General features: G+C 43.4%; 2 protein-coding genes across 2 annotated transcripts; one reads left to right on the forward strand and one right to left on the reverse strand.

Annotated features, from left to right (window-relative positions):
• The first annotated feature begins 30174 nt into the window (after window positions 1–30174).
• On the forward strand, window positions 30175–35535 carry NEFM (neurofilament medium chain). Its single transcript, XM_081269862.1, has 3 exons — window positions 30175–31511; window positions 32125–32249; window positions 33518–35535. Exons 1-3 carry the CDS (start codon window positions 30438–30440, stop codon window positions 35076–35078), a joined length of 2760 nt encoding a protein of 919 aa, XP_081125988.1. The 5' UTR covers window positions 30175–30437; the 3' UTR covers window positions 35079–35535.
• A 17130-nt stretch (window positions 35536–52665) lies between these two features.
• On the reverse strand, window positions 52666–56242 carry NEFL (neurofilament light chain). Its single transcript, XM_081268949.1, has 4 exons — window positions 55170–56242; window positions 54095–54219; window positions 53339–53658; window positions 52666–52945 (listed from the first exon to the last, which is right to left on the reverse strand). The coding sequence occupies exons 1-4, from the start codon at window positions 56214–56216 to the stop codon at window positions 52800–52802; spliced, it is 1638 nt and encodes a 545-aa protein (XP_081125075.1). The 5' UTR covers window positions 56217–56242; the 3' UTR covers window positions 52666–52799.
• Window positions 56243–72089: the final 15847 nt, after the last annotated feature.

A 72089-nucleotide genomic window follows, 5' to 3' on the forward strand; every position in this document is an offset into this window, starting at 1 on the left:
CACAGAGCTCCCCCTCCACTTCTCCACCCACTGGGGAGATGGGCTTCCACACACATCTTCATGTGGACTCCCCCACAAACCTACAAGTTTCTCTGCAGTAAACACCCAGGAGTGGTTTTGGGATCTTAAAGTACATGGTACCCACTTTCCCTGGGTCTTGGACCCCAGCAACCTCTAAGGACTGCCTCAGATGGTTGCTCCTTCCCTGCGTCCCCGTCCACTCTTCATGCACAACTGACCATTTTTATCCAACTGATACACATTGAGTCCTATCTTGTCAATTCAGTCTGCGGTGAACCAACTATTGACAATGTAAGACATCTCCCCAGGCCTGTAGCCAGCTCATACTTGGTTTTCTATGAATTGTTTTGTTTTCTTTAAATCATCCATTTTTCTAGAGGTTCCTGTATGTTTCTTACTGATTTGTCTAGAGCTCTTTTATATTCTAGACATCAACGCCCTAGATATGCAAAGTTTTAAGCATCACAAACATCTTCCTCTCCCAGTCTGTCACATGCCCATTGCTTAACTTAATCTAGGGAGTCTCTGAAATCTTTCTAAGGTTTTGAATTTAAAAAAAAAACAAACTTTAATACCATCACACTTGAGAGCAAGTCGACTCCCTACAATGGCGGTCATGATTTGGTACTGCACTGGGCAGGCTGATGACTATTCCAGAGTGTGGTTCTAGCTAAACATCTTCCTGTGTGACTACCACACTTCAGAAACCTTCACTTCAGTTATTTTAGGGTTCATGGTTGCCTGCCTTCACTTCCCTGAGACAAACCATCTTGAAGCCACAGAAAAATTAAGCCCTTGGATTATCGGCCACCTCATCTAAACTGTGGAAGCAACCTAGATGCCCTTCAATAGATAAATGGATCAAGAAAATGTGGTATATATACACAATGGAATATTACTCAGCATTAAAAGAGAATAAAATTATGGCATTTGCAGGTAAATGGATGGAGTTGGAGAATATCATGCTAAGTGAAGTAAGCCAATCCCAAAAAACCAAAGGCCAAATGCTCTCTCTGATAAATAGATGTTGATTCATAACTGGGGGCGGGCATGGGAACTTTGATGGGGCAAAGAGGAGGTTGGGGGGGTACATGGGGGCAGGAAAGATGTTGAGATAAGATGGACATCATTACTTTAGGTACATGTATGACAGCACATATGGTGTGACACTACATTGTGTACAATCAGAGAAATGAAAAGTTGTGCTGCAATTGTGTAGAATGAATCAAAATGCAATCTGCTGTCATATGTACCTAATTAAATTAATGAATGAATGAATGAAAAGAAACTGAGAGCTGAGTTTCTCACCATCTCATCCTAACCCCCCTGCTGCAATGGGAAGCCCCCAGGTCAGGTGGCTCATGCTTATTCTGCAGGCTTTTTGTTTTTCTTGATGATGTCTTGATGTCTTTCTTGATGTGCACCCTCACCTGTCACCAGAATGTCTTTGCCAGAGTTCTCATCTTGTCACTCCCCACTTCATAAATGTTGTAGATGCTGGACACTCTAAAGCCAACTCCCTGCAGCTTCCCATTCACTTCCTTGATCCAGCAAAGGCCCCATCTGTTACAGGTGGACCTTGATACCACATCTGCATGGCTCAACATACATGTTTTTAACCATTGTGTTATTCTATCTTCTCTTAGACCGTTTTCTTCTGCTATAACAAAATACCCGAGACTTGGTAAGTTAAAAACAATAAAAGTTTATCTCACTGTTCTGGAGGCTGGGAAGTCCAGGAGCATGGTTCCGGCACCTGGCCAGAGCCTTTGTGCTGGGTGCAGAGCCCCGTGACCTGTCACCTCTCAAAGGTCCCACCTCTCAACCCTGTTATGATGGCCATTATGCTTCCACGTGCATTATGGAAGGGACATTCAAACCCAGGTCCTCCCCACGGAGGCCAACCTGAATCACTCAAAAGATGAAACAGCACTTACCCCAGGTCTGCCCTGGGGACTGGCGGTCATACTTGGAGAGGACACGTGTTGGCTGTGATGGACGACACGAGGCTGCAGGGGCCATCACTCACGGTCAGCTACGACGCGGTGTTCTGCCACTTTCTTTCATCACAAAATAGTTGCCCTTGGTTTTGAGCAACACGGCTTCACACGCTGGCCTGCACCTGGCGCTGTCCACAGCTTTTATTCTGAAGAAGAGAAAAGCTCTGGAGGTGGCCCACCACTCACAGCCGGCCCTTCACATTCTCCTGGGAAGCAGGAACAATCTCTCAGAACGCCAACGGTAGACAAGGCCACTCTGTGACCAGGAGGAGTGGCCTCACAAGGGCCCCTCGTCATCATGTCTGAACACAGATGGAGAACACTGCCCAAGTCACAAAACCCCAGGCGTCCCCTTTCCTGGCTAACAGGAGTGGCTGTTGTTGCTTTAGTCCGCCCGACTCTCCACAGGAATTAAACACCACTCTGCCTCCTAAGAGCATTCAATGCTTAGCAAAGCTCTGAGGCCTTCCCCCAAATCCTACAATAAAGTCTTCATGGTGTGTGTTGTCCCTCGCCACAAGGAGTAAGCAAACTTATTCAACCGCGGGTGTGCGCCCCGTGACCTTTAGCTGGGAGACATTGCAAATCCCGTTAAACCCATGAAGCAACCTAATGTGTGATGATAAAAACGTAGTCTCTAGAATTCTGACTTTACAACCCGTGAGTTAGCTTTTTTGATGTGAAAATGTTACTTAATTTCTTTAAATCTCATATTTTTAGCCACAGGTTAGGAAAAAACTAAGATGACTCAAAAAGTCCATGCAAGTATATCTCATGTTGTTTTCATAAGCAGGACTTCCATGAACAGTCAAGCAGGCTGTGCACTACACAATTCCAAATGACATTCACATGGACCTAGAATTGTTCCTACAGCAGCCCAGTTATGAAATATCTATGTCAAGTGCTTGGCATCATATCAGCCCTACTCTCACGATCCAACAAATAGTACCTGTAATTGCTAAATGTGCTTAAGTTTATAATAGAGTGAGCATTAACCTCAGGATCAATGTTGCCCTTCTCACTGACCAAGTAGCTGCCTGCCTGATGAGAGCAGATCAGGAAAGCCTATGTGAAAACTGCTCCAGAAACACCACCCACTCTGCATAACCCAGTGGGCTGTGAAATACCTGGGTGGCAGCATCTCAGACCCCATATGCTTTGTCCTTGGAGACGGCAGGCCTGGGAACAGCAGCAACCATACAGCCTCTCTGCCTTGCAGGGCTCTCTCCCTCCTCATTTCTCGTGGAATTCACAGAACCTTGTTGAGATGAGTACTTGGGGACTGCAATCAGGATGGATATTTTACAGACAATGAGTTTGTCCAGGAAGGCCCCCTGGTTCACCCAAACACACTCGTCAGTGGGTGGAGAGAGTGATACTAACCCAGACCCCCAGCCCCAACCCAGCATTCGGTCCAACACCACCCAGGCTCAGTACTGAGAAATCTGCTCGCAGGTGCCAAGCATGTGAGATGTTCTCCCCAAATTAGGAGAGGGCCCCTGGTAATGGCAGGGCCCCCAGTGCCACTCTGTGACACCCACACACCCCAGGAGGCATCTCATGTCCTGGTCTTCAGTCTGTAGGATGAGCTGGATAAGTCACCCCCCAGCTGTGACCCACAAAAGTTTGTCCACGCCACATGGAACAAAATCACCCAAATGGTCATTAGGGCCGTCACCTGCAGCGTCTTCTTTGCACAAGGTATTGGTTTTATCTTCCCTGACTAACCTATTAAGAGGAGATATTTTTTCGAATGCTTCTCTGATTTCCCAAATTTCTTCCAGACCACACAACCACGAGAGGTGGACGGGAAAGCTAATGTGTGGAGCCCCTGCCACAGAGAAGGTTGGGCAACAAAAGCGGTCAAGGACTGTCTCATTTAATTCCCTCCAGAACCCCAGGGGTGATGTTACTTCTCTCATGTGATGGGCAGGGAACAGAAGCTCAGAAATGGTAAGAAACCTGACCAATACCTCTCAATGTCCTCAGAGGAGTTGGGAATCTCGAGACAGGACTGCGTTTCTAGAACCTCCAGCTAATTTCCATTTACCATATTACCTCCCAATTACGTGAGGATCTAAATGGTGTCAAGTTCATCAGGAAGAGAGTACTGGCGGCTGAAAATGGGCTACCTCTTCCTCTTCCAGATACCTCTTCCTTCCAAAGGTGGCTCTCCTTTCCAGCAGACTTCAGGCCCTTTTTTGAAATGAATGAGGGATGAGATCACCAACCAGCCAGTTGGAAATTGCAGAGAGAGACCCCCAAGCCAGGGCCCCTGAGCTCACTGCTCCTGGGTTTTTGACCGTCAGAGCCTGTGTGGGATACTCAGCATCATTGTTCCAAGCTGCTCCACTTGGAGGTAGTTTGTCCCGGGCAGTAGGTACCTCCTACAGGGGCCGGGGGGAGAAGCAGGCTAATGAGCCGCAGCCTGACAAGGACTCTGCCACAGATCCAGGAGCCCCGGTGGGGGAGGACCTCCACAAAGGAGAGCATCCCCAGCTCACAGGCATCTTGGATCTGCATTCCTTGAAGCCCAGCCCGTTTCTCAGGAGAAAGAACAGATGGAGCGTCATTAGACTAATATATTCAAAGGCGGAGAAAAGAGGAGAGAAAGCTCATCTGGGAGTCAGGAACAATGGCTGGCCTCTAATGAATCTCATTACTCCAAAAAACTCCTGACGATGGGAGGGCAGCCTGCCTAGAACACTCGTGTTGTGGTTCCATCTCAATCTCCAGACCCCTTAGATATTTCTTATTTTTATTGCGGCTCTATTTAGTCAAGCCGCTATTGGACCTAAAGCCATCCACAATAGGTCCTGGTTTAATTTGTCAGGGTCTTAAAAAGAATAATTCTATTTGAGATTCCATTTGTGAGTCACATGATGGATTTTATTTGCCATCGCCAAAGGCAGCCAGACGCCACGGAGACCCCATAAAAAGCTCTTGCCACTTGTCCACGATCGTGAGTGTTTCTTTCTTCGTATCCATATCAAAGTGCGGGACCATATCTGACTTTACCAAAGGTAACATCACCACAGATCCATCTCTCAGAGGAGAGGGGTTAGCAACCTGGAGTATTTGAACAGTATAAATTTGCATCAGTAAAACGTCTGCCTACAAGTTATTGATTTTATCTTCCCTGAATAGCCTATTAAAAGGAAATGGTCTTTTTTCTAATGCTTTTCAGAGGAAGGACAGGAAATCATTACTGGTGGGGACTGTTGTTTTATGGGTCCATGGAATGGGAGCCTTAAGTACGTGAAATGCGGAAAAGAAGGATGTGCCCGTCTGCAGACCCCTGCGGGGAGGGGGCTCTCATTCATCATCCCTCCTCTGGTTTATCATCGTGCCAGGTGATGAGTCCTGGGTGTGCTGAGAACCATCCTTAAAGGCTCCTCCTCCTGCAGGTAGTTTTTACCGTGTGGTGCTGGGTTCCATTCCTCCTCCTCCTCACTGCATTCCTCCCCCACCCTACCCACAAGCCCACTTCCTCCCACCTGCCACGGGCTCTCCCGGGGTTCCTGCTCTCGGGGCACGCAAGATGGAACAGCTAGGACCAGCTGCTGCATGACAGTCACCAGGGTGAAGCCAGGCGCCCAGCAGGCATGATAGGGAAACCTGAGCTGCAAAGACCGCTGGGCTGGGCAAAGCACATTATCCAAAGGCTTGGCGCACTCCGAAGAGTCTGTGCCTGACCTGCTACAAAAAAAAAAAAATTGCCTCAGTTGCACAACCACTGTGGAAGGCGGTATGGAGATTGCTGAGAAAACTCGGAATGGAACCACCATTTGACCAGCTATCCTCAGTTTATACCCAAAGGACTTAAAATCAGCATAGAGTGACGCAGCCACATCAATGTTTCTAGCACTTAATTTACAACAGCCAAGCTATGGAACCAGCCTAGGTGCCCTTCAACAGAGGAATGGATAAAGAAAATGAATGAAATTATAGCATTTTCCAGTAAATGGATGGAACAGGAGAATATCATGCTAAGCAAAATAAACCAATCCCAAAAAAACAAAGGCCGAATGTTTTCTCTGATATTCGGATGCTAATTCACAGTAAGGGGGTGGCTAGGGAAGAATAGAGGTTCTTTAGGTAGAGGGGAGAGAGGGGAGGGGAGGGGTAAGGATACTCATTACCCTGTGTACATACATGACTGTGTGACCAATGTATTCTACATCATGTACAACCAGAAGCATGAGAAAGTGTACTCCATCTATGTATGATGACCAAAGTGCTTTCTATTGTCATGTATAACTAATTAGAACAAATAAGTAAATCAATAAGTTTAATAAATAATTGCCTCAGGACATGTTCGAAGCTTCGACTGTGAAAACCCAGTGTCCATGAGAACAAAAGCGCCTGGGCACTTCATCTCCCAGTCCCCACGACTCCAGGAGGTGAGTGACCACTCCCAATGTACCAATGATGGCTCTGACTTTCCCTTGGCCACACGCTCATGAGTCGCAGAGCTGGCCTTTGTCCAAGTGCAGCCAACTCCAAAGCCCTTGCTCCAGGCCGACGACCTCCTACGAAGTCACGCTTGACTTGTTCTGCTTGTTCACAGGAGCATCTGCCTCCTTCCGAGCCCTGAGACCTGCGGGCGAGTGTCAGCCAGGTCTGTCGCGTCCTCTCACACACTTGAAGCACAGCCAGAGGGAGAAGATGTGCTTCGGTACTTAATGCCAAAGAGTGTCAGGACTGTGCTAGTCCACGGAAATAGGGACCAAGCGGATGCAGGATGGACCATAAACCAGTCGTTACCCAAGTAAAGAACTAATACAAATTGGGGTAGGGCCACGGAGACAGGTATGGAAGGCCTGAGGGGCCACTTCAGGGTCTAATGGAGAAGAGCCGGGTGGATAACCAGGAAAGCTGGGAGGAGGGCAGCAGACTAAGGCACTGGACAGCTGGTGGAGGGTCCACATGGCCCATGTGTCAGGAGCAAGAATGGCAGGCTTCGAGGAGGAGGAGGATCACTGAGGTCAGGTGGCACACTTATTATATGGGCAGGTGAAATGGGAAGCCAGGGAGATGTCCTGGGCACTTACAGTGTACATTGTTAAAAGCTCACCAAGGATATTATAGTAGGACAAAAGCAGAGGTCATCAGGGAGACAACTGGTACGGAACAAGAGACCTACAAGATGGCATTCTGGGTGGAGGGTGATGTGGGAAAGGTCCCAGCAGGCAGTGGGTGTATCCTGGAGATAGCCCACTTTGTTTGGTGATGTGGAAGGAGGGCAAATGCATTCGTTTCCTAGGGTAGTCATGACAAATCCATCACAGTCTTGGTAGCTTTAAACAACAGAAAGTCATTTTCCCATGGATCTGGAGGCAGAAGTCCAAACTCCAGGTGCTGGGGTGGCCAGGCTCCATCTGAAGGGCAGAGGGGAGAGATCCTTCCCTCCTGTTCCAAGCTCTTGGGGATCCAGCAGTGCTAGGACCGCAGGTGCCTCACTCGGGTCATGCCGCCATCTTCCTCGGGCCCTCTTCCCTAGTGGCCCTTCTGTGTCTTCAAGTCCTCAGCTCCCTCTCTTTTCCCTTACAAAGATGCCCGTCAATGGATTTGAGGACACCTCCCATCCATTTTGACTTCGTCTTGACTGATTAATTTTTTAAAAACTAATGGGAATTTATTTGGCTGGGATGATTCCATTCCAGCACCTTGGAAACCAAAGCTCAACTCAATGTCAACAAGAAAAGGAGGGTTGTAAGCCTGACCAACCAGAAACTACGTAACTGACCTTCAACTGGGGACTTCTGTATTTTCTTTGTTTTGCTTCCAAGAGCACCTCATAGAGGTGTCCCCTCGTGTCCCCTCATGGAGCTGAGCCTCTTACTACCCAATTAATGAAGCTTTGAATACTCAAACTCATTAAAATCAGAATGTGCCTAAGTTTCCTTTTGAATCATTATCTCAGCAAAGATCCTGTTTCCAAACAAGGTCACGTTCCTAGGTTCCAAGGACTGTGACTTAGACAAGTCCCTTGGGGGAGGACCCACTATAGGAAGTAAAGATGTCAAATATGGCTTCCTCATTTCCATCAGAAGTAACTTGGTTGAGGGAGGACCTCACCTTATCAAGTTAGGAAGAGAAGAGGACAAACAGAGTCTGACTTAGGGATATTACATCTGGAATACCAATGAGCACAAATCAAATTTGCAGTTGCCATTAAGGTGCTAAGCAAAGACTCGTGCAGGCTAGCGATGTATATTTAAACTCAAGGAACCCATGAGCTTGCTTAAGGAGAGAGATTCTTATGCAATATTCTGCAGCAGTATATATTTTAATGACATCAGAAAACATTTCTTAATGCCATAAGGAAACATCTTTTGCTGTATGAAAGAAGAAATGTACAGTACTGTACATATTGTTTGTGGTCAATATATATTACAGATACAATACATGTGAATATAAATATGCAAACAAGTTAATGTGATATTTAAGAAGAAAGGAAATTGACAAATATGGTTAGAAGCTAACTCATGGCCACTTTTGTCTTCCTCACATTTTTTAGAATTTTCCAAATTTCCTGCTGATGAGGTTTTTTAAATAAAAATTGTTTTCAAGACAAGCAGAAATTAAATATGGCTGCAATGTAGGATGTGGAAAAAGAGAAGACTGAGAAAAAGGAAGCTAAGTGGTTATTATTGAGCCTGGTCTAAATTACCAAACAGGGCAATTTATCTTCTACCCTGTGTGCCAAAGAGAATGCTAAGGACCTTGGGGGGGAAATGTGGAAGTGAAATTATCCTACAAGGGAATTTAGTTAGAGCCATTTTTCTGACTGAAGAAGTAATACATCCTCATTATAGGGGGAAAAAAGGACTTACAGGAAATTACAGATTCACTGTTAACATATTTTAGTATTTCCTTTCAATACTCTATCTGTGCCTACTTTGCACAGATTATATTACATTTTAAACCGTTTCCTTTTCTAAATATACTATAATATAAAAAAAAAAAAAAATCTTTCACCATAAGTTTGAAAACTCCCCAAAGCATGATTTTATTGAATAAAAACTGACCATGTCATGGAGATTGCATTGTTTACTTACCTATGGGTGGATGTATTTTGGTATTTTTGTTTTTAAATCAATTACACAAACACCTCTGTCCACACATGTCTAGGAGAGCCTCCGTGAAGCACCAGGTTGGAGCAGACAGTGCACTAAATGCTAAGGACACAAAGATGAGCGTGCTAAGGTCCCTGCCCTCTAGTAAAAGAAGAAGGACTAAAACGCAAGTCTCCATCTCTGCGTGTCCCTTTGAATCACCTCCTGGTCTTGGTGAGGTGACGGCTTAACAGGGTGAGGGACAAGGAGCAGTCACCTTGGGGTGGGGATCCAGCCGCCAAGGGAGGGGTGTGCACGCGACCTGGGGGCTGCTGCAAGCGAGGGACAGGGACGTGAGGAGAAGGGACGCAGCCAGACCAGCGGCTGGGAGGAGGGGCCGGAGCCGGGAGCCGGTAGGGGCTTCTGCCTTTGTCTAGGCTGAAGGGCGCGAGGTCGGAGCCGGAGAGGAAGTGGGAGGGGAAAGCAGCTTTTCAAAGGGAGAAGTGAAGGAGCGAGAGCCCAGTGGTTTCTGTGCACGTGTCTGGGCTCCCCAACTGGACACGGCACCTGCCAGAAGGGACTCGGTGCTTGTGATCCCGGGGCGTGCACCGCCTGCGCTCAGCTCTAGCAGAGATGGACTGAAAGGGCAGGTGCGGGGGCTGCATCAAGTAAAAAGAGCAATGTTTTTTGTTTGCTTTTTGTTTGTTTGGTTGGTTGGTTGGTTGGTTGGTTTTTTTACAGGAGGAATGGATAGAGTGAGAACGAGAGAGAGCGAGCGCGCGCTCTCTTACCACTGAGGTGCGGGTCAGAGAAGGGGAAATCACTGCCGTCTCCCCCTTTCTCCGCCTGGCTGGCCATATGCAGTAATCACATCTGCGCAGTAGAGGGCACTCTTTGCATATTTAAATCTTCACCTCCCTGATGCTGAGCTAAACTGGCGAACTGGCCAAGCGAACTGTAGAAATATTTTCAGAGCCTGGCATTGCAGTTAAGTCCCATTATCTCACATTCCGGGCTGCTGGATCCCCTGGGGCTGGCATGGTCCAGCAAACTCTATCGCTAGCTCCTCTGACTGTAGCCAGCCATCCCCAACCTTGGGCCTGCCTCTGCAGATGCTGAAGCCCTGTGCCAGCCAGCTGCCAGCCCTCAACTGCTGTCGGGAGCATTCTCTCTAAAAGATAAACTGAGCTTTCTAGATCACAGGTTAAAACTCGTTGTCTAGGCCTAGGCAAGTGCCTGGCCCATGTTGGACATGAACCAATAATGTTGTGTGAATGACTGAGCCAGACAAGTCTTTTGAAAGGCTTTGGTGTCCAGAGGCCTTGATATCCTCTCATTACTTTTGGAGGTTTTTCCCTGAAGCTGGGTCTTCCCATGGAGTCATTCTGTGGTTCCTTCTGCCCCTGACCAAGGGCACCTTCCCTCCGAATCCTCACTTCCCCAGCTCTTAGCTCTACCTGCTTCACAAATGGGGGCTGGTGCCAACAAAGTCAATTTGTGGATTAATCCGAGAGGTTACATTCCATTCCCACAATCTGAGTATTTTTGTGGTACAGTAGATAGGCAGTTAACAGAACAATCTAGAAACATTTTTCTTTCCAAATAAAAATCTCTGTCCCACACTTCTTCCGCTTAACCCCTCCACACCCTAACAAAGGCAATATCTGTGACACATCCAGGGGAGTGAGAATACTCTTTAGAAGTTCTGCAAGTGAGTTTAATGGGCACAGGTTCTCTCTCTCTCTCTCTCTCTCTCTCTCTCTCTCTCTCTCACTCTCTCTCTCTCATACACACACACACACACGTGTGCACCTTAACCCTATCCGTGGCATACTGAGAGCCATTCCTATAAACCATTGGCTTTACACCTTGGATGCACACCAAAATCACCCAGGGAGATTTTTTTTAATTTTACTGATGCTCAAAACAAATTAAATCAGAATCTTAGACAAATTAAATCAGAAGCTCTCAGAGAGTGAGGCTTCGGCCTGGGGATTTTATTATGCAGCCAAGACTGAGAAGTGCCATGATAGACAGAGAAACCACGACCGTAGGAGTCTGCACAGGCCCTGGCCACAGAGAGAGCAGCACAGAATCTCCACTGTCTGACGGGCCCCAGAATGTAGAATGGCAGGGACAGCCCCGGCCCCAGGTAGGATGGTCCGAGATTCATCACTGTGCTGACCTCGGGGGCCTTGACCCTTCACTGTGGTGTACAAGGCTCAGTCCATTCTCTATAAAACAGGAAAGATCATATCCCAGAGATGCTGAAGGGACCAAATAAAATAACTGAGTAAATAACTGTGGGGCTGAAAAAGGATGGTTATAGGGAATGACCAGATAAATATTTTCAATAGTTATTTTTTAGCTTTTTTCAAAAATTATTTCAGCCAAGCACAGTGGCATGTGCCTGTTATCCCAGCAGCTCAGGAGGCTGAGGTGGGAGGATCACGAGTTCAAAACCAGCCTCAACAACTTAGCAAGACCCTAAGCAACTCAGTGAGACCCTGTCTTTAATTAAAATACAAAAAGGGGGCTGGGGCTGTAGCTCAGTGGCAGATTGCTTACCTTGCACTTGTGAGGGACTGGATTCTATCCTTAGCACCACATAAAAATAAACACATAAAATAAAGGCATTCTGTCCATCTATAACTACAAAAAAAATTTAATATAAAAGGGGCTGGAGATGTGGCTCCGTGGTTAAGTGCTCCTGGGTTCAATCCCCAGTACCAAATATATATATATATAGTACTTCAGTACTGAAGTTGACTAATAGGTATGGCGGCATGTGTCAGAGGTTCCCTGTTTTCTAGGGTTTTGAGTTTACTGCCAGGATCCCAAAGGATTCTGTCACCTCTCCCCGAGCACGTCACTGTCACAAGAGTGGCAGCAGCGGAGCTCCGTCTTGCCACTGTTCCATTATTTACATCATCACAAACCCTCTTGCTCCGTCATAACATTTGCAAGAAGGAGGCCTTCAAGCTCAGTGAACTGCATTGTCGTCACTGCAGGCTTTTGACGCCCTTGTGAAAACCTCAGATGTCACCAGTGATCCACTCAGACAACTGTTTCCAAGTCAGACCTGTCCTGGACCTCACAGGCTAGGCCATCTGGGGACAGCAAGTCACGTGCCGAGTTGCCAGCTTCAGAAATGCAGCCTGGGACAGCTTTGCCATGGAGCCCAGGGGCTGCTTTGCTAACACAGCCAGCCCTGCAGACGCCCTCGTGGGTCACACAGGGTTTCATGTCTAAATTGTGGCTTCTGGTGGGGAAACGTCCTTTGATCCTGGCTTTCCTTAATAGCCAGAGAAATAAAATTATGTGAACTATGGAGTTGATGGAGAAGACAGAGGCCATTGGTTAGAGTCTGAATTACAAGTCAAGAGAAAGCTTGGTGTGACTGGAGCGAGCCAAAGTGCAAAGGTGACCCCACAATGGAGCAAGTGACTCTGCATCTCAACCCCAAATCCCAACCCACACTCTACGTGCAAGGAAGGAGGAGCGATGAAGGATTAAGAATTGCTTAGTGGACGCTGTAGACCGACTGTGTCCCCCGACGTCCACATGAAATCCTCACCCCCAATGTGAGGGTCTTAGAAGGTGAGCCCTGGGAGATGGGTAGGTTCTGAGCGTGGGGCCCTGTGAGTAGGGTTAGTGTCCTTATAAAGGAAGCCACAGACAGCTCCTCCCCAGGTCCACCATGTGAGGACACAGCTAGAAGGCTCTGCAGGTGAACCAGAAAGTAGGTGCTCACAAGATACAGAGTCTGCAGGTGTCTTGACCATGCGCTTCTCAGCCTCCAGAACTGTGAGGGGTAAATTTCAGTTATTTGTAAAGTCCCCAATCTATAGCACTTTGTTTTAGCACCCCCACGACAGTTGGGATGGGACAGATGAAAGTGAAGATGTTGTCACCAATTGTTTAGACTTCAGTCTTATGATTTGGAAGTCTGGTTTGCCTTTTTTTTTTTTTTTAACCTCCAGTTGGAGAAATGCAGTGAGTCAGAGCCAACCAACTTTCCAATGTAATAATTAAATCAAAGAGAGTAAGTCCATTTGGAAAACAGAATAAGCCCTTTCTTTGAAATCAAATTAAGTCTGCTATTAAAATTAAGATATAATACAGGCATATAAAGAAGACCCAACTTAATTCCAAGAAATAATCAGCAAGAAAATAAAAAGTTACAACTCGACAGAAGGAATTGACAAGATTCAAATGAAAGCGGATCTATTTTACACAAAGACGCATGACGCAGATCCACAGTGGAGACTGTCTGCCTGGACCAGGCATCTCCCTCTCCCATTGGAGTGACCCTCTGAGGTCAAGGGTATCCTGCTAGCTCTACAGCCTTGACGGTTCCCAGGAGGATGTCCTCTGCTTGAGCTGCACGCGGGAGTCCCCCAGTGAAGGTAAAAAAAAAAAAAGAAAACAAAGACTGTGTTAGGCCCCACCCAACTCTGCCTTCAAGGGTCCAGAGATGGGGCAGGGGGAGTTCAGTTTCTGGGGGGGGGGAAGCTTCTTGGCCATTTTCTCAGCTGACTTTAAGTGTGGGGTGAGAGAGAAATAAGCACAAGCCAGGAAATCTGGATTCCACGGTGGGTTCAGACACTAAGAAGCAAAGTGACATTGAGAGGACTGGAACTTTGTCATGCCCCATTTCCTTGTCTGTGAAATTAGGCTGAATCATGTATATTGGGACCCCTTCCATCTCTCACTTTTCACTATTCTGCCTTTTTATCAACTCAGAGGTGTCTTCCTTTAGTGAGTCTGATGGGGAAGGATGTGAAAGGGCCTCTGAAGCCCTGGGAGTGAGTCAAGTTCCTGGATGAACTGTTTTCTAGGTGAATGACTTTGAACAGATCATTGACCTTTTCCACTCCCCCATGTATAAACCAAGACCAGATGATCCTGAAAATAAATAAGATAGATATATAATTTTTTTCCCTCAAGTGCAAAAAGATACCAGGTTGATAATAATCAAAGCTGCCCACCGCCTCCTTAGGGTCCAACATTCTTCTTCAGCTGAATTCTAGGAGGAGCAGAGGCATTAATAGGACAGGTCAGGCTGACACCCAGCAGAGCAGGGGCTTTCCCCGGGCAACAACAGAGTCAGCAGATGTCAATCATTCAGGCTTCTGAATAAGGAGACCTGAAGTGGGCAGGTGGTTCTCCACCCTGGTTGACCCAGAGGCTGCCACCACCTAGAACAGTGGAGAGAGCTGTCCTTATATCCTCAGTGAGGTCCAGGAGGAAAACTTACCATGCTAAGACAGAGTTAGAGCGCAAGTTTCATGTTAGGAAACCAAAGATGTGAATCATGGAGACCAGTGCTCAGATTTCAAGCCAGGGTGATTGGCAGAGTGATGGTGAGACTAACGGAGAAGGAAGACTGAGAGGGACGACCAAGAGCTTAGTGTCCAGGGTTTGAGTGTCACAGATCAGCAGAGCACCCTGAGGGGTCTCACGCAGTTGGAGGTGAAAATAAAGCACTGAGGGTCCATAGATCTATAAAGATGTAAACGCTCTTTCACGAAAAGTTTAACATTTTGCACTTACCACCTTAAGCCAATAAAAGTAAGTTTTGAACTAATAAAATATGTACCAGAAAGTCCCCAAGATGAGTGCCCTCTATGTCCAGGTATGCCTAGTTACAGGGATGTATTTTATGACATCGGTGTGTTCCTCTCTCTCACTTAACTCCCTAACCCCTGGGCCACCTGGAAAGGAGAAGTGGAAGTGCATAGCCATGTAGTCTTTGGGGTTCATTGAAATTAAGTGCTTTTTAAGGTTTTTTCATGCCGTGGGAACTCCCAATGTTTAATTTAAGTCGCATCATTGCTAAAATCATTTCCAAAATGACTCATCAGTTTCGTCTTGACCATCTTTTCTTCTCTCCTTAAACCTGTGAGTTGCCCTTCACCGGGGTCCTGCAGTGATTCAAATGTTGGGTTTGGACTGTGGGGTTTTTTGCTTGGGCCCCTGGGTGTAGAGGTCAAAATGCATCCAGCATAGGTCTTTTCCAACCCAGAGACCTAGGAAAACATCATAATCCTAGGAGAAGCAACCCGTGAAGCTGCCCACCAGATGGCTGGAACACACCTGGCATCACACCTGAGCACGCGTCACCCTCATCACCCTCATTGGGGAGAGCATTCTTAGCCAAGGGTCTCATCACACAATGGTAGAAGTAGAAAGGCAGGTGACTTCGTCAGGAGAGGAAGGAGCTCCTCTGGTAAGTGAATGCGCAAGGGTTGCCGTTCACAGCCCAGCACAATCTCAAACGCGCCTCCCTCGCCCACTCTCCCTGCCACACACCCCCACTCACACACGCTCACCCTCTCCCATGCTCACAGCGTTGGATTCCAACAGAAGGACTTAGGGGGCTGAGGCTCCAGACACACAGAAAGACCCCGGACCCAGATTGGTGAACTGCCGTGAAAGACGGAGCCGGGAAGAGCGCACTGGGATCCCGTACCAGCCCTGTGATTTAAAGCTGTGACACACATCTTGAAACCTCAGTTTTCAAATCTGGAGAATGAGAACAACACTGCCCTGACCATGTCAATTGGAGCAGGAAGTGGATGCACACACAGTGTCCCAATCACAATCCACCTTCCTGTGTACCTGCTCCCAGGCTCAGAGGCCCCACCTGACCACCTCGCAATGTGTGTCGCCACTGTCACTTCAGAATGGAGGCTGGGTCTCACTTCTGATCTTCTGATAACGACCACAATGTCTAGTTTCTTATAAGAAAAAGTGGGGTAGCCACTGCTTTGATTGCAGGAAGGCTCTCTACTTCATTGCTCTTATAATCTGAGTTAAGCTTTTATTTATATTCAAAAAAAAACTGTGTGACAATATTGAGATCTCTGCTGGGTGCATTTTATTTTTTTTTATTTTTTTTATTTATTTTTTTTTATTTTTTTTATTGGTTGTTCACAACATTACAAAGCTCTTGACATATCATATTTCATACATTAGATTGAAGTGGGTTATGAACCCCCAATTTTACCCCAAATGCAGATTGCAGAATCACGTCGGTTACACATCCACAATTTTACATAATGCCCTATTAGTAATTGTTGTATTCTGCTACCTTTCCTATCCCCTACTATCCCCCTCCCCTCCCCTCACATCTTCTCTCTCTACCCCATCTACTGTAATTCATTTCTCTCCTTGTTTATTTTCCCATTCCCCTCACAACCTCTTATATGTAAGTTTGTATAGCAATGAGGGTCTCCCTTCATTTCCATGCAATTTTCCTCATCTCTCTCTTTCCCTCCCACCTCATGTCACTGATTAATGTTACTCTTTTCTTCCCACTCTTCCTCCCTGTTCTGTTCATATTTGCTCTCATTATATCAAAGAAGACATTTGGTATTTGTTTTTTAGGGATTGGCTAGCTTCACTAAGCATAATCTGCTCTAGTGCCGTCCATTTCCCTGCAAATTCATGATTTTGTCATTTTTTATTGCTGCATAGTACTCCATTGTGTATAGATGCCACATTTTTTTTATCCATTCATCTATTGAGGGGCATCTGGGTTGGTTCCACAGTCTAGCAATTGTGAATTGTGCTGCTATGAACATCGATGTGGCAGTATCCCTGTAGCATGCTCTTTTAAGGTCTTCAGGGAATAGTCCGAGAAGGGCAATAGCAGGGTCAAATGGTGGTTCCATTCCCAGCTTTCCCAGGAATCTCCAAACTGCTTTCCAAATTGGCCGCACCAATTTGCAGTCCCACCAGCAATGTACAAGTGTACCCTTTTCTCTGCTGGGTGCATTTTGAACTCTCCACCCTGGGGCCTAAGGGGAAAACCCACAGCCCAAGCCCACATTTGAATCACTGCAGGACCCCACCACCCCACCCCCACCTCATCAAGGGCAACTCACAGGTTTGAGTGAATGAAGAAAAGTTGATCAAGACGAAATTGTCAAGTCCTTTTGGAAATGATTTCAGCAATGATGTGGCTTAAATTACACATAACCAAGGATCAGGGAGAAAACTTGTCTTTAGTGACCTAATTGAGCCAGGATAAGAAAGGGTATAAGGCACTAGAAAAATTGAAGAAATGTTTAATTTGGAGAGATACAACTTATCCCAAAAGATGGTGAATGATTATCAAAAGTAGAACCAAAGAAATAATTCTTTGCACCAAATAAAATAATTCTCTGATAAGAGGATTATTATGATAAACTGAATAGAAAATAATAAAATAAGTAACAACTCAGAGTGTTTCTGGATCTTTCCTTGGATTCCAGGGAGCAATGTATACCAAGAGATAGATAATACTACCTTTTTTAGTAGCTTTTTATTTACCCACCCAAGAAAACATTTAATTTTAACTCAGATATGAAGCCTCCTCTTGACAGAATGTTTTAGAGCAAAGTTAATTTCCATCTACCAAGAACCAATTTTGTTGTCATTGGGTCTAGATTCCGTGAATTTATCAAAGAACGTGTCCTTCCTCGGACTCTACCATTTTCTTCCATTGATGTTTTTGGAGCAATGCCAACAAGGGCAAACAAGAAGCAGGGCCTAGAAATGGTCCCAATCCCCACTCACCCAGTACTTTGAAATACTGTTTAATCAACCCCTGCCTCTCTCTCCAAGGTAGGGTTCCAACACTCACAGATAGGGCTTGCAAACACATCGTCAGTGACAAGGAATCTGAGTGCTTCCAAAGCACTTTGGATATAAATGCTGAATTAAGAAAAATGACATGTGACACCGTTGCTATTTTTACCACCTAAGGAGAACCCTCGCACATTTTTCTAAAATAACTGAGTTACAAGCCAAGAAGAAATCACCCCAGATATTGAGGACTGCACTTTGAATTCAGAGATCATACATAATCTGAACTCATTTCAACTGTCCTTGCCATCCAGGAATGGACAGGTACCTTGAAAGATACCAGTAAGTCTGTAAGGTCTCCCCCACCAAACCTCCTCTCCAACCAGAATTTCAAACTTCCCACAATTATTCCCAACAAACACTAGCAGTCAGCAAAGGACTTGCCTCCCTGTCTATGCAAATCAGCACAAAGCAGATTCAATGCATGATTTAAGCTGAAGCCCAGCAGCAAGTAAAATCAAAAGGGCAATCAATGAAATTGATGAGAGCCTGTAAAGCCCCGCATGTGGTTCACACGGCACCCCTAGAAAAGGATTTTCCTTTGGGGTCTAAAAGGTCAGAATCAACTCTTCTCTACATATTGATTGGAAGAGATCAATAAAAGGGAGAGGTAGTTTTCACTTTTTTCTCACCTTACTTTCCAGTTTACCATAAGATCACCAAACATTATTTTCCCATGACTGTGCATATAAAATGCTGAGATGCATAATCATGCTATCACTGTTCTCAATTACAATGGGCTCCATAAAGTTAATGTTGCTGCATCCCGTCTGCATAAACAGGGGGAGTAGCAGTATTGTGGAGAGAAACCCAGGGCTCCCTGGCGGCTGGTTATCATTAGTGCAAACTAACCGCCCGAAGACCTCGATTCCTGGCTCTGGCAAGCAGGCTCTTTGACTTTGCTTGACCTGTGCTCTGGGCTTTGGGAAGGACTTCCCAGGTGAGTGTTGTAGTAGATCAGGAGGACAAAAATCTAAACTTGAGTAGCCAAATTGCCAAAATAGCCAGGAAAAGACAAAGGTCAAAACCCTCTCTCCCTGAGTCTAGGGGATGGAAAGAGTCTGACCCTCTCTCCGATTCCATTTATTTCTGTATAGACATACATATCTGTTCACAAAGCGTCTACGTTACCTGCTATTGTTCAACACACTGCTGGAGGGAGATGGGAGGGTAAATCCACATTAAGAAGCGATTTTGCCTTTAAGAAGCCCAAAGTCCTATTGTAGGGACACGATTTATTCACATGCTCAACAAAAAGTAAGAGGAACCAGAATAATCACTAAACATTTATACCTGGTTCTGAGCGACTTAAAGAAGAGGAGGGTCGAGGCCATTAAGTCCTTCTGAAGAGGCAGAAATGCAGCTGTGGCCTAGTGGACAGATTTGGGGTAGCTGGTGAGTCATGGATGAGAACAGGATGCCCCACAGTATCAGAGTTCCAAGCGTGGTGGCCTCTGGCCCAGTCTATTCATTAATGGCTCCCTTCTGAATCTCGGTGTGGTGGGGAGCACCCTGCTTCACATCAGATACATGCATTTCCAACCCCAGCTCTGCCAGTGTGAGTCCTTTGAACTTGGTTAAATATGAAATATCTTTACAGCTTTATTTTCTTTTGCATTAAAAGAGTATCCACCTGGTAGGGCTATTGCGATAATAAAATAAGGTGTACACACTGCCGGCTCATGGAAGAAATACAAATATTAGTTGACTTTCACTTTAGAAACACATTAACAGTCACATTAGTAGGAAGTACTAGTTTTTATTCACTCATATCTATTCTTTTCTTCTATAGCAATAGAAGTATGGTTGGGCCCAGCATTCCTAGCCAGACAGTGCACCTACTCGCTTGCTGGGCATCTACTTGATCCATGTGATTTTGTTCCTGCCAGTTGCTGAGGGCCATTGCCAAGTAGGAATGACGCATCGATATTTCCTTGCCAGCGTACCCCATGTTAAATGGACTTGCCTTGGAAATTTGCTGTGACCTTGCATGTGTGTTTGAGAAAGGTGACCCTGCTCAAGGACGAGGGTGGATCCAGGATTAGGGTGTATCCTGCAGTTTGAGGAAGTATCCCGCTCCTTGGGTTAAGGGCGTTCCCAGTTTAAGACCTTGGGTTTTAGGGAAGTTCGATGTTGAGGATTATTGCTGCTGGAAATAGGGCGTTCCTGCTACCTGAGCTCCTTTTGAGTTCTCGTGAGATTCAGAGAGTATTTTTGGGAAGAAAGCCTCGTGGAGTAGGTGAATTGGGTGGCAGAAGAACTGGGATTGCCCCAGAGCGTGTGTGGAGGCCGGTGTGAGTTCGGGAATAAAGAATTGCTGTTTGAATCTACAAAGCTGTGTGGTGGCTCGTGATTCTGTGCCCAGCCAAGACATTGGCAGCCAGTGGCAGATAAGCAAAAATGATGTGTGTCTCTTCCAAGCCTGGACTTGAAAATAATCCATGAGTGTTTTTCTCTTCCTGCTTTTTGTAGCTTAAAACCCATTTCTGGCCATTAGTTGAGGTCATGGCCTTAATATACACCCAAGAAACAAGCTTCAAGGAACCTAGAACTCCAAAATGACAACATAAAACAAAACAGACCACATAAGTCCCAGTATCAGTACCAAAAGAGGGATAAGCATCTTAGTTTTCTTAGACACTATGCTCTTGGGCCTCTTTTACATCACCTTGGCTTTACCACCTAACTATTGCAAAATTTCATGTACTCCCTGAAAAAGTAGTTTCATTTTGATAGAGCAGATATTATCCCCACGGGGCAGATGAACAAACTCAAGCCAAGGGCAGTCCAAGGTCACCCGACCTGCAGATAGCCTCCTGTTCACTGGTACCCAGAGCCTTAGTTTTTGAGTTCAATAACTTCGTCATTTCTTATTTCTGAGCCTGTGAACAGAATTGTTCAGATTTAGGTGTTGGTGGAAGTTTGACAGGGTTGGATTTTACATTTCAAATATAGAACCATGATCCTAGATTTTAAATTGTGCTTCACATCACAAGCGGTTTTCATAATTATTGCTATTACACATGTTTCCACTATAAGATTGCAAGGAGCCATGGAAGCTGTAATTGCGACACAGAGTTCTGGAATCCGGGGCAGAAATGTTTGGCATTGGGGGTAATTTACACCCATAATGTAATTAAAAAGGAGGCAATTTGCATTCAGATTGGCACATTACAGTCTATTTTTTCTGATTATAAAAATTAAAAAAAAAAAAAAAACAAGCTCTAACAAGCAATAGGAGGTTTCTGAGTGCTCTGACAATTAGTATTTTAGACAAGTGACATTGGGAAAGAGGACTTTGTAATTCTTTTCTGGAGTCTGAGCACTTTGCCAAGAAAATAATAAGCTGTCTGTCCAATATTTTAATACGAAGCATGCACGCTATTTTTGCTGAAAAGTATTTATAATTTCTGATTCTCACCTACTGACAGGATCTGCCTATACATAAAAGATTTGAAAGGCATAAACCTAAGCACTTGAAACAGAAAGAATCCAAGTGTTATATTAACAAGGAAGTTAGGGTTTAGGGTTATCAAAAAAAAAAATTCATAGATTACACAGAACCCCTGTGTGTGGTGAAATGAACACCAGACATGGGATGGAGACCTTTTCACTACCCAGAATTCCTCAGCCACTTCTTTTAGATCTCTGTGTCTAAGTTTCCTGCCTCCTCAAAAAAAGTGTTTCATCTCACTCGACTGAAAGGAATAAGTAAAATGTTTAGGAAAAACAGTATACAGTAGGAGCTCAATAAACATCATAAAAGCCTAAATAGGGAGAAAGAGAAAATTTAATAGTAGCTACCATTTATTGAGCATATTCTAAGACAACTTTATAAAAGGGTACTAGGATTGTCCCCACCACATAACAGAAGAGGAAACTGATGAACAGAAGCAATTAGTGTGACCTTGTCACCTGGGGAACACGGCCAAGGTGGCCATGGAATTCAGTGTCTGTGTAGTTAGGACCCAGCTTACTGTCTAGTCCCTTAAGAGGCTTCTTCTCCAGTATCCACGTGGGTGGAATTTCTGCTTTGTGCTTTGCCGGATACATCACTAGTGGCACTGAAATAAAAGAATGTTATCTCAATTCAAGGATAAATGTGGATTCACAAGAGTTACATGTTCTCTTTACTCTAAGTCTCCAGTACTTCCTCGAAGAGGAAGAATTGAAATAAAAAAGAAAACAAAATTGGAGTCACCTGCCCTGTGCAGTCCATCAGAGAGGCTCCTACAACCTGGTCCCGTTCTCTTTCTTCCTATGTCTGTGTGCAAAAAAACACATCCAGACAGAAAGGGGAGGGGTGTCCTACTAAATTAATTCACATACTCAGCCAAAAGGAAAAATGATTTTTTTTTATCTTATCATTGAAGTAATCGCCTAAATTTCCAACTGAATGGGTCTATAATCATCCTCATTCTAAGATTTTTACTCTAACCTGGAGAGCTGAAGCATGCTTCTTTTGCACCCTGGGCATATTCTTGCCTCTCTGACAAGTCTCACAACTTCAAGAAAGAGTTGGGTCCCTGGCCAGAGGGCACCTACCAGTTTCCCTGGCAGCCGGCTGGTCTCTGCTTTCCTCTCCAGGGTGGACTCAAGTCCTTTCCCTTGTCAGTCTTGGCTCTGTCTTTCTTCTGTGCTGAGCTTCTTGTCACCCCCCATCCCTGCTGAGGCAACCCACTCCCTCCATATTCTACTTGCTTGCAACTCTTCGAGCACATTGAGAGTGCTGTAAGCCTCCCTCCTTCCTACCATGCTCAAGACTCACCTGACATGGCACCACCCCCAGACAGTAGTCCCAGGGGCTCTTCTACCCTTGCCAACAGAGGGATCCGTGGTCCAGGCGTGGTGCTCCTGTGACACCCTTTGTCTCTCTTTAGCTAACTACGCCTTCACTGCCTTCATCCCGGCCAGGATCTGTCTCCCACAGGGCTCCTTACTTCCCAGCACAGTGCCTGAGACTGCTGGAAGAAAGTCTTAGGAGGAAAAATGTAGAACTTTATCCGCACAACAAATACTCACGGGCCCTCAGTATCAGGAGAACAATGTGCGAAACAAATTTATACGTAAGGTATGGCTTGGTGTCTGCCATTTTGAATTTTATAGGAAGTCAGTGAGCTGGGACGCTAGGTGAATGAGCAGCAGTGTTGAGACCTAACTGGACCACAAGCAGTGAGCTCCAGGGACCAAGAAATGGAATTCAAACCTGGAAAAAAATAGGAAGGGTTTGGATAAATGGAGTTTCCTAGGACCAAATCGTGGGAGCGCAAACAAGATGGACAAACCAGAAAGAGAAGCCTCCCTGTGATGGGATGGGATGGGATTGGGATTTTCAACAAACACATGAAGGCCTGATGTTGTCGCAGCCTGCCTTGTGCATGAAGGCCCTTGAGCACCCTGTCCACTCTCAAAAGCCAAGGGTGCGTCAGATTTCCTGGGCACATGGAGCATGGCAGAGGAGGGGTCACATGCACCATCAGGAGGAAGAGAAACCCTAATAAGCCATATGGAATGAGTCACAGTGGCTGAGGAAGCCATTTCATCATTAGGCAGCCAGGCCCTAATAATTTTATGTCATCCAAACCGAGGAGCTGATTGCCACCGTGACTTCTTTTCAAGGACAACTTTGGCTCAAGAAAAATGAGAAACAGTTCTCTTCCTTGACCCCATCTGATAATGCAGAAACCAAAGCTGACTTATACAAATGAAAATGAGGGCGAGTCAGAACACTTTATCCCATAAATAACAAAAATGGATTAAGGCCGACTTGTCTCTAAGCAACCCATGAAAACCGTCACATAACCCTGATTTTAGTATATAAAATAGATGACCAATACGTTCACTTAAAATTATTCATGGCTGTCTCTTCACTGTTTCCATATATCTTAAAAGCTGCTTCTTTGCCAACCATCCCATTTTAAACTTTTACTAATGAAGACTGTGAGCCAAGCTCTCTCTATGGCCAAGAGTCAAATGCTTATTATTACATCTCTCAAAGTAGGTTCAAATAGTTTGACATCTACCAAAAAGAAAAAAAAAAAAAATATATATATATATATATATATATATATATTATGATTAAAAGATTTCATTTGAATTTGAATGTATATAAATGTGTATAAATACATTAGTAAATAAATGATATAACACATTAACATGTAGCACAAACTAAAACTTTCTAAAAACTGAGTCAAAAGTGCATGTGAATTTCAATAATAAATAGATACCAGATAAAACAATAGGTGCATGATCAGGGATGTTATCCACAGAGCACGAACTAAAATGAATGAACAGATGCTCTTCAAAATTACATAGAAAGTTAACTTAGGATAAAATATAACAAAGACAAGTAACTCCAAGTTTTTGTTTTTAATGTCTTTAATAAAGTTATAAATCACAAAACAATTTTCATCTGAGAAGATATCAAAATGTTTTATTTTTATTAAACTAGGGAAAAAACCACAAATGCATAGTGTGCTTTGGGTCTTCTTAAAAGAACCTAACAGTTAAACAATGAGCTTTACATAGAGATTTTTTTTAATGTTTATTTTTCAGTTTTCGATGGACACAACATCTTTATTTTATTTTTATGTGGTGCTGAGGATCGAACCCAGAGCCCCGCGCATGCCAGGCGAGCATGTTACCGCTTGAGCCACATCCCCAGCCCCTACATAGAGATTTTTTTAAGATGCACAGCATGGCCTTCTGATGACCATAGTGAGGTTCTCCCTCTAAGGTCGACGAACTCCTCAAGTCCCAACTTCATTCCACCATCTCTCAGCTGTGTGCATACTTAACCTCTCTGTGCCTCTGTGCTCAATTCCTTTTTTTCTACAAAATGGGAGTAGTAATAGTGTTATCTCAAAGAGTCATGATGATTAGACGAGATAATCCAGCCAAGTCCTGGCACAGTGCCCAGCATAAAATAAGCACTTAATAAATTCAGTTATTAATTCAACTATATTGTTAATATCACCATTTATCTGCCTCTTCTCAATGTTTTTAATGCAGATTGAAACTGGATTTGACACCCTACCAAAGAATTTTTTTTTTTAACATTAGCACTAATGTCAGAAAGTCTGAATTCTAGTTCCAATCCATCCCTTACCAGATTGTGGTCTTGGACAAATGCTCCAATCAATTTAATCAACTATAAAATGAGAGTAATAATTTGCCCTCTACCCTGTCTAACCTCAGTGCTCAGGCCAGACAAGAATAACGTTGTTTTGTTTTGTTTTACTTCTTGGATGTAAAATCACTGTTCACATGTAAAAGTCTCATGGTGTCAATGATGATGATGGCTTTGGGGTTCAGGGTATCATTAACGGTAAAGGAATAGAGTACTTGGGCCTGCCTGGGCCACACTACAATTTCCTACCTCCCACGGCTACACACTGCGGGCCACATACCAGCCAGGAGCTTCCTAATGATGTCCATCTCAAAAGACCAGGAAAAAGGCAGACAGAGAAGGAGAAAAAATAGTATCAGACCAAATTAGGCTTTCCTGATTTATTATTATTATTATTATTTTCTATAATTTTATTATTCTTCATCTAAAGGGTCTTTAAAAATCTTCCCTTACAGAAAAAAAAAAAAAAAAAAAAAAAGGTAAATACCTGGCTAGAACCCAGGTCTCGTGGCATACAGTACATACTTTCTCCTAAAAATAGCAAATTACATATTCAGATGCATTTAGTTTACAAAACAGAGCATGGAATCATATAAACAGAAAGATTCCATCTAGATTTACATTACAGAGGAAAAAAACAACTAAAGAAAGTACCTACATCATTGTCTCCCGGCATTTTGTCAATTACCTTCAGCATACACATATATTCATTTTAACCGCAAAACTAAATAAAGTATTCTAAAAGATGTGATGCAGTTAGCAATCTAAGGGACAAGAGCAGATGATGATGGTGAGCCCATGGATCATGAAAATATTGCTTTTCAGAATTGCCAAGATTGTGAAAAGAAGATCCCATCCGGGAAAGTAAGATTCATTCATTAGGTGAGACTTTTTGACTTTACATCCCTGGGTTTAGCTGTCTTCAGAAATTTGATCCATGGATAACAGATCCTTGATCTGCTATCGTTGTTCAAAGCTCATTTTAATTATAGGTTTCTAAACAAATAATTATGCCTCTTGCTATGTCTCAGGCATTGGTAAGGTTGGAATAAAAAAATGCTGTATCTAAAACATGGCTGCACTGGTGCAAAGTTACACGCAATGCAGAGTTTTAAAAATTCAAGTGCAGAACATCAAGATCTGCCACTAGAGGAAACGCCAAGGTGATTAACAACACGCTGAAAATTAATGCTGCAGAACTCTTTAAAAGACATCCACTGAACTTTATTTTCAATATCCTCTTTAACAAGGCTCTATTACTTTTTAAAATTCCAAGTCTTCCTCCTCTGGCTTTCACAAAACTGATTCACCGTGGCAGAGTAAAACAAGAACTCAACAAGCTCTGTTAAAGCCAAGAACTACATCTTTCCACATAAAATATGAAATTTCCAGAGAGAGAATTTCAACACTGATTCCGTTGTTATTTGGAACACATAAAGATTGAATGCATTAAGTTTTTTTTTGTTTAAACTTCAATCAACTTTCTAAACTCAGTAGCTAAGGGAAAAATAAGACAATATTCAATGCATAAAATGTTTAGCAAGAGAAACAGACCCCACTTCAGTGGCTTAATGTCAGAAAAGGGACACTGGTCCAGATGGATTTGTTTTAATTAAAAACAATAGGGACATAAATACATGCTCCAATTTTCCTGATAAGAAACAGCCTTTCTCCCCTGAGGATATTTTTATTTTGTTTTAAACATCTGAAACAAACAACAAAGTTAAATTGGCTTTTAAAGTTTGACATCCCAAGCCTCAAGTAGAAAAGTATAACAGTTTCCTTTTCCCTTATGTTCTAGTTCCAACGGACTCAGGTCCTAGCCTCCTACGTCAACAACCCCTTAAATAATCAGCAAAGGACAATTTATTAATAATTATTCATCATGAGTTCGAGAATCAGATCCCAGGCCAAAGGTTCAGAGGCAAGACATCTCAGGAGGCTGGGCAGAAGTAAGAGAGCCTCATCTTGGACAGATTCAGCCTACGGATTTGACAGTAGAGACTGCCTTCCGGAGCCTCGTGCTTGCTGCCGGGTCCCTACATCCTATCCTCCATTTCTATGCAGCCAAAAGATATTTTTTAAAAGAAGAAATATAAAGAAATAGGGAAAGAAGGGAGAGAAATGCTTAACTATTTTATCTTTGTTTTGGCCCAACAAAAAACATCCTTATGCAAAAAATATGTTCCATTATCATTAAACAGACCCTAAAACGACTCACAATATTAACTTCAAGTTAACAGTTGCACTTTAGCTACAGAAGAAAGATAGAGATTGGAACATGCTTTGTATTTCTCTATGGGAAGTGATTTGAAACAGACTGGATCTTATGAAACAACAAAGCAGAGACAATTTCATTAAAACTCTTACATCTAAATCATGTGTAACTTCCCTGTTCAGAGTAAATTACAAAGTACTACAGTAAACTCAATTCTGTCAATGCAGCATGGTGAAGTAAGTTCAACGCAGCATTTCCATGCTTATTTTTCTCTCATTAATATTTTAATAAGATTCCATAGACTTTTTGTCATTGGGTTTTTGTAAAAAATAAAAAGTGCAAAAACATTTCTATGAAAAATATTAAGGTGGTGCATGTACTTCAAAAATATGAGACAAAATGGGAAGAACATTATAGCTTTTGGTAAAGAAGTTTTGACACTAACTTACCAATGGTAATAACCTTCAAATCACCTTCAGGAGAAATGTTAAAGTGAAAGGGTCTAATTTAAAATGAAACATTTTGTCACACATAGCATAAGAGCTTTCATTTTTCTTCAGTGGGAACAGTTTCTCCTTAATAAAGTGATTGTTACAATCCCATGCATTATCCTGCACAGCCCAGACTGAACCGTACTTCAGATGACATTGAAGTTACAATTTTAAGCTTAGATGCACTAGATTTAGCCTAAGTAATTGGCTCTGATTTTGTTTGTACGCATCTCTCTCTCCTCCCTCTGCAACCAGTTGGAAGCTTAACAATTTTTTGAGCTAGTTTGGATACAAGGCAAAACAGGCTAATTGTGAAATTAGACATGTGTTTCCTTGTAAATGTCTCTCTGCCGAGTCATCTCATTGCCAAAGCCCTAAAGAAAACTAACAGCTGAAGCCTGCCCGGCAACCATGTGCTTCCGTTGTAGAAAGCGCTTTCAGAGAATGTACAACAAGAAACTGCCAGGGTTTTATATATTTTAATAAAAGCAGGAAGCAATACATAACTAAAGTATAATTTCTGCATAATTAGCATGTAGTATTCGCGAGATAGCATCCTGCTGAGTCCAACGCTGAGATCCAGGACTTTACAGAGGCAAGGAGAGACAAGGAGTCTTTTCCTTTGTTTGTCCATATGGAAATCTTGAATTTATAACATTCACAAGTCAGTCCCCCTACTCTGTCACCTGTCTTAACACCTTGAGGCACAGGCCCTCCTTGCCTGAGAGATAACCAACACTCAGCATCTGGGAGCAGCTTTCCCCCCCTCACAGTCCGCAGTACTGTGGTAACACATTAATGAAGCAGAGCTAACTCCCTAAATTCATTCCTTCCTTTTAAACTCTTGTTTTCCTTTTAACACAAATGAGCCAAGAGAGTATATAAAAATTAAAAAAATAAAACTTCTGTAAACCCAAACCTATTCTGATTACTTACTGATTCATGCAACCCTGTCATTTAATAAAATGGGGACTCAGCAAAGACGTTGTGAAAAGAAGCGTATTTAAGTCTGGAGTCTGCTTTATAAGCAGGGGGTCTTTTCTCACCTATAACAAGCATTTCACACTTGGTCACTTGGGCTGTGGCCCCCACCTGTCATAATCTAGTATTCTGCCCTTCACTCTGCCTTGCTTTGTTCTGAACTTTTTTATCCTGAATCACCCCCAAAGCATTATCCAAAATAAAGGCCCATTTTGACAGTTAGAAATGCACCAGAGAGGAGAAAGTCTGGTAGAGTCCCTGTTTAAATAAACATGTTTTAAGATATGGAAAATCCATACCAAACCATTCACTAAAATCTATATGGAGGAATATATGACATTTTAAATGGAAGGGGGAAAAAAATACCTGGGTTTATTCAAGGTTGTGATGAGTTTATTTGGCAACTTTTAAAACTAAAATTATTCAGATGCCCTTTCAAGCATTGCAGTTACACATAAGAAGTATTGGACTGAAGGATGAAAAGGCAATTGTTTGTGTTCAAACTTAACATAAACTATACATTTTTTTTTTTTACTTTTCATCTCTGCAGATCTCAAGCTCCCCTTTCCAAGGTGTGTGAGTATGTATACATATACACACACATATATGACCTTCAAGTTTCAGGCCTCGTATCTCCTGATTTCCTGCATCATCATATGTTAGAAAATTCAAAGTGGGCTCTTCAAGTATATATATTTCTTTTAACTGACTTTAATGAATTTTGGTTGTTTTCAAAATCTGCAATCTGTTCATTGTGCCAACCCTGCATTGCAGAGAAGTCTTAGCGTGGGATTCCTGCTTAGCTCCTGCAAACAGACTCACTACACAGGCTTTAATTGTATTTACTCGGGAGAGAGGAGGGGGAAGGGAGCTCCCTCCCACCTGCCAACCTGACAATCAAGGCCCGACTAGAAGCCCACCCGCCAGCAGAATTTCTGGCGCGGGGCCTGGGCGCTGTCCTTGGTGCTGCCGGCGCCATGAGAGCACAAGCGCCTTACCTTCTGCCCCTGCGGAAGTGCGGACGTCCCCCAAATGTGAAGCAGAATGTAGCGCCATATCCCACTTTTAATACAAGTCACTACCCCGGCCTGTCTTCTTTGTCCCCTTCCTGGAGCCTTCAGGGCGACCATTCCTCAAGGTCTTTTTTCCTTGTAGACACAACTCTGCGCTCATCTCCGGCTGCCTTAAGACAAGGAGTGGGGGAAGGGGAGGGAGGCAAGGGGAGATGAGCATGGGGGAGGGGAGAGGAGCGGATCTGGGGGGAGGGGAGGGAGAGGACGGGGAAGAAGAAAAGTTTGAAAGAAAAAGGTCCCGGGGGAGTAAGGGGCTCAGAGAGTAGGGCGGGGTGAGTGAAACTGACCAAGGATCGAAGTAAAAGGAGAAAGGGGCCCACAAAGACGCAAGGAGTGATGAAGTACCAAAGAGGAGTTAAAGCAAAAAGTAACGGAAAGGGGGCAAAGAAGAGAAAAGCGAGGGGCTAAAGAGGTGGAGAGCAAGAGGGTCCGAGGAAGAGCTGCCCAGAGGGCGGGAGTTACTAGACAAAGAAACGGCTTTGGGTGGATAGTCTCACCAAGGTGAAAAATGTAATCTGAAGGTGAAAAATGGAGAGAAGGGGACTGCGGGGTCACCAGTGGTCTAGACCAAAAGGGAAGCTGGGAGAGGACCCGGGACGCGGGAGCAAAGTGCGGGGTCCGCTGCGGCGCTGGCCCACGTGGAGCCGGCGCTGAATCACTGTTAAGCCGGCTTCCCCCTTCCCCCCGGCCGGGTGCCCGCAGTCCCCGCCTCCTCGGCCGCCGCCTCCACGGGGCGGGGCCCTGGCCCGGGACCAGCTCCGCGGCTATATATGGGCTGCGCCGAGGCCAGCAGAGCGCTGTGACAGCCACACACCCCAAGGCCTCCAAGATGAGCTACACGTTGGACTCGCTGGGCAACCCGTCCGCCTACCGGCGGGTAACCGACACCCGCTCCAGCTTCAGCCGAGTCAGCGGCTCCCCGTCCAGCGGCTTCCGCTCGCAGTCTTGGTCCCGGGGCTCGCCCAGCACCGTGTCCTCCTCCTACAAGCGCAGCGCGCTCGCCCCGCGCCTCACCTACAGTTCGGCTATGCTCAGCTCCGCGGAGAGCAGCCTCGACTTCAGCCAGTCCTCGTCCCTGCTCAACGGCGGTTCCGGGGGCGACTACAAGCTGTCCCGCTCCAACGAGAAGGAGCAACTGCAGGGGCTGAACGACCGCTTCGCCGGCTACATCGAGAAAGTGCACTACTTGGAGCAGCAGAACAAGGAGATCGAGGCAGAGATCCAGGCACTGCGGCAGAAACAGGCCTCGCACGCCCAGCTGGGCGACGCGTACGACCAGGAGATCCGCGAGCTGCGCGCCACACTCGAGATGGTGAACCACGAGAAGGCTCAGGTACAGCTGGATTCTGACCACCTAGAGGAAGACATCCACCGGCTCAAAGAGCGCTTTGAGGAGGAGGCAAGGCTGCGCGACGACACCGAGGCGGCCATCCGCGCGCTGCGCAAAGACATCGAGGAGTCGTCGCTGGTCAAGGTAGAGCTGGACAAGAAGGTGCAGTCTCTGCAGGATGAGGTGGCCTTCCTGCGGAGCAATCATGAAGAGGAGGTGGCAGACCTGCTGGCCCAGATCCAGGCGTCGCACATCACCGTGGAGCGCAAAGACTACCTGAAGACAGACATCTCGACGGCGCTGAAGGAGATCCGCTCTCAGCTCGAGTGCCACTCTGATCAGAACATGCACCAGGCCGAAGAGTGGTTTAAATGTCGCTACGCCAAGCTCACCGAGGCGGCCGAGCAGAACAAGGAGGCCATCCGCTCCGCCAAGGAAGAGATCGCAGAGTACCGGCGCCAGCTGCAGTCCAAGAGCATCGAGCTGGAGTCTGTGCGTGGCACCAAGGAGTCCCTGGAGCGGCAGCTCAGCGATATAGAGGAGCGCCACAATCACGACCTCAGCAGCTACCAGGTAGGAACCGCGGCTGCGCATGCAGCCTGCGCCAGCGCCAGCGCCGCGCGCCCCCGATATTTGGGCGCGCGCCCAGGCGCCCTCTCTGTCGCGCTCCCTGGTGGCCGCTCGCCAGTGCGCACGAGCGGCGCACACCCAAGTTAGCGGTGGTCAAGAGTCCTCGCCCCTCTCCTCCACCCAGCTGTTTGGAAAGTCCTGACCTTTTACAAAAACGTGCTGCTTTTCCTCAATTGCTCTAGTTTTCTAGCACTTTTCAAGTAGGGGCACTTTCAGGTAGTTGATAAATAAGAAACTTATTAGCATGACTCATTATACAGAAACGCATGTATTCTCTACTTTTCTGGCAGTGATCCCAAGAGCTCTCAAAATTGAATTCAGCCCAAATGGGGAGTGAGGAATAGGTCCGCTAAAGAGATTCCACGCGTGTATTTGTTCCCTTTGAGACGGGTCTTATTGTCATATCGATTTTGTTTGTTGGAGAAAGGGGGCGGAACAATGTCTGAGAGGTGTGCAGAGCTTCAGGGAGATTGGGGTCGGGTGGGAAGGGGACAGCAAGTGACTTCTGAAGAGTCGCTGCTTAGAAGGATGAATCCATAGAGACTCTTTGTTTCAGGATACCATCCAGCAGCTGGAAAATGAGCTTCGGGGAACAAAGTGGGAAATGGCTCGTCATTTGCGTGAATACCAGGATCTCCTCAACGTCAAGATGGCCCTGGATATCGAGATCGCTGCGTACAGGTAGGGACTTGCTGCCCACGTGGGCAGAACCCTAGACGCAATGCGGAGGCCATTCAGGCAGAACCTGCGGCACTTAAGTTAAAGCAGGCAGGTTGCCGGAGTCTCCTTGCTTAATTAAGAATTCCTTGAGAATTGCAAATGTGGTTTTATCACTTTTTAATCCAGCTTTTAAAAACATGGATATAAGTTGAAATGAAGTGTTTTGAATTTTGCTTGAAAGGGGGTCACTACCAATTGATTTCAATATCTGTGCATACATTTTTGTTTCAGTGACAAATATTTTTGATTGCTTAAAGCACAAGTGGTGGTTTCAGCTTTTCAAATCTGTAATGTCAATGACAAATACCAGGACATTCTATTTTTCTGTTTCTCTATTACAGCTTACTATTGCCATCATCTGGCTGAGGATAGATTGATATATTAGAATATAGATACATTTATTTTTACAAATGTAGATAATGTAGATGTATTATATTTGTGCTAGACTATATGGTTTAGATTATATATCTATATACACACACATAAATATATATCATGTATTATATTTATCTACATATATCTAGATCTAGCATTACATATGAGAACAGGAACTCCTAATTGATGACTAAATTTGAAGTACAAAATTCTTGATTAAACAGTTTTTCCTACTACCAGTAGGTAATTATAAAATGATATGAATAAACTGCACTCTCTTTTCAAGGAAGTTAAATCATTATATTAAATAGACAATTATGATAAAAATTGCAAACCAACTTATAAATTGATACATCCATATTAGCACACAGCTATAATTTGATATAGCTTTACTTCTAAAATGTGCTTAATAGTTTTGTGAAATATTGTGAACAATATATGTGTTTTAAAACAATGAGTACATATCCTGAGAGTCCAAATGCTCATGAAGGTCACTAATGGTTGGGTTTTGTTTTGGGGGTGGTGGGGATTGGCTGCTAAGGAACTTTGTAGCATATTCATATTGCACCAAATGAACCGCTGCTGCAGACCAAGGCTTTGGCGGCTGGGTGTGGTTAGTGGACTACTGGGAGTGGTTAGTTACTGCAGCAGGCAACCAGCTGGCAGTTCAGAAGAATCTGTCTCTTGATGACAGAGTATAACAGTGAAATGACAGCAGGCCCTACACTGGCTCGATGGAATCTTTTCCTTATGTGATTCTGTTTATTCAAAAGCAGCTACTACATTACCCATAATTAGTGAGGCTCAGAAGGCCGATGAGATTTTCGGTATGTCTTATCTTCTTTTTTCCTTAGAAAACTCCTGGAGGGAGAAGAGACCAGATTTAGCACGTTTGCCGGCAGCATCACTGGGCCTCTGTACACGCACCGGCAGCCCTCAGTCACAATATCCAGTAAGATTCAGAAAACCAAAGTGGAGGCTCCCAAGCTAAAGGTCCAGCACAAGTTCGTGGAGGAGATCATCGAGGAAACCAAAGTGGAGGATGAGAAGTCCGAAATGGAAGACGCCCTGGCGGCCATCGCAGAGGAATTGGCAGTTTCCGCGAAGGAAGAGGAGAAGGAAGAAGAGGTGGAAGAAAAGGAAGAGGAACAAGAAGCAGAAGAAGAAGCCGCACCTGCCAAAAAGTCTCCAGTGAAGGCTGCAGCCCCTGAAATCAAAGGAGAGGAAGAGGGGGAGAAGGAGGAAGAGGAAGGCCAGGAGGAGGAAGAGGAGGAGGAGGAGGAGGGTGCCAAGTCCGACCAAGCTGAAGAGGGAGGGTCTGAGAAGGAAGGCTCTAGCGAAAAAGACGAAGGTGAGCAGGAGGAGGAGGGGGAGACGGAGGCAGAAGCTGAAGGGGAGGAAGCCGAGGCTAAGGAGGAAAAGGCTGAAGAAGCGGGTGCCAAGGAGGAGCTGGGAAAGCCAGAGAAGGCCAAGTCCCCGGCGCCCAAGTCTCCAGTGGAAGAGGCGAAGCCAAAGGCCGAAGCCGAAGTGGGGAAAGAGGAAGACCAAAAAAAGGTGGCCAAGGAGGCCCCCAAGGAGGAGAAGGTAGAGAAGAAGGAGGAGAAGCCAAAAGATGTGCCAGAGAAGAAGAAGGCCGAGTCCCCAGGGAAGGAGAAGGCCGAGTCCCCAGCGAAGGAGAAGGCCGAGTCCCCAACCAAGGAGAAGGCTAAGTCCCCAACCAAGGAGAAGGCTGAGTCCCCAGGAAAGGAGAAGGCTGAGTCCCCAGCCAAGGAGAAGGCTGAGTCCCCAGGAAAGGAGAAGGCTGAGTCCCCAGCCAAGGAGAAGGCTGAGTCCCCAGCCAAGGAGAAGGCTGAGTCCCCAGCAAAGGAGAAGGCTGAGTCCCCAGCCAAGGAAAAGGCCCCAGAGGAGGTGGTCAGCAAAACCCCAAAGGTGAGCTTGGAGAAAGATGCCAAAGAAGAGAAGCCTCAGCAGGAGAAGGAGAAGGAGAAGGAGAAGGTGGAAGAGGAGGGAGGGAGTGAGGGGGAAGGGAGCGACCAAGGTGCAAAGGAATCCAGGAAGGAAGACATAGCGGTCAATGGGGAGGTGGAAGGGAAAGAGGAAGAGCAGGAAACCAAGGAGAAGGGCAGTGGGAGGGAAGAGGAGAAAGGCGTGGTCACTAACGGGCTAGACGTGAGCCCCACAGATGAGAAGAAGGGGGACGACAGAAGTGAGGAGAAAGTGGTGGTGACCAAGAAGGTAGAAAAGATCACCAGTGAGGGGGGCGATGGTGCTACCAAATACATCACTAAATCTGTAACCGTCACTCAAAAGGTCGAAGAGCATGAAGAGACCTTTGAGGAGAAACTAGTGTCAACTAAAAAGGTAGAAAAAGTCACTTCACACGCCATAGTAAAGGAAGTCACCCAGAGTGACTAAGATTTGAGTCCATTGCAAAAAGGTTAAGCCATATGACAATTTCAAAATGCATGTGATTGACAGCTTCAAAACAGAACGGGTTCTCCCATGGGGGCTCCAGACATTGTATTTTACTTTGTGCAATATGAGGGAACTGCATGCAAGCTCAGGGTGCTCCCTCCTCAGTCTTTGGGGGATTCAAATGCATGATATTGTAAGTACCTGGGGAATTTGCCAATTTCCCAAGCTGTTGGAAGAGGGGCGCTCAGGGGGGGATGTCTTGAGATGTATTATGCAAAGTACCAACTGAGCCAAAAATAATAAATGAAACACAGAACTCTCTTAGCCTTAAGAAAGCTATATATGAATAATTATGTTTACCTCACTGGTGCATTTAAAATGGACTTTTGTTCATGGGAGAACCTCGCTGACATGCACAGTTTGCAACTTTATGTTGATCGATGTTAAACGTCACAGCAGTACTTGCTCAATAAAGGTCATATTGGAAACAAAGTCGATTGCTTGACGTTGTGTCATTTCACAGTGAAATCTCTGCAACCTGAAGCTTTCTTTCCCTGAAATGGATTATGGGTGGGAATTGTGAGGGAACTGGACTTCTTACCACCATTTCCCTGAGAGTGTCTACTTGGAAGACATAATGGCTGAAGGTGTTTTCGGGTGTCCAAATCTTTATTTAACCCAAGCCTCATTCTAAAAATTTTAAAACTATATTCCTGCAATAGAAATAAAAGCACTCGATTAAAAAAAAAAAAAAAAAGAGGTTTGGTGGGATAGAAGTCTTCATGTTTCCATCTCCAGCCAGAACTCAGAGAACTTCAGATGGAAGGAGCAATAACAGGGTTTTTCCTTGTGCCTTGGGGGTTAGTCACAGACCAAGGGTACTGTGGCATTAGCTCTGTCCAGAAGGAATAAGGCTAAAACCACTAACACACCTCACAGGACACAGCCACGCCCCAGGGTCATGCTCACACATGCACACACCTGAATCTCTGGTTCTTGATTTGGCCTGTAGAGAGTTGTATTTCTATTGTTTTACTAATGGGGGAAAAACAATGTCAAAAGTAAATAAAGCACCCTCCTTGAGAAAAGAAAGACAAAATTCTCTGACACAGGCAATAAGTGTTTTTAGACCACAGAGACCTGCATTCCCTTTTCAAAATGTATTTGCTTTAAAACTTCACAAGTGTTAATATATTAATTAGGATATTGCCTTTTGCAAATGCTAATTTTTATTATTAATAAGATCAGCCCAATGATATAATCCTTAACATGCTTTTTAGTGGTCTATAGAGATATTCCAATTTTAAAGCCTAAAAGTAGCCAGGAACATCACTGTTAATGGCAGTTTTTACTGTGATGACTCCTAGTCATTTAACCATTCACAAATAATACAATTTTTTCTATATCTACATAACACCTGTACAATTATTTTTTTGTATTTTTTAAAATGACTCCTTTTATATTAAAGCGCTAATTTTTCTGAAGTAATAATGTGCATGATACCCAAGGTAAAACAGGATTATTTAAATATAATCAGGAAAGGGACCCTGTGTCGGATTAAAAAATAAAAAAGGGCATATTGGAAGGATAGCAGGTAAGTTCTATAATGAGAAGATCAGCAGAGGGAGCAGGTGCTGAGAAGGAACAGCCTCCCAGAGACACAGGACACTGGAATAATCACATATGGGTCTAATTGAACTCAAACTTCAGTGTTGCTTCATTGAAATTTTAGGAACAGAGTGTCATATATTTGTCTCCCATGTTGAGCACCAAAAGGAGGAACACCTTGATTGACAGTCTTACCAAAACTGACTCCAATGATGGAGAAGCAAGTTTCCCCCCAAAAGGTCGGGAACTGTTATCAGAAATGAGAGCAGGGACTGTACATGGTCTGTATACATTTTTTTAAATATCTACTAAACATACAAATATTATTATAAAAATCCCCTCTTGCTCCTAAAATCATCTCACTAAATGAGAATACTTGTGCTAGTCCCTGGAACATAAACACCCCCCACACATACCCTTTTGTAGCATATACTGTTTAAAAAATGGTAAGATCAATCAACATAACTCTCAAAGCCAAAAAATAGAGACTTATCTCATCAGCACTAACTTTTTCAGCTCTTTTTTCCCCTAATAATATTTCTATGTATTCTAAAAGACAAAATCATTATTCTGAACTCTTTAAAAATAATAGAACAACATTCTTTTGATATCATGCAAATATTTCCAAATAAATCCAGTTGCCTGCTTGGTTAATGAAGTCAACAGATGTTACTAAGGACTGGGGTCTAGAAATAACAATGGTCTTCTTTTCCGGAATTACTTATTCTGTTGTCAATGCCAACTGTTACACTATTATTTAAAGAGAAAGCAATTTGAAATTCGTGTTTCCAAATATATTCAGTGATGACAGGAAGAACCGGCATTTAAGCTAGCGCCCAAATCAGGAAATTAGAGTACCCTCTCTCTGACTGCAGCCAATATCTGGCTTCAATGCCATTAAGCCATTGAAAATTAGAATTTCTACTTTGCCAGTAGATTGCTTTAAAGATACTATTTCATTTTATATAATGTGAAATATCTCAAAGCTATTCTTTCTCAAATTTTAAATATAAAGAAACAAAAAAAAATTTTAAATCTTTCTCTGGGTCACACACACAGTAGATGATGGACCTGGGATTTTACACAGAGTACATACTCCTAGCTCCTATACTCTGCTGCCCCTCCAGCACGTCTGAGTGCCACCTCACTTTTTACAGATGTTCAGTTGTGGTCATTTCTTTTTTTGTCAGACTGAAAGAAAGTAAACAAAATCATGCCTTCAATATGGCATTTGTTTAAATATACCTTTAGTTGTTGATGGGCCTTTATTTTACTCATTTTTTATATGCAGTGCTGAGAATTAAACCCAGTGCCTCACACATGGTAGGCAAGTGCTCTACCACTGAGCCACAACGCCAGCCCTCAATATTTAATTTAACGTCCATCTACCTTTTCACGGTCTACGGCACTGTGAGAATAAATACTTGGATACAAAATATGCAGTGATTCCTTCTACCACACAGTTTGCAATGCACAAAAATGTGGCAAATACTTTTCTTACAGTAACTTTTATATTCAATTTTTTTAAAAAAAGGAAAGTGCTATTTCTAGTGCATTTCTTTCTATTGCCAGTCAGTGCAGAGACAGTATTAAAACATGAGGATATTCATTTCCACAACAAATAGTTTGGTTGTTCCAGTTTGGAACAAGTTCCTTTTTCCCTAGTGGTTTATATAATTTACCCAAAGGAAAACAGGAGCTATTTTTAAGTGAATTGTTTTTTTAGGTCTACACAAAATTTCTCCCTTTCCAGGGCCCCTCTAGAGGAGTAGAACTTTGACAAAAGTATTGGACTAGAGTTCAAGTCCCGATCCTAGATGGTAAAGCTGTGTATCTTGGGACCATTACTGCCTCATTTTCTCAGGAAGATGACATCCATGATAGTACCTAGCACTGTCACAGGCATATAGTCGGTGCTCAAAAGCATTTGGTGAACATATTCAATTTTAAATTGGATCAAAGCTATAGGTACAGACTTTAATTAGAACATAAGAAAGGAATTGTTCCTTTAATTTCCTTACATGTGATTTCAATACAAATTCTAATTACAATGTTTATAAAGTGATGGACATATCTATGGAGGTATATAGAACATGACTATCTGAAACTAAAAGGAAGTTATCCTCTTTTTCCTGCAAGTTTCTTTCTAATCAGGGTTGTTTAGTTGTCTCTGAATTGGACTTCTGAATGGCTTAAGTCAAATTGCAAATGTAGAACTCATCAAGTCTGACAAACAGCAGGTATCAATAAATAGAAAATTCTCACTGCCATCGTCATCATTATTACTACTTGTTAAAAATCGGAAATGAATACAGTCATGTTAGTTTTATTAGATTGCTGTGTCTATAAGAGATACACACCAACAAAACTCAGCTTTAAAGAGGTTCAAGAAGTGGAGGAATTAGATATCTTTGCACTAAACTTTACTTTCTATATGCACATAGAATCACAGCATCCTTGAGGTTGGATCAGCTTCTAATATTTAACCCACTTTTCTCATGTCCACAAGGTAGATTCCTAACCCACAGTTGAAGATCCACAGTGACAGGGCCGCACTTTGTGGCAAGCTATCCCGACTAGCAGCTTTGACCGTTTGCAAGGTCTTCTGTTGACTGCTCTAATCTCTGACCCCACCTACCTTTCACCCACGGGTGCAAGTTCTGGGGAATCCTAGAATTCCTCTTCCCTACTCCCCTGGAATGGATATTCAGAGAGATGAAGACCTGAGCCCAAATCCAAACAACTCCTAACAGTAATGCCAATTGTATTTACTACCTACCAAGAGGTTTTAGCACTTTCTCTATAATGAATCATTGAATCCTCATAACAAATATATATGTTATTATTTTCATCACTATTTTCTGCAAAAGTTTGGGCAAAAGGAACCCAGGTCCTTCTTATATCACACCCATGCCTTTTCTCCTATATATTTTATAGACTAAGAACAGCAAGTATATGTAATTATTCTTGCTCATGCTTGGAATGCAGCTTCTACCTGTTGGGCTTAGACTGCCCTAAATGGTCCCTATTCTCCAGTTTTTAGTTTGTGGAGAAATTAACTGACTTTCAGGATGTACTACTCTAAAACATTGTTACATAAGTGGCAGAAATATCACAGTCAACAATCGGTTCCCCTGGGTGACCGTGCAGGTTCCATTATCCTGTGCCTGCGTATGTAACATTATTTTGTGGAATCCTCTTTACCAGAAATAATATATTAAGATTCCAGTTGGTGCCTGAGGCATTACATATCTATCTCTCTCTCTCTCTCTCTCTCTCTCTCTCTCTCCCATCTCTCTTCATTTCTCAGACTCCTAAGGAGGCAATGAGCTACTAGATAAACACTTTTCTATTTGTTAGTCACCTTCAATGCAGAACTGGTTCCACAGTAGCATGTATCTGTCATCTTTGACCAACACTTTGTTCCTTAACGATGGTGACAAGGGAAGTATCTAGGTTGGATCTAAGTGATGGACTGTCAAATGAAATTATTTCCATGCATCAGCAATTAGAAAACATAAAAGCATACCTTGAATGCAACATGTCAGAAATTTGGACAAATTTGGATATGTCATTTCAGTGTGTCACCCACTGTCATCTGTTACTCTCCTAATTTGAGATTAAATTTCCCCTGCTAGGCATTACTGATTACCAAGCTTAGTAACCACCAGGTCCCTGTGAAAGCAGTTAACTATGTCCACCCACTGAGTTCAGTCCCTTGGCAGATTAGGATGAGTGCATGACATTTGGAGAGCTGAGGCCCATCTCCGTTTCTCATCAGTCACCCAAGAAATATGCCACCAAATCTCTCAGAAGAAGAAGAAGCAAACTGCTTTGCCAATATTTTGCCAGGGATATGCTCAGAGAATTTTCTCCAGAAAGCAAATCCAGAGATACCAAGAACAAAGGCAAAGAAGAGAAAGTAAATGGATTCACCCAAAGTAGCTGCTTCTTCCTCCCATTTGTTAAAAAGACATGAATGAGCTCTTACTGGAAAGAAAAAGAAGACTGGTTAAAGAATGAGAATGGTGAATAGCATTAAGAGCTGTAACTTGCCCATATTAACACCCTATAACTCCATGTGTCACCTAGAAAAAAAAGTATATATGTGCATATGTAAAATCCACTGCCAATTAACACTCCATTCAGTTCAGGGTTCACCATGCCATTCCTGAGACATTCCATGACACTGGTAGGGAAGACCCACAACCCTTTCCGTCAGTACTAATACCCACTCCTCTTGGTTCTCCAAGACAGTAGCAGCACAAACCTCCAGCTTGTCTGTACAAAGGCCGAGTCTGAAATGTCACATGGGTAAACTCTTGGGGTACGACGGCCTCTGTTTCATTTTGTTTCCTTGGTTCTTCCCTCCAAATCTGTGCAAGCAATCAAAACAATCCTGGAAGAACAATACAGCTTTTAAAAAAGATAGATTTGGGTGTCCAATTAGGTCTGGGTATCAAGAGAAGGGATCTCAACTACTCCATATCTCACTCTCTAGAAAAATTATATATTCCAGATTCAAAGAGGCCCAACGTGCAGAGCCACCAACCAAGGCAGAGACCCCCAGGGGTGTGGGGTAGGCTATTCCAGATCTGAATCAATACAAGGGCATCTGACCAGCCTGGAAAAGAGACCATGATAGAAAACGGATATAAGGGCAGCAGGTGATCAGAACACGGCTGAGTGATGGGAAGCCCAGCAGGAACAATTCAAACTCCAGTTCTTACCCACTCAAAACCAGGGCTCAATGAGGAATTTTAGAACAAACCCCTGCCAAGAAAACCAGTTTCTTGTCGAAACCAATAGCACTTCCTTACTCTGGGCTTTTCTCCTTTAGTATTGGATGTGAGCAAGTCATACACGGTCACCCAAGAGGCAAGTGAGACCAGACCAATGCTCTGTGCCCAAAGAGTCAGCGGCTGCAGGAAGGGGGCCTACTGCAGAAAGCTGGTTATGTGAGTCTGCCACAATAGTGATGTCCTCCTCTAGAGCAAAGCCATCGAAACATTCTAACGCTCACTCTCCAGTTTAGAAAGTCGCATCAGATGCACCATCCCGTTTAAGTCTCACGATATGTAGGACAGATATTGAGATCTCTCTTTTCAACCTGCAGAAACAGAAGCTGAGCCATGTGATTTATCTACACCAGAGGAAAGTCACCAGTAGGCCCTGCTACACGTCTCACTCTAGGATCCTTTGTAAAGGAAAAGATGTTTTACTCTTTAAATTCTAAGCATAACAAATATTCATTGTAAAATACTGGTGTATATAATATGGACCCACACTCCTGCCTCCTCAGATTACTATGATATTTCAGAGTGTTTCCTTCCGACCTTTTTCTATGGTCAAATTGGATATGGCGGTGATCATTTTGAAAATTTCATTGGTAACTCATTTTTTTTTCCAATAACAAAGGATTATAAATCCTTCCCCGCTCTATTTCAAATTGCTCACCTGGACTTCATTTCACATGGCACTTAGCGGATCCCGCCATCCAAAAACCTCCCTGACATCTATGGTCACGGTAACCTATTTATTCCAGTTGGATCAACAGCTTCAAAATTATGTACTGTAACTTCTAAAATGTTTAGATTATAAAAATAAGTATGCCTAATTGGTAACAATGATATTTACTGTGAAAATGATCCTTGCACTTGGCCCTTTGTTAAAGGCCTCATTACAATGCACAATCAATAGAGATTTGTTGAGATCAACTTATGCAGGAGCCATGCAGCTGTAGAAGTGAGTGGTTTGGTATTTGATCTATCCCACTGACATCTGATTCAGCATGTGCAATCTGGGGTGGGATTATTTTTGTTTCAAAAATTGGCACTGGGAAAATACATATCAATGGCAAAGGTCAAGATATAGGTGACAGAGAGCTGAGAAAAATCAAAATAGAAAGCAATTTGAGAGATGAAGGAAAGATCAGGAGAGGGACTAACAGAGAGGCTGGAGGAAAAAAAAAAAACTGACAATGTAGCTTGGTGAGAAAAGCAGGCCCAAGCAATAGTAAAAAGGTTCACACACCTCATGAGAGTCCTTGGGCATGTCTTTCAGAGATGCTCAAGATCATGAGGTCAAAGGGACATTATTATCATCATACCTAATATCTGCTACATATTTATTGAATGCCATTAACCAGACTACAAACTTCACATGGAATATTTTGTATAATTTTATCATTGTAACCCACGAGATTAAAATAATAAGATCTCTTCTAACAACTAAGAAAAATAATATTAGAGTATTTAAATGAAACATCCAGTGTCCCAGAATGAGAAGGTACCAGAACAGCCTCCAGCCAATTGCCTCTGACATAAGCTGTTGAGCCTGTTCTATGCATTCCTAAAAGGGACATGGGGCTTAGTCCCGCCCTGGGATCTTTCCATTCATTTTATAACGTTTTGCCAATATTGGAAAATCTTTGGTGATGGGTCTCCTGTCGATCAAGACAGCCCATTCCATTTCTGAACAGCTCTGGATTCATTCATTCATTCATCAAGTATCAGTAAATACTGATCTTTTATGAAACAGGCATAGCTCCAGAACTTGGAAATATAGCAGTGGACAAACGAAGTCCCTGCGCTTTTGTGGACTTCATATTCTTATAGCAGCAAGTAGGGAAAAACAAAAAGGGAAAGATAAAAGATTCAAAAGGAGATCACTACTTTGAAAAAAAATCAAGTCGGACTAGACACAGTGGTGCATGCTTATATCCCTAGCTACTTGGAAGGCTGAAGCCCAGAGGTAGGAACATCACTGGATCACAGGCATTTAAGACCAACTGGGCCCATTGCAAGACCCCTATCTAGAAGGAAAGAAAGAAAAAAAGAAAGGGAGGGAAGAAAGGGAGGGAAAGGTGGGGTAAAGAGGTTAGATTTGCATATAACCTCCGAGCATCTTCCCCACATACTTTAAGTCACCTCCAGATTACTTATAAAATCCAATACAATGTAAAAGATAAATAGTTGTTAGACTATATTATTTAAAAAATAATGACAAGGAAAACAGTCTACCCATGTTCAGCACAAACACACTTTATAAAATAGTTGTGATCCTCCCTTGGTTGAATTCACAGATGCAAAACCCACAGATACAGCGACTTAACTGTACATAAGGTATTATGGCGATATCCGTGACAGGTACACAGATATATATGCGAGAATCCATTTCAGGCAGAAATTACAAGCACAAGCTGTAGGCAAAAACATTCTGCTCAGCATGTTTGCAGAATAAGGAGGCCTGGTTGGCAGGAACAGAAGGGATGAGCAGGAGGTCAGAAGCCAGCGTCAGGTGAGGCTTTATCAAGCAGGGTCTTGTAGACCACAGTAAGTACAGCTTTCGGAAGGGTTTGAGCAGAGGAGTGGCGGCTGACAGTTGTGAAGGAATCACTCTATGTCTAAGACAGAGAGAGCTGAGGCCAAGAGGGCCAGGTTCAAGGCTACGAAATCATCTAGGTAAGGGATTTGGCACCAGGACCAAAATGGTAGCCCAATCCTGGGCCACTGAGCACATTTTGAAAGCAGACCCCACGTGCTGCTAGGGAACTGAGGAGAATAACACAAAAGAGAAGCCAAAGCTGACTCGAGAGTGCCTGGCCTGGGAAAACCAACTGTCGGAGTGTCCACTATTGATACCAAAACCCCCAGCGAAGGCTTCAGGGGAGGTTTAGGGCAGAGCGAGGGAAACTGGGATGCTGGATTTGCCACCTGAAGTTGATTGCCATGAGACATCAAAGTGGAGATGGCATCTCAAGGAAAACCAAGTGCCATCGGTCCTGTGCTCCTTGTTTGACCTGTAAAAATGTGTGTCCCCCCCACCCCCCGACCTCTCAGCACTGTGAGAAAGAACTGCTTCCAAACAGGATGCTGGTGATTTTTATTATCATTGAAATTAAAACCTCAACCGTGAAGAATGAAAATAGAACAGATGGGGAAATTGGTCCCCATATGGATAGTGGGATGGGGACAGAGGAAAAAACAAGCCAGAGACACAAAATGAAATTGTTGGTGGAAGCAATGCAATGTGGCATGGAGATGAGGGTGAGCAGGGCCCCTGTTTAAGTCTTTCAAAGTAATTTTCCTTTTATTTTGATACTTCACAATCAGGTTGTTCCCAGCCAGAGGGATCCACCTTTATTCCCCAGAAATTATGACTCATAATTTCTCTAAGAAAAATGGCTGGCTTTAGTCCACTGCTCTTTAAATCCCATGCTACAACAGATGAGGTTCACAACGCTCAGAGGTTTCCTGATTTTTACACTCATCCCAAGCCAGTAAGTGACCCTACTTTGAAGTAGTGGAGCTACTCCAGGAATTAGCTACCAAATGGGCAGTAATAAAGCCCAGGAAGAGAGAAAGAAAATGAGAGAGGGGGAAAGGAACTCATGTTAAATGGTATAGGCTTGATCATTGTTGCACCAATGCTGTGGGAACCTAACAAATATTCTTCACTAACCTACCCAGTATGTTGTCATCCTGGCCACCAAAAAAGATCTGGAATAATAATAACCTCATTTGCTGGCCACCATGAGATGAGCAACTATGCTTACCACAAGCTCCCACCATGATGTGTTGGCTCAACACAGGCCCCCAAAATGGCAGGGCCAACTGATCATAAATGGAAACCTCTGAAACTATGATCCAAAATAAACTGTTTCATTTCTCTAAGTTGACTATCTCAAGGATTTTGTTACAGTGACGGAAAGCTGACCAATGCAATATTTCAGATCAAAAACTTTGGAATGGTTCTTGACTTCACACACTTTCCCACATCCAATCTTCCATCAGTTCCACTGTCTCCACCTTCAAGATACATGCAGGCACGTACACCAAATCAACCCGCCATCCCCACCACAGCAACTGGCCATCACTTCTCACCTCCATTTCTGCAACAGCCTCTTAACTGGTCTTCCAGCCCTCCACAGTTATCCCTACAGCTCATCTCCTTGACACAGCAGCCAGAGCGATCTTTCTAAAACACAAGTCATGTCACATCCCTGGGTGGCTAGAAACTCCCCAAAGGCTTTCCAGGACTTTACCCCTTACATACAAGTACACACGTGGCTTTCCCTAGCACTGCTTGCATTCTCGGCCCAAATGCCACCAACCAACGCGCATTCTCACCCAACCTTCATCCCATTCATCCAACTTCATTTTTTATTATCACCTATATCATATGACATAGTATAAGCTTTAAAAAAGTCACCAGCCTCTATGAAAATGGGAGATTTGTGTTGTAAATGCTGTGTCTCGGGAAAGTATCAAGTTCTTAACAGGTACTCAGAAAGTCTCTGATGAATTAATCAACAACTAACGAAGAAAGAAATGAAATGATGGTATAAGCTTCCTGGAATCCTTTACAAGTAGATCTGACCTACACTGGGTTCCCAAATCTGGCATTCAGCTGCAGAAAAAGCATCATAACAATGCTGACGAAAACTGGCCAGCATGGGGGCTCCCAGACACCGAATCCTCTGAGCATCGGGACTTCTTCCTCTGCTTGAGCCTCTGAGGGTCCTGGGCTTCTGACTGCAGGGTCTCTGGCCAGACTCCGGAGTTCCCTGGGATTGATGAAGGGTCTAGGGCAATTTCTACCTCATGTTTTCTAACCCAAACCGCCCCAACCTGGAAAGGAGCAGAGGAAGTATTAACAGATGGATGTTACTTGAGGAGACTGAGGCCTGCCTTACGACAAACACACAGCAATGCACACCTTAAAAAATGGAAACACGAAGTCACAGGGTCAGGGTGTTCAGGAAGGTAATTTTTCCTCTGGGTTCCGTCCTGCCCTTTCCATTAATTTACAACTCTCCCTGACAGGGGCCTGCGCACAGAACATCACAAAGGGAGGGGCCAAATGGCCTTATCACAATGGGCCTCCAAATGGAAGAGGAGCCGTGGCCCTAGAGACTCTACAAAAGCTTTTTATCAAGCCATCAGGGAGAGTGAGCAGGATGTTTAGAAGACAGCGACAGGAGATGAACCTTTCGTCTTCTTGCCACTGGTTTATAATACAAAGGGAGAAGCTGAGGCTCTGTGCGCCTCCCTTCTGTTGTAGGCTGCAGCCTCCAGCCTCCCGGGAACGATCCGCTCTCGCAGCAGGCGAGCGCGTGCCCGCGGCCCGCCTCCCCCATCCCTGCGGCAGAGTGGCGCAGCGCCGGAGTCGAGCTTTTTCCGGTGAGAATCAGACTACAGAGTGGCCGGCGCCCCGCCCAGAACTGAGAGAAAGGGCACTTCCCCAAATGACGGGGATGTCCACCTTGCCCGGTTGGATCCTGGGGTCCCAGAGCCGCCCCAGGCCTGGAAAGACACCTGGATCCCTCCTGAGCAGAGCGAGTGGCAGAAGTTTCCCGAGAGGACCCTCCCCCTCGCGCTCCCCCACCCCATCCCTCCTTCCCAGGGCGGTGGCCGTTTGGTTGCAGCCGGGGACCTGAAGCGGGCGCAGCGCCGCAGCTGACCGCTCCGCCGCATCCTCCCCCCCGCGCCGCCACCCGGAGAAAGATCCAGCAAAGGAGGGTTTCCGGCGCCTCCCCCTTCCCCTCGCTGAACCATCCCTTGTAGCTGGGCTTTCAGAATCTGTGTCGCTCAGCCAACTTAAAAATATTTCAAAAGTCTTGGAACTTTATCATTTTGAGGAGGGGGGGTGTCAGTTAAAGTTATCTGAGGGTGCGGTTGCGGCAGTTTGCGTCTAAGTTGGGGATGGGGGAGATCGCTCACTGTAGAGGGCTGTGGGCGGCACCCACAGGTAGTCCCCGGAGAGCACCCTCGGGCTTCACCCAGCGGACAGGTTTTTAATCTCTCACCTGCAGCCTGGGTCTTATCCCACCCCAGCAACACACACACACACACACACACACACACACACACACACACACACTTGCCCTTGTAGGATGGAAACAAAGAGAACAGCTGTGACCAGTGACAAGGGGAATGAGATGGGAGGGAGGAGGGGGTGGCGCCCAGGACGAACGCACTGTGCAGAAACCCGGGGGCGTCACGTGGGGATCGTTGCAATCAGGAGTGGGGAAAAGTGACATCTGGTCATTTTGTTTATTCAAGTCTTTCATCTTGGTTAGCTCTATAAATCTCACAAGTTAGATTTCCTTAAATTACTTTTGAAATCTATTCGATGGTGCAAAACTCCAGTGTCTTCCCGAAACACCCTCCGGTGGGCTCCGTCCAGTTGGGAACACGCCCAGCTCCTCCCAGCGTCGCCGCAGCGCCGTGCTCAGGAGTCCCCGGGAAATGCCGGCCCAGGTCCTTCCCTTTCCACCCGCATCTTCCCTGATCTCCTCCAGGGAAGGTGGTGCATTGAACGCTCACCTCGATTTGTCCTCTGGTTTCAACCTAATTCTGTGTCTTCAACCGTGTGAATGCTTTGTGGCTCACAGGTGAGATTCTCCAACATGTAACCCTTGTGCGTGAATGTAGGAAGGGGAACCGGGAAAGAAGAAGCTAGAGATTCTCTCTCTCTCTCTCTCTCTCTCTCTCTCTCTCTCTCTCTCTCTCTCTCTCTCTCTCTCGTGTGTGTGTGTGTGTGTGTGTGTGTGTGTGTGTTTAATTAAAAGGTGGTGTTCTCCAGTGAATAAATAATTAGAGAGAAACTAACAAGTCAGAATGAGAAGATCTTTTCCTCTTCTCAAACAGAGGTAGGTAGTTTTCAGTGTAGGGTTTCAGTCTCTACTAGTGGGATAGAGAATAAAAACAGCACATTAGTTCTGCTTCATCAAAGCTTCCTGGTCATTTTTATGGACATATCAGGAAATGGCCTAATATAGGAAATTATAAAGATGTGGGGAGGTTATAAATTGAAAGAATGACATTTAACTAATATCAGTGGGATTGTTGGTCATCAATACACAAATGAAAATTCTTAAATATTGTTGAGAAACTTGAGCCCCATCTACACTATTTTTTTTAAGAAATTTGTTTCATGTTAAGGCAACTTGTAATCAGCATACTTTTTTCATTTAGTAGAAGTTTCCCACTTAAATTCATGTTTAAACTTAAAATGTATATATATGAGATATATGATATAGGTGTGAATACATATCATACATATCATGTATTATATATTATATATCATATATTTATGTATATATGTAGACTAAGATACCATCTAGGATGGGTTTCACCACCCAACAAATGATAATCATAAAATTTTATCTTTCTGTCACACTTTACCCTAAGTCATATATTAGCTGCTATCATACTTATCCCCAATTAACAACTAGAGTAGTACATACTTCTTATCAAATGAGTTGCTGCAGGAATACAAAGGCTTTAAATTGTAGGTATCAATCTTCATAGAAAATATATATGGGGAGACATTTCAGGAGCTATTCAAATGCAACATGTTACCCTTTGAACACATAATTCCACTAGGGAAAAGACTAAAGGCACATTTCAACAAAACAGCAAATATGAAGGTATTTATTGGATGAAGACATTTATTGCCAAGCTGTCTATACTTTTCACAAACATGTTCTTGAATTAGAATACAAGATGCAATAAGGGTGAGTACACTGATGAGAACAGACTGAAAAAACATTTGAATCTGGAATTGCTTCAGACTCTTTGCAATGAATGCTTGTTCTTCATGAAAGAAACAATCACCTTTTAGCAAACCTCTAGTGATCTTCACCTCTTGATGTTCATGCCATTGTGCTCACCTACCCACCTACTTCCACACACACAGAATCAGGCAGGCTAATCTCTGTCCCCAGTAGAAGACTATGCTGGTGTCATGTGTGATTCAATGTTGGGTCATGAACCACTGCATTTGTGGTCTTAGAGTCATGGCAGCCTTACTTTGGTGGAGGCCAACTACTGTGTTGTAGGATGTCAACCAGCTCAGTGGAATGACCCACATGGAGAGGAAGTTGCCAGTCAAATGGAAGATCCAACTCTAAAAGGATCCTGCAGCCCTGATCAGGCCTTCAGAGCAGTTATCTCAGCCAACGTCTGACTGCAACCTCACAAGAGACCAAGAGTCAGAACATCCCTACTGAGCCATTCCCAAAAGCCAGATCTGCAGAACTAAGGAAGCTTTGGAGTGATTTACTATGCAGCAACAGATAACTAGTACATACTGCATCCTGAGTTGATATAACATTATGTAGTGAACAAAACATAAGGTACTGTTTACAACTTTCCCTCCGTGCATTCATGTTGTAAGAAATTAACTCAAAAATTTCCTGAGTTGCACCATGCTATGCTGTCTCTATTGCCACTGCCTATTCCAATTCACCATTCCTCTTTTCTTACCTGACTGAAATCACATTTTGGTTAGTCTTTCTACTTTGATTCTAGCTTTCCTAGCCCATTCTCCAGACAGGAGTCAAAGTGGTTTTTATAAAGCATAAATTAGATCATATTACCTTTCCTACTTCACTTTTTCAAAAGTTCCTAATTACAGAAGGAATAGCATCCCAACTCCTTGATATAAAAGCCCTTGCCTGCCTTTCCAGCCCTATCTCCTACTGTCTGTCTCATCACTAATATTCACCAATGTGCTTCCCAGTTTAGAGAAACCAGGCTTTGTGCTTGCCCTTCCCCCCTACTTGGAGCCCTCCTTCTCCACATCCTCATTTGTTTGGCTCAAACTAAAGGTCACCTACTTATCAACCTGTTCACTTACTGCCTGTTTAACACACACACACACTCCAGTTTTTTTTTTCTTTTTTTTTTTTTGGGGGGGGGGGTTACCAGGAATTGAACTCAGGGACTCAGGGGCACTCGACCACTGAGCCACATCCCTAGCTCTATTTTGTATTTTATTTAGAGACAGGGTCTCATTGAGTTGCTTAGTACCTCACCATTGCTGAGGCTGGCTTTGAATTTGCAGTCCCCCTGTCTCAGCCTCCCAAGCTGCTAGAATTATAGGTATGCACCACCGCACCCAGTCAGATTCTAGTTTTTATATTAAAAGGAATAGGAAGCTCTTGCGGGATTTTTAGTCAAGGAGATGCCCTGATGGAAATTTACTTTTCCAAATACTAGTCTACCAAGGCATGTGATTGAAGGAGAACAAAAGTAGACACTGAGAAGATTGTTAGGATAGTGGCGGCCTACATAGAGAGGTGGAGATGGGTTCAAGATATGTGGCAGTGAAATCAGTCGGCTTAGCAATCAACTAGATTGGCTTGAGGAGAGGAAATGGGAGGTCTGATGTCACATGGAGGTGTCTGGTTTACAGAGCTGAATGACTGAGGAGTGTGGTCACTGAGGAGCAGAGGAGAATAGTGAACCAAGACTGGAGTTGGGGAAGCAGAGGGGAATCCGGATACCAGCCACAGTACCAAATTTGGTGGAAATTTTGAAAAAGACTTCAAACTCATTTAAGGTTTTTCAATATTTTATTATGGCACACAGGGATAGTATGGGACAATGGATTTACTTCGACCGAGTGTTTCTCAAACCAACCAGCAGTTTCCATTTGGCTAGTTGTTCTACAAGTAGTTTGCACCTGTCTGAGAATTACCCCATGCATCATCCCACCAGCATCAGTGTGAAGAGCTTGGTTTCTGAGGAGACTCCTAATCTTTACCCAGGTCGAAGTGCTGAGAGCCTCCTTGGTCCCATCCATATCATGATAGATAAAGAAATATTTTACCTATTTGCTTAGTCACATATGTTTGACTAGATACAGTGCAAAGAGATCAAATAACGTTAAATGTAGACCACTTTGGTTTCAAGTGAAATCCATAATGTTTAAAGGCCTAAAAAACAGATATTGAACAAAATTGGCTGACAAAGCAATTGCTCAAAAACAGAAGCAGAGCAGCAAATAGTCAATAATTTCATTTCTATTCCACACCAAATGCAAGCGCAAGAGCCTTCATAACATCATGGTGCATGTGGATAGATGGGGTGTACTACATTCAATGAAACATCCAACCAGGTAAAGTATCACTGGAATCCAAGTATTTCCCAATTAAGACATGCAGAACAACTCAATGTAACACACAGGTATATTATCTCCCTCCTAAGTGACTGATAATAATTTCATTACTGGTATCTGTAGTTTTTAAAGGGTTAAAACTGTGGCATTAAATGCTGCCTATTTGAGGCAATAGAAGGAAGCTAACAACACACTGAATCATGAGCTCAGGATTGCAGGCAACATGTTTCCAGTGGCAAATGACCTTTGGTATTCTTTCTTCTCCCTAAATTACATGCTAACGTTAAAAAAAAAAAAAAAAAAAAAAAAAAAACCTCTTATCTATATCACATGCTCAGGCTTCAACTTCTGACCATGTTAATTAGACTAAAAATGTTAATAATGATAAATATACAGAATTTCTATAATATCCATATTGTGTTATTACATACTAGTCTACAGTAAAAGATATACTTGTCACATAATTTCAGAATTGTCTTTTCAGAAAGCCATTCTTCACATAATACAGTACACCTACGGGGGCAAAGTATATAGTTACTTATGGACTCTCTTACTTACTCATGTTCATTACCAATAAAATTTTTGAAGAGATTTTATGAATAGTCATGACCTAATTATAAAATTAAGAATTTCCAATTAAAAAAGAAAAAAAAATTTAGTTGTTAAAATTTTGATTTTACCAAAGAAATTGTAGCTCAATAGTCCACTTGTTTCTGGTTTATATTGGTGCCATCTTTAAGGTATTTTAATTAAGTCAACAACCACAGCAAGAAATATGTCATTCAATGTAACTTTATTTACTATTTATTGCACATAACTCAAGGTCTTTAATTTCTAACCACCAAAGGTTCAAAGGACTATTTTTCCATAAAGTTTAACATTGACATTAGTGAATTCATTTATTCGTGTTGTGATTTTATTGTAAACATCTGAATGATTCACATTGCCATAGATCCTGAACTCATAAGCGTGGACCATGCACAGGCTGGTAGCAAGCCAGAAAGCCACTCTGCAAGCAAACGGATACTCTGCATAAGGAGAAAATTCATAGCACAACATTGAATGTCCAACCTAAGTCATCTCAGAATTATACGTATATTGACTTCTTAATTCATATGGGGTCTGGAACTCAACTGGTTGGTTGGTGATGAGGTTGACCTGATTTCGGGAAAAATTTTCCTGGAATAATGAGGGAAAGGGGGCTCAATCTTTCTTCTTGGTTGCTTGCTCCTCCCCAGCACCTTCTTCTTTCTTCTCCTCCTCTTCAGCTTCTTTGGTTTCTTCTCCTTCTTCACCTTCACCTCCTCCTTCTTCTTCCTCTTTAGCTTCTTCAGATTCTTCCTTGGCAGCTTTAACACAAAAAGAAAATTTACAAAATCCAAAGCCAGGTTAAGTCCAGTCCAACATTTCTGCAAAGGTAGGTTTTGGCAGTTATTCTGCATTATTCTCAGAATGCGTACCCCAAACCTCTCGGTTCCACTTTCCCAATGGACCATTCTCAGAAGGCTTGCCACAAGCCATTTGCCAGGGAGCACATATTTAAATGGATTACTTCCAGGTAGTGGAAGTAATCTAAGCCTAAGCTCAGTATCATGAGGTGTCTGGCATTCATTTTGGTTCAGATTTCAAAATCACCTATGAATTGACAACTTTCCTACACGGGCCATAGAGCTTGCACAGGGCCTAACAAATACCCACACCCACTTTGCACCTAAAGTTGCAGGGGTTTGTCTCTATCATACCTTCTTCCTCTTCAGCTCCCTCCTCTTCCTCACCCTCTTCCTTTTCCTTCTCCTCCTCTTCAGCTTCCCCTTCAGAGGGCGGCTCGTCCTTGGCTTCCTCGGCCTTGGCAGCCTCGATGGTCTCCTCCACCTCAATCTGCTCTTCCTGGACGTGGCTGGTGTAGTAAGAGGGGAAGGAGCGGGTGGACATCAAGTAGGAGCTGGTCTGCAGACCTCCATAGGCAGATCGGCCAAAGACTTGGGAGCTTTGGGAGTAGCCGCTGGTTAAGCTGCCCACGCTGGTGAAACTGAGCCGGGTCTCCTCGCCTTCCAAGAGTTTCCTGTGGAGGCAGATAAAGGGTGGGATCAAAAAAAAAAAAAAACACCCCAAAAATAACCATTAATGCTTTGAAGGACTTGCTCCAAATCCATCACACATCATTTCTTCCAAAGGCCACCCTCAAAGACAAATGCAAGAAGTAGGGTTGACCATCAACAAGACTTATTGACTAGGGATTCAGTGACTGAGACAAAACAAAGCAAAAAAGCCCGGAATAGTCCTATTAAATTTAAAACATGTCAAAAAGCTAAGAACAGGACTTATTATTACAGGGTTAAATTCTTATGTATTTGTCTGAATACCTTTTTGGAAGAAGCCCCAAAATATAATTATCTCAAAGGAGTATTCTTGAAGGTTTCTGATTAGACATAATTTTAATTGTAATCTGATTTTCTTCCAAGGCTTAATGGTGGCCACCTTTACCCCCCTGATTTTACCTGTAAGCTGCAATCTCAATGTCCAAAGCCATCTTCACGTTGAGGAGATCTTGGTATTCTTTTAGGTAGCGGGCCATTTCGCTCTTGGTGGTTCTCAGTTCGTTTTCTAATTTGTTGATTGTGTCCTGTTGGAGATTTTAAAAAATCCAAGCATAAATCCCTACTGCGTTTATTCTGGAATATGTTTGCAAAGGCCTAGTTTCTATTAAGATCAAAGTGCACGCTTCCCATAAAATCTCCCCTAAAACTGCATGGTTTTAAATGTATATAAATCCTGCTTCTGAGAAGCATAAGCATGAGAAGAAAAAAATAACTGATGGGGAAAAAGTCCTTTAAAAAATATCTTTAGTTAATATAGTCTAATGATCATCATTAGATCTCCAAAAAGCCACATTGCTAGAACAACTTTGTTTCTCATTAACTTTTCTTTAGTCAGGTCATAATCAGGAAAATGAATTCATTATTTTAAAGGGGAAAGAACTAGTTAGATTTTTTAAAAAATGACTTTATCTAAAACACTTTCTATGTATCTGTATTTCTACTCCTCAGAAAATGGAGAAGCTTTAAAAAGAAATGATTTAATATGAACATCACTAATTACCTAAAATACTATTAACTGATTCCTATATACCAGCTAAAAGGAGAGAGGTTGGTACAAATTAGTCCTAAAGCATGCCGATTCATAACTAATGAGAAGCTATTCGCCATGTTTATTAACCAATAGGTGCTGAAAATAATGTGATTAATGCAGATCTGTAAAGACCGGATGTCACCGCTGGCTGGAGGCAACGCCCAACTTCCACCTCTTCCCCTCCCCCAGTGATCCCCCTCCCAGGGCTGGGCAGCTTTCCTGTGGAACACGGATTCAACTGCCTCCGAGCACTCGCCCAGACTGCAGTCACGCCCCACCCCTCCCCACCCCACCCCCTCCCCACCCTTACCAGTCTCCAAGAAGCCAAGCTCTACCTCTAATAGCGGCAAGCAGAGGCCTCTTTGTGGGCTCACGCTCAACTCCCCCCCCCCGCCCGGGTTTCGCAGTCCCCTCACCCCACCTGGGTTTTGGAAGGTGTGGTACCTGCATAGCACTGATGTCGGCGTTCTGCTTGTCCTCTAGCTCCTGCAGCTGCTTCTCAAGGGCTTCGTTCATACCCCTGCACGCTTCGATCTCCAGGGTCTTGGCCTTGAGCAAGCGACGGCTCTCAGACACCTCGTCCTTGGCAGCGCGCACCGCGTCGGTGTTCTTGGCTGCGCTCTCGGTCAGCACCGTGAAGCGACTCTTGAACCACTCTTCGGCATTCTGCATGTTCTTGGCGGCCAGCTTCTCATATTGCGCGCGGATGTCCTTGAGCGCGGCGGAGAGGTCGGGCTTGGAGGACACATCCATCTCCACCGAGATCTGTGCATACTGGATCTGCGCCTGCAGCTCGGCGATCTCCTCTTCGTGCACTTTTTTCAGAAAAGCGATTTCGTCCATCAGGCTGTCGATACGCTTTTCGAGCTCAGCGCGGGCCAGCGCCGCCTCGTCTGCGCCTTTGCGCGCCTCCATTAGCCGGCCCTCGGCGTCCTCGCGGCTCAGCACCTCCTCTTCGTAGCGCGCTTGCAGGTTGCGCAGAGTCTCCTCCAGCCCTTCGCGCTCGCCCTGGAGCGCCTGCTTCTCGTTGGTAGCGTCTTCCGCCGCCAGACGCAGGTCGCGAATCTCCTGCTCGTACAGCGCCCGGAAGCGGGACGGCTCGGAGTGCTTCTGGCGCAGCACCAGCAGCTCGGCTTCCAGCACCTTGTTCTGCTGCTCCAGCTCGTGCACGCGCTCGATGAAGCTGGCAAAGCGGTCGTTGAGGTCCTGGAGCTGCGCCTTCTCCTGAGTGCGGATGGACTTGAGGTCGTTGCTGATGGCGGCTACCTGGCTCAGGTCTAGGTTCTCCAGGCTGTGCATCAAGGAGCCGGAACTGGACGAGTAGCTTCGGCGCACGGAGAGCGAGGAGGAGACCGGCGCCGAGTAGCTGGAGTAAGCGGAGCGCGCGGTGCTGTAGCCGCTGCGCACGCCGGAGATGTGCACCCGGGGAGTCTCCACATAGCGCCGCTTGTAGGAGGTCGAGTAGTACGGTTCGTAGCTAAAGGAACTCATGCTGGCGGCCAGAGCCCCCCGGCCCGCGGCGGAGATGGGGGCCTGGAGAGGAGGAAGGACGGGGGAGAAAGGGAAAGGGAAGGATGGATGGCTGTGTGCGGCTCGGCGCTGGTCTGCACCCATATTTATACGCCGGGAGGATTGTGACGCAGCCTGCGATCGATCACTGCGCGCCGGCCAGTGGGGGCAGAGCGCTGCTGCAGCCAAGGGGTGGATTCTGCGCAAAAGAGAAGGCGGGGGCGAGCGACGGGCAGCTGCGAAGCTGCGGCTTTGTTTCTTTCCGCTTTCCTCGGAGGCTCTGTCTTTTCTCTGAGACCCCATAGACCCCCTACTCATTTCCTTTCTCTTCCTCCCTTCACCCAGACTCGTCTTGCTTATTATACTTGGATCCCATATCACTCGGGTTTTTAAGTGTCCCCAATAACAGGTTCTGTTTCCCTACTGTCATCTTAGTTTTTCATACCCGGTATGATACCCTGACCCCCAACTCGTCCCTTACCCACTAGGGACCCCCTTAGTAACCCTCCACCCCCTTGGGGTTTATGGGAATGTTCCAATGCCTCTAGAACATTTGAGATTCAGATAATAGGCAAAGGTTGCAGGGATGCGGCATTTAGGGTGGGAAGTTTTACATTTCTTTGTAGCTGTTTCTGGCATTTTCTTTACTTCATCTTTGTTTCTCCTAGTTCTTTTTCTTTAACGCGCCCCCAAACACACACACACACACACACACACACGCACACATAGACGCACACGTGCACACACGTAAACCGCAGCGCTGCAGGTGTTCTTTTTAGCATTTCTAACTTTAGAGCAATTAATCAACCGGTTAGTGTTCCTAGATTTTTCTCATTTCTTCTCGGGGTATGAAGCCTTGAATGCTTTTTGCGTGTTGAAGTGTGTAGGTGGAGGAGAGCCGGGAGGAGTTTGAAACTAACCAGGCATAAACCGACTTGCTAGTCAGCGCGCCTTGCAACCGGGGAATTTAAGGCTGTCTCTTTGTTCACCCAGCTAAATCCCTGCTGGATACCACCACCTTCATCGCATTAGAAGTTTCTTCCCCTCTTTTTACACTTGTGCGGCACCCAACTTGATGATTTCCACAAGCCCTGCAGGTGTCTGGTTTTCAGCAAAACGCTGCTGCGCGGGTGTGGTGGCTGGCGGAGAGGACTCAGTGTCTAGACATCTAGTGCTGGGACCGACAGAAAATAGCCGCATGAGTCCTCGATTCCCTACAATAAATAGGTAACAGATGCAGTCAGGAATCCATGGATTTCCTCCAGGAAGCACCCAGATCCCTGAAAGAGGGGGCACGCTCTAATTGCAGGTGGATACAGCCCTGCAGTAGACAGAGCGTTTTCACGCACGCATTGAATCCCTCCAGTTTCATAAAGAGATTGCAGAAATTTTCAAAAGATACCCAAGATTTATTTTTCTAAGCAAGCATTTAGTTTTTGGTGTGTGTGTGTGTGTGTGTGTCTCTGCTGTAGCATCTGATGCGAACTTACTGATGTGTTTTTTAAAGAGGCGCACCAAGGCGAAACGTGTTTTCAGACCCGCAAAGTGAAATCGCTTTCACGGTGACCCTCGGAGAGCGAAGTACTTGGAGAGACGCCACAGTTTGAGGAAAGGGTGGGCAAGGCTTATCCTCAGAGGTCCTTTCCGACCTTAAAAATTAAGAAAGAGTAATAAAACTGATTCTGATACCTCAGCCTCTTCGTGGTAGAGGGAAGGACTGCAGCAGAGAACTTTCACTGTGGTCTGGAAGGATGCAAATTTAGAAACGGTCAATATGGGTGGTTGAATCTATCAAGACTTGTGAACTCCTTCTCCCCAGCGCACACCTTCCAGGATCTCAAGACTAAGGTCACCAGGCTATCCTGAACCCTGGCCCTGGCAGACGCTAGGGTACTTACTCTGAAGACTTTTCATAGCCTGAATATCTTTGGTCTCCTCCATAAGCTGTTCAACAGAAGGAAATCCTTCCGTCTGTCGGGAGAGAAGAGCGGCGAAGCGAGAGCCTGGATAAGCCACATAGTGTTCCGCGCCCAATTACCCATATGTGGATGAAAGGTGGCAGAACGGATTTTTTTAACCTGCTCCATGTAAACCACACAGTTTCACACTCCGTGCAGGAGTCTGCAGTACACCACACCCTTGGGTATTCATGGATTCATTTCCTTTGTGCCCGCTCCCTTCCCCAGGAGTGTCAGGTCACCCTCAGAGATCTGAAGTCCATCAGCATTTTTTTTTCCCCACAGCTCCTAGCGAAAGCCCTTGACTGCAGAGAGGGCTGCCCAGAAAGGACTGGGGCGGCTGATGCTGCAGAGAGAAGAAACTGGTGGAGTACCTGCTGCCGGCCTTGGGGTAGCTGGGAAAGGAGCATAGAGGAGTGGGGAAGGGTGAGACCCGCAGAGCCGAGGGGCCCTTTCCCTTGTGGAGCCTGGCCAATAGAGTGGGAGGAGGGGCACGCCCGCCATCTTTATGAACGTAGATCTCTGGTGTTTTTAAAGGGCTCCTGGTGGAGAAACCTGATCTGCACTGTAGTCTTGCATGGGGTGGGCACTGATCCTGAGCCCAGCCTGGGTCTGGGTTTTGTCAGCCTCCTCCTGGTAGGTGCCTGTCTCTTTTTAAATATTCTGTCCAGTCATCCTCCTTTTAAAATTCTCTTTCCAGCATTTTGCTCTGAAAGCCCATAAGGCACTTGATCTGTGTGTCACAGGGACGGTGAAGTGAGCAACTTTAGAAAATGCTTAAAAAAAAAAAGTGACTTTTCTGTCCCCTTATGATAGATGCTTCCGCATCTGTGTTGTTTTCGTAGTGTCATTGTCTCTTCAGAAGACTTTTAAGTCTCGTTACATATGTGTATTTATTCTCCATGAAGCATATTCTTTATAAATATGAACTCAACTGAGGGCTGCCAACAAGACATACTCCTAGGAGATAAAAATTATTCAAAAAAAAAATAAATATAGAGGGCTGGGGTTGTGGCTCATCGGTGGAGCAATTGCCTAGCATGTGCAAGGCCCTGGGTTTGATCCTAAGCACCACATAAAAATAAATAAATAAATAAAGGTATTATGCCAACTACAATTAAAAAAATAAATATTTTAAAAATAAATAAATATAGAAATCTGTGGATGTGCCCAATTAATAAAATTCCTACCAGTCTGGTTAGACTCAATACCTCTATAATCTTCTCAAGGACCATGTGAGGGCATGTGGTTGAAAAGCAAAATATATTCACCTTACTGAAACCCTTCAGGTTTAACTCTTTTAGAACCACTGAGAATATTTTACTTCTTTTCTAGTTCCAATAGACTTCATAAACCAAAACTTCAGATGAGTAGACCTGGCGAGTGACAGCTTTTCAGCTCATTATCCTAAAACCCTTTGTCACAAAGAGGTTCTGAATTGGCTTTTGTTTTAAAAGCTTAGCTGTAGGCTGAAGTTTTTATAGGGCAAAGCCTGCAGAAAACTTTAATCTGGAGGTCAGGAGGGCCAAGTTCTCCTGCCAAGAGTGATCTGTGGGGATAGTCCTAGATCAGAACAGAAGATGGGTCTCAACCCACAGCACCATAGTTACACCCATGCCATCAAGGTCAGGCTCAGCAGATCAGTGCAGGAAGGGATGAAGGAAATAAATGTGGATACCTACCATGTGACAGGCATTTGATATTATTTCATAATGACAAAATCCCTTTGAGATAGTTATTCAGAGGCCACAGCAAAGTCTAGAGAGGTTCAGTAACTTACCAAGTCACAGCTACTGCAAGCTCCATCTGCTTTCACACCAAGCAGTGCTCTGCTTATCCACATTTGCCACCTCCTCCCTGTCTCTATGGAATTTCATAATTGCATGCCGCAGTCTCCAGAAACTAATGTGCACGTAATAAGTAATAAACCTCTCCTCTTTAGGGGACAGTACCAGGATGGACTGGTCTGTAGTCTTAATGCATATGTTCCATTTAAATAGACAATGGTGGCAATAAACCAGTTATTATAGGTTTCCCAAACTCCTGATATAAAATAAAATGAATGCCACCAGTACAACATGATGCATAACTGGAGATGGGACTTTTTTGTTGTTGTTGATGTGATGTTGTAACTTCTTAGACACAACTCTCAACATCAGCTTACAAAACACCTTTCTAGTAATTAATGTGCTAAAATGCAAGTTGGCTGATCCAAACTCTTTAAAATGGCCACATCATGACTAACCCCATTTTTCTAATTAAGGTATCTTCATTTTCCATCTTTGTGAATGGGTATTCTTTGAAAAAGTGTCATTACAATTTGCTATCAGGAATAAAAAAGAAAGGCAGGCACTCAGTGTCTCCTTATTGGAGTTTATCCTGCTTTCCACAGATCTCATAACTTTTTCAAAAGTACTGGGAATAAAATCAACAAGAATGTATAGTGTGTTGAAGCCACAGGTAACTTTCCTCTCTATTTTCTTTTTTCCAATTTATTTCTTTGTCTAATAAGTGCATCACAGGATTGTCCATGAATCCCCCTATGCCTTGGTAAATATGTTTAAAAGAAGACTTTCCTCATTTGAATATAAAATGTGTGTCACTTTACAGCCCCCCATTTCGAAAGTGATGCACCACAAAGTGTGCTATGCAGCTAGATAAAATTTACATTGTCGCAGAGGCAGAAGAAAATGTCACTCGAATAAATTAAAGATGAAAAGCACATTTGCATTCAGAACACGTGCACTATTAGAAATGACAAGAACTTACTGCTGTCCAAGCAGAAGTGATGGCAATAGGTTTTGACCCCCAAATGCTCGCTCCACAGAACCAGCCAAGGCACTGGGTTTCCTTCCCAGAGGCCTGCTTCTCGTGCCTGGCCCTCAGTCACCAGTCAGAGGGTCTCTAGGGACAGCCATTTCGGGCAGGTCACAATGATATCGGTCAGAGTCAACAATACTAACCCTGTTTGCTCAGTTGTGCTTTTCTGACTACAAGGAAATACATGCTGTTTCTGCAATTTGGGTACTAATTGGCCACAGAAATATTCCAGGCAGCACCTGGATTTCTTTGCTGACCTTTACAGTGATTTAATAAATCAATCGGAGGCACGTGAGGTTTAATATTTGCAAAGATAGAAGGTAAGCATTTCCGCCTGCAAGAGACAAAGCCCGAGGTTGGCTCGCCCACAGCCAGGCTGGAGCCCGTCCAGGGCAGCAGCTCTCTCCCTCGCCAATACCTCACTGCTGCATGAATGCAGCAAATGCTGCAGAAGTACAAATGGGCGGATCCCTGGATTCCTACAGTGCAGCGAGCAGGCTTCTGGAACAGGATGTGTAACGTGGGTGGTTGGTAAGTTGAACATTATCAGTCTGTCCAGATTAGAAAAGTGAACCTTGCTTGTGTCTGAATGGCTTATTGATTGGTTACATACCTCATTAACTCATTCACCCATTGAGTCACCAAATGTCCACGGAACACTAAAAAAGGTGCAGAATTCTGTAAAAGTACCACGGGGCGTGCAGAGAGTTCCAGTACAGTCCTGGTCTCCACAGGGTTTGAAAAATATCTAGACTCAATAAAAAGAAACCAAGTACTGATGCAGACAACATAATGAGTCTCAAACAAATACTATGCTCCTACTGAGAGAAAGAAATCTTAGATAAAAGATACTTTCTGTATAATCCCATTTATATGAAATTCTAGAAGAGACAAAACTCTGGTGGAAAAAAAATCAGAGCCATGATTACTTCACAAGGCAGGGCGAAAGATGACAGGGGGAACTTTCTGGGGTCGTGGTGTTGTTCTGTGCTGGAGAAGTTTGGATTATGCTGGTGTTTGTATTGGTGGAGATGAGGCAATGTGCCAGGGTTTATGCATTCCATTGAATTTAAGTTTGGCATCAAAGGCAAAAAAGCTACATTTTCTTTATTTTATTTTATCATAAAATTTTATGCTTATAAAATCATATAAATAAAAAAATTAAAAATAAATATAAAAGCATAATATGTAAATATGTAGCAAATGATTTTTAAAACAACTAAGCAGACAAAACCCATGCACATGAAATTTCAAAGAACTGTGCCCAAGTTAAATTCTACAAGGCAAAACCCTTTATCGAAAGGAAGAGAAGAATGGGAGGAGCAGTAATTGCTATGATTTTGAAAAAGAGATGACTGTGGACTTGAATTGACATTTCTGCAGCTAATTGCCTTACTAGATGCTTTGCAGGTTTCGTATGAGAGTCTTTTGGCTACTCTGTGAAGTGGAGGTCTCATTGTTGTTCTAAAGATGGGTAGATATAGTCTTTCTATTAAGTCCCTCCTCATACTGCATTAATGTTTTTTAGCAATCTTACATTGCTGCCTCATATTGAATTTGTGTCAGCTTTAAAAACATTAAAAGTTATTTATATTTTGGCCTTAAAAACTGATACAACTCTTATTTATTTTCTTTAAATCTAATCTTTATTACAAGTATTTCTTGATCCATCATGCAAAACTTGCTGAAATAGTTTTTAAACTTTCCAACTTTAGGTCATATTTAGTAATGAACAAGTGAATGTGCTAATTTTTTATCTTAATGTCATTAGAAATGTATTTTGTGCACTCTGTTTTACAGAATACTGAGATCAGAAAGTAATTTAGATGTTTTTATCAGGTCTTCTCCCTGCTCCTTCATCTTTGGCAGGACTTAACCTCTGTCTACTTTGGCTACCACTTCTGTACAGTGATTTATTGCTTGCTATCCACCACCACCACCACCCCCCTCCAATACACACACAGAAAGTCATTGGACAATCCTTCTAAAAGGAGCAGAAATTTCTAGGGAGACAGAGGCATTAGTGCTCAAAAATAAGCTTTGTTTTCTTGCCTTTAATTTCTTATTAAACTTACATTTCTTCCCCCACGCAATTCAACAGCATCCTTGCATCACAGAGACAATAGCACAGCTATTTCAGTGTGGAGCTGAAGTGTCCTGTGGTTCCCCACAGCAGTCCTGGGAGGCAGATGCAGATTCTGCAGGTGTTACTGTCCTCACTGTATGAGAAGGATGCTGAGAGGGCTGCGGAGGTCAAGGATTGGAGCCCAAACCCTGTCTCCTATAAGCAAAGAAGCCAGAGCTACAACCCAGTCCCCTGTCATCGAATTCACTGGGGACTTTCCTTCTAAATCTTACTGTTTCCTAAGTATATATAGGTACCGAGCTTCTCCATGGTGCAGCTTCAGAAAAACAGGGAAACCTTGGTGGTCCCTCACTCTCTGATGATACCTGATTAGATTAGAGCCATTTTAGCGTCTGTCACTGTTAAAAGGCCAATGCGAATGGAGAGGCTGATATAGACCTGTAGACCCGCCCCTTATGCCTAAGATTGAATGTGCAGCTGATAGTGATGAGAGGGGAAGGAACGTAAGGCCCTCAAACAGTAAGCATGGGGTAAGAAGGGAAAAGGACAATGAACCCCAGGACAAGTGGAGGCTCAGAGAATAAACTTGGAGGTAGCAGAGATGGAAGCAAAATGTTATCTGTAAACTTGGTGTGTGCCACGCCTATAGTGAAGGCCTCTGCTTCTGTCGGACAGTTTGGGAAATAATCCACATTAATTTCCACCAATGAATCCTAGGACATCAGATGTTTTTAAATCAGGAGAAGCCCTAAAGCTGTCTTTGGGGGCCTTCCCCCACCTGACTTTTAAACAAAGAAATTCTGTGTATTTACAGGCCCTAGTCTGAGCTCCTTCTCAATTCTTGTACATTCCAGGAAGATTCTGAACATTTGGGAAAATCTCAGAGGGAGAGGAAATAGATAGGGTAGAAGCAAAACAGTATAGAACTCACATGGCAGGTAATCAACCTGAAGAGGACTGATGGGAATGAAATCATATTCCTATAACTAAGGGGACAAGGGAAAGGGGAGTTTGCATTTGTTAGGTATAATTATGTGTACTAATGTTAATAACAGCTCCATGTCATGCACTGTGCAAAGCATTTACTTGGATAATTTTCATTTAATCATCTCAAAATTTCAATGAGTTGGCTATTAAAATCATCCTCATTTTAAAGATGTGGTAATTAAGGTTTAGATGAGTGTCTAAAGAGCATGCCTAAGGAGCTCTGCTATGTTATTTCACCCTCACAGAACCCTACAGAGGTAAGAATTATTTTCATTCTACAATGAGGAAAATGAGATTCAGAGAATTTAAGAATATTTATCAAGGTCACACAGCTGAACCAAGATCTATCTGAAATCTGACACTTACTGCTGTGTCCAAAATGTTCTTGGGAGTTGATATACAAATATATACAAATACAAATCTCACTTCTTTTTTCCTACAAAGTCTAAAGTTGTAAACTGATGAAAAAAAAAGTTTCAATAATCAAGTCAAGAATGTCTTAAGACTCATTCACGTGAAATAATTCATCAGTAGTCATTTAGACAAACCATCACTGACTCAAACCAAATAATCAATGATGTGTTTTATTAGCAACCTCCAAAAATAGATATCCATCGATGAAATAATTTTTAAGAACCAAATTGTATCAGAGCATACATTTTCCCAGATACAGGATTTATACCATTCTGTTAACTAGCAATTCCTTTTATTATTGTATTATCTGGAATAAAAAAAAATAGAGCACCAAAAAAGATTCCCTGCACCTTCAATATCACTTTGTCCTACAAATTCAATAAACTGGGCTACAAATCACATTAGAAAAACAGATGCACTTTTAAAGAAGCCTTGGGTCTTTCAATTTGCAAAGTGGATTTTTCCTACGTATGCCAGAAAAGTTTTTGCACATTACACTGATTAATATTGGCTTTAGAAGTTATCCAAATTAAAACTGCCTTCCAAATTGTTTCCAAAATGAAATTTAGAAGGATTACTTAAGTCAGTCCCCCAGCTCAGCTCTGCTATGAAATACGCAGATGGGTGGGAGCTGAAGGAAGCCAAGGCTCAGCTCCATGTAAAACTGAGAGCTGTCAGTGCAGAAGGATGCTCCAAAAAGGAGGCCACACAGTTCAGAAGGAATCTTACTCCAGCTCGGAGCTGACCTTGACCCTAGATAGCCTCTCTGCAGGTTGCTTAGCTAATTCAATATTCTCTGATTAAAATGTACTAAAAAAAGGTGACAAGTTCTGAATAAGCCAGGACCAAGGAGGACATCCTTGATCACAAGAATGATTTGTGATCATCACCATGACCTCAAATGAGTGTTTGAAAGCATAGCATTAATCCAAAGGCTGAGACTAGCTAAAACCTTAGTGCTGATGTGAGTCAAAGATAGACAATGAGCAGGACCGGCAGAATGGGATCATCAAGGACAGAAAGGAAAGGTTTCTAACTGAAGTCTTTGGGGACCTTGTATTTGCTTATTTGCATTAAAATTGTCCTTCCTACCACATCGAGCTAGTAATAAGCAGCTGGATAATTGTCAACATTTTCTTAGTTGAATTGGTTCCCATTCCCATAACACAATAAAATTCATTTTCCTGCTTTTTATTTTTTTCTTTTTGTTGGTTGATTATATGCTCTGGCTTCGGGTTCAGTATTGAAACAGAGTGTGAATTTAGGTCCTTTTGCCTTTCTTACCAAATCCCAGCCTGAGGAATTGAAGATTCTCTCCCCAGTTTCTTTAAGTCTTTAGTTCTTTATCACATTCTGAAATTTGCATGTTGCTGACTTCCCTTTGAAGAAAGGAAACTAAGAACATGTCCAGGCACTAGCAGACCTTGGAGTGTGGGGATTAGAGAGAGGACAGCAAACAATCCCCCAGTGCCACCATGGATACACATCCTAAATGGTGTGTGGAGTCTGCTGTGACTTCAAAAGAGACAAAAAAAAGTCATCTTTCAGCCAAATGCAAAGTCATCTTTTCCTGACAACTTTATTCTAGAGACCTGATCTTGCTCGGATGAATTTGAAAGTCTATATAGTTTTGAGAAACAAAGTGAAGAAGAAAAATGGTGATGGGTTTGGGACCCAGACATGGGATCCTGGATCTACCGCCACTCACCAAGTGCACCTGCCCCTGAGGGGCGCACTCTCTCCTGAGAAGACAGCAGGACTTTCCCAGAGGTTCTCAGGCATGGCCTAGGGGCCATGTGCTGACCTTCATAACACCAATCTGCTTTCTACCTGGTGTGCATTCTCCTTTCCCACCCCCATCACAGGAGGAATAAGCTTTTTTTGATAATGAGGTTTTGATTTTGACAAAGATGCGTTTAAATCACATGAAGAGATAGGTTTTTTTTAGGATCGTGTTCATAAAAATGTATTTTAGTTCAAAGTATTTCTATTCCTGAGTATAATGAGTCAAATTGAGTGCCTCTAATTGAAAAAATGATTTAATAAGAATGGGTAAAGCCTCTTTTAGTTTACTTGCCAGAATGAGATAGGTAAGTTACTGTAATCATCCAGAGATCAATCTGTATGCAAGATAGGTGCTTTCAATTTTTTAAACAAAATTAAAGTAATTAATTCATTAGCTGATTAATCAATTAATTAGTTGATAGATCATTTAAAAACTTTATAATAGTGATATGTGATTTCAAATTTGGAAAGATTTCAAGTAGTGAGTGGTATTGATTGTTAGGGTCTATAAACAAGTCAAGATGGCGCCTGGCATTTTGCTGAGGGAGTGGTTTGTGAAGTAACGCCAGCAAGCCATTAAGTGTGGAGACTCCTTATTGGTTGACTGCTGTATCTAGTTTATGTTAATTAAGATAAGCTGTGAGTAATGTATATATACCCCTCCTGTCCTACAATAAACGGCTCCCACTCCTGCTGTATCAATGTACACAAGTTGCTCATCACCCCCCCTACCACCCCCCCCCCCCCGTTATTTTGCTGCAGCCGGACTGTGGCAATTGATAAACATATAAAACAACAAAAACTTCTTTTTCTGTACATTTACATACTTGTATTTATATACTTCCTGGTGTACATATATATATATATATATATATATATATATATATATATATGTGCTCAGTTAGGTAAACAAGATCTCTCAGCAATTTTATATTTAAATGCATGTGTGTGTATATTTTGAAAGGAAGAAATAAAAAGTTTTATAAATCATTCTAGCAAAAAGTGATTTTATTAACAAATGCATGGATTAACTAGGAAAACCATCGCAAATAAAAGCTCATTCTTTAGCTCAATGACTGTTCATTAAAATTTATAAGATTCCATGTTTTAAGTGATTGTGTGTTAAATAGTGTGCATAATCATAAGTCAGTCCAAAAAAAATTTGTAATACTTAGATATTTATGGCTGCATGAAGTAAACCATTTAATATATCATGCTTTTATTGCTAAAGTAATGGAATTACAAAAAAAGATTTGCAAGCATAAAATATGTTGTGTTAGGGATAAAATAAAGTAAGAAAATATAATGGAAATAAAAGTTCAAGGAGAAAAAATGAATATAAAATTAGTGAAAGTTAAGTATGTTTTGTTGGATGCAGAGAGGTAACAAGTTGACATTTTATTTGGGTTTCATTTGATGGATCGAATATTTTCACAATTTTATTTTAAAATGCCTATATTGAAAATGCCCTTGAAATTGCATCTGTTGCAATTATTTAAACCTTATTATGATGAAAAAAATTTTAGATATGAATTTTAAATCAAATGAAGAGTTATGTAGATTTCCCAAATTCTTCTAAGGTACACGTGAGCAAAATGTTTGAAGAATACCGACTTGTGCAAAATATTTGAATGGACCGTTCCCCAAAGAAGTTACAGGAATGGCCAATAAGCACCTGAAAAGATGCTTCGCATCACTAGTCACTTGCAAAACGAAAATCAAAACCACAGTGAGATGTGACTTCACATCCATTAGAATGACCATAATAAAAAAAGAGACAGATATTAACAAGTGTCAGCAAAGATGTGGAGAAACTGGAAACTTGAGACATTACTGACGAGAATGTAAACAGGGGCCTGGGGCTATAGCTCAGTTGGAAGAATATTTGCCTCGCATGCACAAGACCTCAAGTTCAATCCCCAGCACGAGAGAGAGAGAGAGAGAGAGAGAGAGAGAGAGAGAATGTAAACAGTGCAGAAAACCCTCTCCAAGGCATCCACCCATGAGAAACACATGCACAAAGACTTTCATATGATGGGCTAGGGATATAGCTCGGTTGGTAGAGTGCTTGCCTCACATGCACAAGGCCCTGGGTTCAACCCCCAGCACCACCACAAAAAGAAAAAAAAAAAGGTCTTACACATGAATGTTCACAGTGGCCTTATTTTTTTAATATTTTATTTGTTTGTTTATTCTTTTTTTTTTTTGTACTGGGGATTGAACCCAGGATGTTCTACCATTGAGCAATATTCCCAGCCCTTTTTTATTTTATTTTTAGACAGGGTCACTATAAATTGCTGAGGCTGCCTTTGAACTTGTGATCCTCCTACCTTGGCCTCCCCAGTAGCTGGGATTACAGGTATGAGCCATTGAGCCTGGCAGCTATATTATCCTCAACAGCCATGATGTAGAACCAAGTAAAATGTCCCTGCCCTGATGGTAAAACCAAGTGTGGGTAGAACAATACTATTTAGCCTTAAAAAGGAATGTTTACTGACAACAGGTTACAACATGGATGAACCTTGAAAACATCACGTTAAGTGAAAATGGGTTTTTATTATGCTAAGAAAACCCACAAATTGTAGGAACCTATTTATATAAAGTATCCCAAATAAGCAAATCTATAGAGGCAGAAGGTAGATGAATGTTGGCCTGGGACTGAAGGGTCGGGAGGGCAGTGTAAAGTGACTGAAAAGTATGAGGCTTCTTTTTGCACTGAAGAAAATGTTTTAAAATTAGATTATTCTGATGGTTGCACAGCTGCATAAAAATACTCAAAACCACTGAATTTGATATTTTAAGTGGGTGGATTTTATCATATGTAATTTATATCTCCAAAAAACTGTAAAAATATCACAGATGCAGTCCATACATACTAGTTAACAAGAATAAATGGATGTTCTTCCATTGGTTTAACTACCTTCCAAGGAGGCAGAAAAGAGATGAGACCCTGGGGGAGCAGGGGAAGGATGATGGTATTTATCCCTCCCTGGCAAGTGGACATCCAGCTGACGGTGAATGACACTCAGCCACAGGCAGGGTGGCCCCACAAACCATTGAGCCCCCTGGGTACACATGCTGTATGACCAGGGTCAAGAATTCCACTCCCTGAAACCAGTTGTCTGTTCTCTGGGCAGAGCTAAAAATAGCAGTGGAAGCTCCCCATCATTCCCTGTGATGGAATTTATTTCTGTTGCCCTTCGTAAGTAGAATAGGAGCTCCTCTCAGTTTATCAATGATTAAGGAAAGGTCCCTGGTTAGGATGCATCGAGGGATGTGAGAGGGGAAATGGGCCAGCCATCAACACTCCACTTTTCTGGCTACCAACATGCTTGCTTTCATGAACATCCCAACTGAAAAGAAAAGACTAAAGTCAAAAAAAAAAAAAAAAGAAAGAAAAGACAAATGTCATCATTTTTAATTTCAGTTCAGAATGTTTTGGGCATTCTCTTCCCAAATATGTGCCTTTCTAGCTGAAGAGTAAAATGAAATAAAACAAGGAGCAATAAGATGATGCATTGGGGCACTACAGAAGCAGCCCATGGCTTCTGGAAGGTTGTCCCTCATCACATGAGACATGGTTATTGTGTCACATCAGATCTGTAAGCCACACCAGGAAACCACTTTCTTTTTACTTTATAATCACATCATGTTTTTCTTTGTGTCACTCAGTTTTATCTTTTTTTAAAAAAAATTATTCTTATTTGTTATAGATGACAGCAGAATGCATTACAATTCTTATTACACATATAGATCACAATTCTTCATATCTCTGGTTGTACACTAAGTATATTCGCTCCAATTCATTTCTTCATACATGTAGTTTGGATAATAATGATCATCACATTCCACCATCATTTCTAACCCCCTGCCCCCTCCCTTCCCTTCCCTACCCGACTCTGAATCAGCCTCTTTATATCACAGAAAACATTCAGCATTTGTTTTTGGGGGGATTGGCTAAACTTCACTTAGCATTATCTTCTCCAACTCCATCCAGTTACTTGCAAATGTCATGATTCTATTATCTTTTATTGCTGAGTAAAATTCTGTGTGCGTGTGTGTGTGTGTGTGTGTGTGTGTGTGAGATATGTTTTTTTACCCATTCATCTATCGAAGGGCATCCAGGTTGGTTCCACAGTTTAGCTGTTGTGAATTGAGCTGCTATAAACATTGATGTGGCTGTGTCCCTGTATGTGTCCCTGTGGCATGGGGTCTTGGGATATAGCTCACTTGGTAGAGTGTTTGCCTTGCATGCACAAGGCCCTGGGTTCAATCCCCAGCACCACACACACACACACACACACACACACACACACACACACAAGAAAAAAGAAAAAAACAATTTTATCTTGATAAGTTTCAAAATAATGGATTCATCACATATTGTAGATACATTTCATGAAAGAAAATTTCCACCAATATTTGGAGAGTATTTATTTCCACATCTGTAAATAATATATTTTGCCCCTGTCCTCCATTTGCCAACATGAGGCTGCTGTGGTGAGTGAGGATGTGTCAAGCTGGGAGGTAGCTCAGTGGCAGAGTACCTCTCTAGCATGCACCAAGTCCTGGGTTCAGTCCCTGGTACTGCAAAAATGAACTGCAAACAATAAATGAGGCCATGTCTCTTTATTAAAACTCCACCCTTACACCCTTGCAGGGTATTACACTATTCAGTTCCTCAGTCGATGCATTTGTGTTTGAATAATATAATTAAATTCCTTGACTCAGCAAATGCAGACAATGACATTCTTCACTCTTTGATATGAGAATATCATTTTTTTTAGTCGTAGATGGACACGATATCTTTGTTTTGTTTTGTTTAATTTTTTTACATGGTGCTGGGGATAGAACCCAGTGTCTCATGCATGCTAGGCAAGTGCTCTACCACTGAGCCACAACCCCGGCCCCTGAGAATATCAACTTTAATTCCCTTCTCTTTCACTCTTGCTTATCACCTTTCCTGCCCCGATTTCCCTAACTCAGCTTCTACTTTTACATCATTCAAGTTGGTGGCAGTGTGTCCCGGTTGACGCCCACTAGCCTTCAATGTGTGGTCTACGTTGACTTTAAAAGTCAAACACCAGCCATTGGCATTTATGTTGTTATAACTATAGAAACGTTGCTCATTGTAGATGCAAGAGCAATGCTACAATTAGATTTCTTTCTTAAATATCTCGTTTTGTTTTCTTTGGAGCTTCCAACGTTTTTCCTGGTTTTCTTCATCCCTGGCCTTTACTAACCCTCTGCTATCCATTCTCCTCCTCCTGTTCCCTTGGCTCAGAGCCTGGAGCTCCACCTCCCTGCTCCTGTAGACTGACTGTGCTCCTGGGCAGCTGCACCCAGCAGGAGGGGATTCCCTTTCCTCTTTGTCTCATCCTCCTTCACACATTTTCCTCTTTTTCTGTTTGCTGCTTTGCTTCCTAAAACAGGGCCTCAGTTATTTTGTCAAAATCATAGAGGTTAAATTTTCTGAATACTTATTTACACAAGAAAACTACCTTTAGAGTGTCCAGGGACTTTTTTGTATTTTCTAATTGATTCATGAAATGTATTCTATTTATTCTAACAAATTAGTAGAAGATGTGTGGTGTGTGTGTGTGTGTGTGTGTGTGTGTGTGTGTGTGGTGTGTGTATTTTTTCCAGCACTGCAGTTGGAACCCAGTGCCTTTCACATGGGAGGCAAGTGCTTTATCACTAAGCTATACGCCCAGCCCGATTATATAATTTCTAACCGCTTTCTCAATCGTTCTCTGTTACCATAGCATTCCTGCCTCCTAATACCATGCATCTTGTTTTATGGGG

The sequence above is a fragment of the Spermophilus citellus genome, assembly GCF_964194105.1.
Source record: "Spermophilus citellus genome assembly, chromosome: 16".
Taxonomy (NCBI): Eukaryota; Metazoa; Chordata; class Mammalia; order Rodentia; family Sciuridae; genus Spermophilus; species Spermophilus citellus.

Bases quoted from the DNA above. Each gene is read 5' to 3' on its own strand.
- NEFL (XM_081268949.1), bottom strand. From the start codon at position 56,216: ATGAGTTCCTTTAGCTACGAACCGTACTACTCGACCTCCTACAAGCGG. The intron at 54,220-55,169 runs GTACCACACCTT...AATCTCCAACAG, and splicing joins CCGACATCAGTGCTATGCAG to GACACAATCAACAAATTAGA. The intron at 53,659-54,094 runs GTAAAATCAGGG...CTGCCTCCACAG, and splicing joins ATTGAGATTGCAGCTTACAG to GAAACTCTTGGAAGGCGAGG.
- NEFM (XM_081269862.1), top strand. From the start codon at position 30,438: ATGAGCTACACGTTGGACTCGCTGGGCAACCCGTCCGCCTACCGGCGG. The intron at 31,512-32,124 runs GTAGGAACCGCG...TCTTTGTTTCAG, and splicing joins ACGACCTCAGCAGCTACCAG to GATACCATCCAGCAGCTGGA. The intron at 32,250-33,517 runs GTAGGGACTTGC...TTTTTTCCTTAG, and splicing joins ATCGAGATCGCTGCGTACAG to AAAACTCCTGGAGGGAGAAG.